The following is a 72,089-nucleotide window of genomic DNA, read 5'->3' as shown; positions in this document are numbered from 1 at the left end:
TGGCAAGTGGGATCTTAGTTCCCCAACTGAGGATAGAACCCTTGTCCCCTGTGTTGAAAGGCAAATTCTTAATTAATTCTTAATTCTTGTCTTAGTTGACTCCAGGTAGGTAAACCCCAATCCACCCTCCACCAATGTATAAGCAGCAACAATTCCTTCAGACTGAGGTGATTTTATCCTCCTTTACAATTGCAATCACAATTCAAGTGGCTCTGTCACAGTGCCTCCCTGATTTGGATTTGAGAAATATCTGCTCTGTCAGGCCACAATATTATATATCTTCTCAACCTGAGGAGAAAACAAATTTTTTTTTCACTTGCCAGGGTGCAAGACTTGGACAGACTTAATAGCTTTTGTTTCTGACTGGCATTTCCTAACCGGTCCTCTTTTCTGGCCCTGAGCCCTAAGGGGAAAACTACTCATTGTTTCCTGATATTTGTTCTTCCTCTGTTTCATTAAAGTTTATATTTCCCAGTCTGCTGTGCAGCTACCAGTGGAAGTAAAGATGTTGTTATAGCAGCTGAGAACTTTCCTTAAAAAACAGCTGACAGGTGAGACAGGTGTCCTCTCCCTCCTTCCCCTCTGCTTTCCTATTACTGCTTAGAAACTGTCATGACAGAACCCCACCCTGGACCTGCAGAAGTCAGAAGTAGTCTGGGACCTCGAGGACTTTGTGAATCAGAGTAGCCAAAACAGCCCCAGACTGCCTATACTTGAACTCTAACATGAAAAATAAGCTTCCCCTGCTGCTGCTGCTGCTGCTAAGTCACTTCAGTCGTGTCCGACTCTGTGTGACCCCATAGACAGCAGCCCACCAGGCTCCCCCGTCCCTGGGATTCTCCAGGCAAGAACACTGGAATGGGTTGCCATTTCCTTCTCCACCCCACCTATTTAACCCTGCTATTTAGGGTTTATCACCCAAGGTGACTCTAATCCTAAATAATATATCCCATTTTTGACCACTATCTGTAAGTGTATAGCTTGACCAGTTTTGGGTCACATTTCCTTTTTAGTAAAAATAACACATCCAGATAACTAATAAGGACCTACTGTAGAGCAAAGGGAACTCTACTCAATACTCTCTAACGGCCTATAATGGAAAAGAATCTAAAAAAGAGTAGACATATGTTTTGTATAACAGAGTCACTTTACTGTACACCTGAAACTAATGAAAAATGTAAATCAATTAAACCCCCATAAAATTTTTTTAAAACACACACACGTCTAGGTACACCCAGCAGGAAAAACAGACAAATAGGCAGAGACCTCCTAACCTCACTGAACTATCTGCAATGTTGGAAATGTCCTCTGTCAGCGCTCCCCAATATGGTAGTGCCTAACCAGATGCGGCTGTTAAATACTTGAAATGAGGGATTGAATTTTTAGTTTTATTTCTTTGAATTAAATTTAAATAGTCGCACGTGGCTAGTGGCTACCATAGTGGCCAGTGTAGTCCTAGATAATGGTGTAAGAACTCTGAATTACTCCTGAATCTGTCAGTATATGAAAGCCAGAGGTTAACAAACCTGAAATGGAAAATAACTGAAGTATAAATTTCGCCACAGATTAAGATCATCGGAAGAGTCAAGTAATACTGACTCAGATGGCTTCAACCAGTAGAGCATTATTCTGCATTTTTTCTCCCTCATCCCCTAAATGTGGGCTTCCTCAAGATTTAGGTTTTAAAGCTTTTATCTCCCTTTGAGGTTTCATCCACTTCTACTCCTTCACTGTAACCTCATTAAACAATCTGCTGTATATTCCCACACAGGATTACTTCTCTCATTTTTAAATCAAGCCATCTGTTTTAGCGTCACCTGCCTCCTGACGATGTAAGAGGTGACCTTCTGGGTGCACATGCCTGTGTTAGAGTACCTGAAGGGAATTGTTTCCAAGCAGCACAAGTATGCTGAGGCTCACCTGCTATGATAAGGGTCACCTGGTATGCAGGACTTGAAATCAGAACAGCAAGTTCCTCTCATCAGAATTCAGGTACCTACTAGAACAAGACAGTGCAAGGAGCAGAACCCTGAGTCTTGAAAAGGCTGAGTGAGGAGGGCTTTGGGGGTTGAACACCAGTTCCCAGGGCAAGAAGAAAAAATTCTAAAGGTCTGTTAAAAAAGGCTCTGGCCTGAGAAAGGCCTCCATGGGAGTCTATGCATGCATGTATGCTAAGTTGCTTCTGTTGTGTCATGAGAGTGTATACCCTGCTGCATTCTTTTTAGATATCCCCTCATGCAACTAATGAATGAATAATAAGAGTGTATTCAGTACAAGATAAAATGCAGCACAATAATGTCCAAAGATCATAATATTAAAAAGGCTAGGGACTTCCCTGGTGGTCCAGTGCCTGGGACTCCGTGCTCCCAGTACAGAGAATCCAGGTTCAATCCCTGGTCGGGAATCTAGCTCCCATAGGCCACAGCGAAAGATCCCATGTGCTGCAACTAAGACCAAGCACAGCCAAACAAACATAAAATAAATGTTTCTTAAAAGGTTAAATGTGGCCATACATTGATGTTGGTCATAGTCTCTATGAGACCGGTATGAACAGCTTGCACAGAATCTTTTTATTTCATTTTTTTAAAAAAATTATATTATAGTTGATTTACAAAGTTGTGCTGGTGCTGGTGCTAAGTCGCTTCAGTCGTGTCCGACTCTGTGCGACCCCATAGACGGCAGCCGACCAGGCTCTGCCGTCCCTGGGATTCTCCAGGCAAGAACAGTGGAGTGGGATGCCATTGCCTTCTCCAATGTGTGAAAGTGAAAAGTGAACGTGAAGTCGCTCAGTCGTGTCCGACTAGTAGCGACCCCATGGACTGCAGCCCACCAGGCTCCTCTGTCCATGCGATTTTCTAGGCAAGAGTACTGGAGTGGCTTGCCATTGCCTTCTCCGACAAAGTTGTGCTAGTTTCCCGTGTATAGCAAAGTGATTCATTTTTACATATACATTTATTCATTCTTTTTCTGATTCTTTTCCTTTATGGCTTATTACAGAATATTAAGTAGAGTTGCCCTACAGTAGGTCTTGCTGATCATCTATTTAAAATATTTATTTATTGGCTTCCCTGGGTCTTTGTTGCTGCACTCAGGCTTTCTCTAGTTGTATCAAACAGGCGTTCCTCTCTAGATGGGGTGGGCAGGCTTTTCATTGCAGTAGCTTCTCTTCTTATGGAGCATAGGCTCTAGGGAGTAGGAGCTTCAGTAGTTGCTACACGTGAGCTCAGTACTTGTGGCACACAGGCTTAGTTGCCACAGGCATGTGGGATCTTCCGGGACCAGGGGATCAAACAGTGTCCCCTGCATTGAAAAGCGGATTCTTAACTACTGGACCACCAGAAAAGTCCTATCTATTGTATTCACAGTAAGAATCTTGATTTTAGAGCAGTAAGGAGCAAATAGGGGAAATTTTTAAATTGTAAGTTTAGAGAGAACATTGAATATTTTATTAGAAGAGAGATAATATCAATTAACATTTATTGAGCATGTACTTTGTGCTGGCTACTTTTCTAAGTGTTGCACATGTGCTAAGCCATTTAATATTCAAAACAAGCCCCAAGGCAGCTGCCATGATCATTAAACAGATGAGGGAACTGAGGCCCAGAAAAGCTCCAGAAATAGAACTGATTGGAACTGGGAGAAGTGATCAGTCATAAAATCATACTATTCAAAATGAGATTAGTAATCAGGTTACACTAATGTTTGTTTGCTTGCTTTTTTATTTTGATAAAACATATACAACATAAAATTGATCATTTTAACCATTTTTAAAGTATACAGTTAGTGGCACTAAGTACATTCGCATTGTTGTATAACCCTCACCACCATCCATTTCCAAAACTTTTCCATCTTCCCAAACTGAAACTCTGTACCCACTAAGCACTAACTTCCTATACATCACTCTCCAAAATCCCCAGGCAACCACCGTTCTATTCAATACTTTCTGTCTCTATAAATTTGACTAATCTAGATACTTCATTTACGTAGACTCATACATTTGCCCTTCTGTGTAAAACTGATTTCACTTTTCATGAAATTTTCAAGATTTATCTCTTTTTCTTAGTTTTTTTATTGGAGGTTAATTATTTTACAATATTATATTGGTTAGTTTTGCCATACATTGACATGAATCTGCCCCGGGTGTACATGAGTTCCCCTTCCTGAACCCCCTTCTCACCTCCCTCCTCCCGTTATCTTCCCTCTGGGTCATCCCCGCACTTCAATCCTGAGCATCCTGTAACATGCATCGACCCTGAACTGGCGATTCGTTTCACATATGATAATATACATGTTTCAATGCCATTCTCCCAAATCATAAGATTTATCAATGTTGTAGCACATTAAGAATTTCCTCCCTTTTCAGGTTGAATAGTCCATTGTTTATGTAAAAGAATCAATTCACTGTACACTTGAATCATTACAAATCAACTATACTTCAATAAAAATTTTTTAAAAATAGTCCATTGTATGTATGTATCACATTTTGTTTATCTACTCATTATTTATGGATACTTAGGGTTAATCCACAAGTCAAAGGCCTTGGCATAGTCAATGAAGCAGAAATAGATGTTTTTCTGGAACTCTCTTGCTTTCTCCATGATACAGCGGATGTTGGCAATTTGATCTCTGGTGCCTCTGCCTTTTCTAAAACCTGTTTGAACACCTGGAAGTTCACGGTTCACATATTGCTGAAGCCTGGCTTGGAGAATTTTGAGCATGACTTTACTAGCGTGTGAGATGAGTGCAATTGTACGGTAGTTTGAGCATTCTTTGGCATTGCCTTTCTTTGGGATTGGAATGAAGACTGACCTCTTCCAGTCCTGTGGCCACTGCTGTTTTTCAAATTTGCTGGCATATTGAGTGCAGTACTTTCACAGCATCATCTTTCAAGATTTGAAATAGCTCAACTGGAATTCCATCACCTCCACTAGCTTTGTTCGTAGTGATGCTTTCTAAGGCCCACTTGACTTCACATTCCAAGATGTCTGGTTCTAGGTCAGTGATCACGTTATCGTGATTATCTTGGTCGTGAAGATCTTTTTTGTACAGTTCTTCTGTGTATTCTTGCCACCTCTTCTTAATATCTTCTGCTTCTGTTAGGTCCATACCATTTCTGTCCTTTATCGAGCCCATCTTTGCATGAAATGTTCCCTTGGAATCTCTAATTTTCTTGAAGAGATCTCTTGTTTTTCCTATTCTGTTGTTTTCCTCTATTTCTTTGCATTGATCGCTGAGGAAGGCTTTCTTATCTCTCCTTGCTATTCTTTGGAACTCTGCATTCAGATGCTTATATCTTTCCTTTTCTCCTTTGCTTTTCGCTTCTCTTCTTTTCACAGCTATTTGTAAAGCCTCCTCAGACAGCCATTTTGTTTTTTGCATTTCTTTTCCATGGGGATGGTCTTGGTCCCTGTCATCTGTACAATGTCACGAACCTCCGTCCAGAGTTCATCAGTCACTCTATCTATCAGATCTAGTCCCTTAAATATATTTCTTACTTCCACTGAATAATCATAAGGGATTTGATTTAGGTCATATCTGAATGGTCTAGTGGTTTTCCCTACTTTCTTCAATTTAAGTCTGAATTTGACAATAAGGAGTTCCTGATCTGAGCCACAGTCAGCTCCTGGTCTTGTTTTTGCTAACTGTATACAGCTTCTCCATCTTTAGCTGCAAAGAATATAATCAATCTGATTTCGGTGTTGACCATCTGGTGATGTCCATGTGTAGTTTTCCCTTGTGTTGTTGAAAGAGGGTGTTTGTTATGACCAGTGCGTTCTCTTGACAAAACTCTATTAGCCTTTTCCCTGCTTCATTCCGTGCTCCAAGGCCAAATTTGCCTGTTACTCCAGGTGTTTCTTGACTTCCTACTTTTGTATTCCAGTCCCCTATAATGAAAAGGACATCTTTTTTGGGTGTTAGTTCTAAAAGGTCTTGTAGGTTTTCATAGAACTGTTCCACTTCGGCTTCTTCAGCGTTACTGGTTGGGGCTGAAAGAGATGGGAATACCAGACCACCTGACCTTGAGAAACCTGTATGCAGGTCAGGAAGCAACAGTCAGAACTGGACATGGAACAACAGATTGGTTCCAAAAAGGAAAAGGAGTACGTCAAGGCTGAATATTGTCACCTTGCTTATTTAACTTATATGCAGAGTACATCATGAGGAACGCTGGGCTGGAAGAAGCACAAGCTGGAATCAAGATTGCTGGGAGAAATATCAATAACCTCGATATGCAGATTACACTACCCTTATGGCAGAAAGTGAAGAGGAACTCAAAAGCCTCTTGATGAAAGTGAAAGAGGAGATGAAAAGGTTGGCTTGAAGCTCAACATTCAGAAAACAACGATCATGGCATCTGGTCCCATCACTTCATGGGAAATAGATGGGAAAACAGTGGAAACAGTGTCCGACTTTATTTTTGGGGGCTCCAAAATCACTGCAGATGCTGATTGCAGCCATGAAATTAAAAGACACTTACTCTTTGAAAGGAAAATTATGGCCAACCTTCATAGTATATTAAAAAGCAGAGACATTACTTTGCCAACAAAGGTCCGTCTAGTCAAGGCTATGGTTTTTCCCGTGGTCATGTATGGATGTGAGAGTTGGACTGTGAGGAAGGCTGATCACCGAAGAATCGATGCTTTTGAACTGTGGTGTTGGAGAAGACTCTTGAGAGTCCCTTATACTGCAAGGAGATCCAACCAGTCCATTCTAAAGGAGATCAATCCTGGGTGTTCATTGGAAGGACTGATGCTAAAGCTGAAACTGCAATACTTTGGCCACCTCATGCGACGAGTTGACTCACTGGAAAAGACTCTGATGCTAGGAAAGGTTGGGGGCGGGAGAAGGGGATGACAGAGAGTGAGATGGCTGGATGGCATCGCCAACTCTGTGGACATGAGTTTGAGTGAACTCCGGGAGTTGGTGATGGACAGGGAGACCTGGCGTGCTGTGATTCATGGGGTCGCGGAGAGTCGGACACGACTGAGTGACTGAACTGAACTGAACTGAATTGAGGATTAATCCACTCCAGTACTATTGCCTGGAAAATCCCACGGACAGAGGAGCCTGGTAGGCTACAGTCCATGGGGTCGCAAAGAGTCGGACACAACTGAGCGATTATATAGCATAGCTATAGGGTTATTTTCATCTTTTGACTATGATTCAAAAATGCAACTGTTAACATGGATATTCAAATATCTGTTCAAATCTCTGCTTTCACTTATTTGGATTAAAACCCAAAAGTGGACTGGCTAGGTCATATGGTACTTCTATGTCAATAGTTTGAGGAATCACCATTGTTATCTTCTACAGTGGCTGCACCATTTTACATTCCCACAAACAATTCACAAGAGTTCCAATTTATCCACATCTTTATCAACATTTGTTATTTTCTGTGCTATTTTTTAAAAACATCCATCCTAATGCATGTGAACTAATATCTTATTGTATTATATTTTGTTTTCATTGAAGTATAGTTGATTTATGTTGTTAGTTTCTGACATACAGCAAAAATACATATATATTCTTCTTGTATTCTTTTTCTGTTATGGTTTGTTATAGGGCATTGAATATAGTTTCCTGTGTTATGCAGTAGGATATTGTTGTTTATCTACTTTATACGTAGTAGTTTGTATCTGCTAATCCCAAACTCATAATTTATCCCTCCCTTACCTCCTTTCCATTTTGGTAACCATAAATTTGTTTTCTATATCTGTGAGTCTATTTCTACTTGTAAATAAGTTCATTTTTGTCATATTTTTTTTTGGGGGGGGGTTGGCCACCCTCTACATCATGCAGGATCTTAGTTCACTGTCCAGGGATTGAACCCACCCCCCCTGCACTGGAAGCACAGAGTATTCAACACTGGACTACCAGGGAAATCTGTGTAATAGTTTAGATTTCACATATAAATAATATCATATGGTATTTGTCTTTCTATTTCTGACTTGGTTCACTTAGTATGGTAATCTCTAGGTCCATCCACATTACTGCAGATCTCCTTATGGTTTTGATTTGTGCTTTCTTATATATTAGTTGTTTGATTTTTTTTTTTAAGTATGAGAAACCGCAGGAGTTTCCTGATGGTCTAGTGGTTAGAATTTGGTGCTCTCACTGCTGTGGCTTGGGTTTGATCTCTGGTTGGGGAACTGAGATCGTACAGGCTGTGTGATGCAGCAAAATTAAAAAAAAAGGAAAACCTATGTGTATTTATTAGCAGTGGAAAAAGGGAAGCTGAAAGGAGGGAAATTGTTTAAATCAAGAAGGGCATGAAGGACTTCCCTGGCCATCCAGTATTTAAAGACTATGAGCCTTCAATGCAGGGAGCACAGGTTCCATCCCTGGCCAGGGAACTAAGATCTCATATGCTATGTGGCATGACTGAAAAAATATTTTTTAAAAAAGAAGGAAGGGCATGGAAAGGCAGGCAGAGGAGGGTGGGAGCAGTATGTGAGGGAAATAAAGGCAAAGGTTGGGGAAAAGATTACTTAGGTTAATCCAGTTAGTTTTGTATCTTCTTCTCCTTTGGCCTCCCAGGAGTTCCCAGGTAATGGGCTTCACCACAGCTTAACTTTATCCTCCTTCATAACAAAACTGAAACCCATCCAAATTAGAAATGAAGACAGTACGTCCATTTGTGGATACTGGACTCAAAATGAAATAAATACTAGAAGCATCATTTGGAAGCCTGGGACCAGAGGACATTAAAGCCACTGAGCATGGGACCTGAACCAGGCGATCCCTACAGTCCCCTGTTATGAAGAGAGAAAAGAGGTAGAAGCATTGTCCAGTGCTGGCCAACCTTAGCAGGTAGCATGACCTTTATGTAGTTTTCAACTAACATTAAGTGGGATAATATATGCAAAGTGTTAGCATAATTTTTGGGATTTTTTGTATTCACAAAAAAGTAACTAGCTATTATTGTTGAACTCTGGGACAGTGTTCAACAAGTCCACAGTCCAGTGCAGGATATGGCACCAAATAGAAAATGCCAGCACAGTGTGAAAGGAATGAATAATAATAGAGGGAGATACGAGGTGCGGGGTGGCCCAAAGGTGTGATGGGCCAGGCATTGAACGTAACACTTTTGCAGCATTTTCTCTTTTAGTTTTTGCAACCTATGAAGTATCTATGAAGTAGGTACTAATATTATGCCTATTTCACAGGTAAGGAAACTGAATCTTACAGATGTTAAGTAACTTGCTAGTCACAGGCTTGTCATAACTGGTAAAGCAGTGGATCTGGGATTCAAACTATGTCTGTTGCCTTTCTCCAGGCTACAAGCTCATTATCTACTACTCTGTATCTTATCTGCTCACCTGGGTCAGGGAGTGACTTCCCTGGTGGCTCAGACGGTAAAGCATCTATCTACAATGCAAGAGACCTGGGTTCAATCCCTGGGTCGGGAAGATCCCCTGGAGCAGGAAATGGCAACCCACTCCAGTAGTCTTGCCTGGAAAATCCCATGGACAGAGGAGCCTGGTAGGTTGCAGTCCATGGGGTCACTATGAGTCAGACACGACTGAGCAACTTCACTTTGGGTCAGGGAGTAGTTCCTCGAGGAAACTGAGATGAGTACTAAAGGATAAAGCATTTAACACATGAGAGGGGAAAAGGCAATCCAGTGAGGCAGCATGCATGCCCCAAAGCACAGAATTATGAAAGAGATCACGTTTCTGAAGAAAAGAGTTCTGCTTGGCTGAATGGCGACAATTTCCGTGGATTAAATTCACAGAGTCAAGCCTAGGGCCAATGTGTGTTGAGTTTTCTGTCACTTGCAGCCAAAGCATCCTAACTGATGAGGTTGTGAGGAAGAAATTAGAACACAACTATAGCAAGAGGAGACACAGGGCCAAAGACTTTTTACTTTTCAGACAAAGAGATGTGTTAAAAGGAAGGATCCAGCAGAAAAAGAGAGCTTGAAGACACAGAAAAGGGCAATAATCAACTGAATGATGGTTCAGAGAAATAGAAGTAGCAGCATGTAGGGCATCAGAGGAGGGTTTTTCGTTTGTTTGTTTTTTGGTGGTGGTGGTTTTGGGTTTTTTGCATTTTTTGTTTTTTACTTTTTGGCTACACCCCATGAAGTGTGGGGTCTTGGTTCCCTGACCAGGGTTCCAACCTGTGCCTCCTGCATTGGAAGGTGGAGTCTTAGCCACTGGATCACTAGGGTAGTCCCCTTAAGAGGAGCTTTAGACAGAAGAGAATGCCCACCAGTACCTGGGACAGAGTAGGCATTCAATATTTATCAAGTGAGGGGGTTGATGATTTGGAATCTTCTGAAAACGCCTACATATTGACAGGCAACTTGTTTAAAGAAGTCTGCATTCTTTTCCAATTCAGTCTTTCTGAGTCACTGTCAGAGGGTCACTCTTAACTTTAGTACATGATAATATGCATGTGCTACTTATTTTAGGAGACATCAAGGATAGAAAAGAGTCCCTGATCTTGAACCCCTGATGTAATTTTGGGGCTTCTCTGTGTCAATACCAGTGTTTTTCAAAATAAGACCATCCTATACTCTTGAGGAAATCACCCATGGGTGTGTTAAAAATGCAAATTCCTTGGTCTCACCTACTGAATCAGACTCTGCATGTTAATAAGCTCAGTTAACTCAAGAACTGCTACACTAGATTGGAGCAGGGATGGCGTCTTATTCACCTTTGTTTCCTCAGTACCTGGTTCATGTGCTCAATTGAATGTTTATGTTGTTGATGTTTTTGGTGGCTTGTGGGGTCTTAGTTCCCTGTCCAGGGTTTGAACCTCAGCCTTTGGCAGTGAAATCTCAGAGTCCTAACTACTGAAATGCCAGGGAATTCCCTCAATTGAAAGTTTGACACATGAATGTGTAAATCTTGGAATCCTGTGCTACTAAATAAGCCACAGGTTTGACTTGTGATAAATATTTTAAGTTATAGGATTTACTTATATTAGTGGTTCCATTGTGTGTTAAATCCACTGTCATAGGGGCCTCAAGTAACAAGTAGTTAATCATACTAAAAGTCAAAGTTGACAAATAAATTAACTTATAAAAATAACTTTTCTTTTCTGGCTGTGCCGCATGGGATTGAACCCACACCCCCTGCAGTGGAAGCTCGAAGTCCCAACCACTGAACCACCAGGGAAGCCCCTTCTAAAAATAATTTTAAAGACAAAAGTTATCCCAATGGTCACATCCTTTTCACTGCCTGGCATTTTGACATGCTTTTCTTGAGTGCTTTTTTGCGTACAGAGGACACGTCAGGGTATGTATGTATCAAATATAGACAGCATCTGTTATGTGTGCTAAGGTAGGAAAAAGTTACGAACCACACAGATATACTGAGCAAGGCCAGAGAGAGGGCTGATTTTCAGCATCCTAAGACCATTTCTCACTCACCAGAAAGGAACAATTAAATACAAGGAAGTCCAGGTTTCCCATTTAATAAGCATTCAACATGTACAGCACATATAGCTTAGTTACACCTATAGTCATTTAATCTCTGACAAAGGAGGCAAGAATCAACAATGGAGAAAAGAGTCTCTTCAGCAAGTGGTATTGGGGAAGCTGGAGAGCCACATGCAAATCAGTGAAGCTATAACACTCCCTCATACCATATGCAAAAATTAACTCAAAATGGCTTTAAGACTTAAATATAAGACATGACACCATAAGACTTCCAGAAGAGAACACAGGCAAAACATTCTCTGAAATAAATCTAACCAAAGTCTTCTTAGATCAGCCTCCCAAGGCAACACAAACAAAATAAAAAATAAACAGGACCCAAATTTACAATCTTTTGCAGAGCAAAGGAAACACGAACAAAGTGAAAAACAACCTACAGACTGGGAGAAAATATTGGCAAATTATGCAACTGATGGTTTTTCCCGTGGTCATATATGGATGTGAGAGTTGGACTGTGAAGAAAGCTGATCACCGAAGAATTGATGCTTTTGAACTGTGGTGCTGGAGAAGACTCTTGAGAGTCCTTTGGACTGCAAGGAGATCCAACCAGTCCATCCTAAAGGAGATCAATCCTGGGTGTTCATTGTAAGGACTGATGCTGAAGCTGAAACTCTGAGAAGAGTTGACTCACTGGAAAAGACTCTGATGCTGGGAGGGATTGGGGGCGGGAGGAGATGGGGACGACAGAGAATGAGATGGCTGGATGGCATCACCGACTCGATGGACGTGAGTTTGAGTGAACTCCGGGAGTTGGTGATGGACAGGGAGGCCTGGCGTGCTGTGATTCATGGGGTTGCAAAGAGTTGGACACGACTGAGCGACTGAACTGAACTGAACTGACAAGGGCTTAATTTCCAAAATGCATAAACAACTCATATAAACTTGAAACAAAACCCAAATGACCCAATCAAAAAATGGACAGAAGACCTAAACAGATATTTTTCCAAAGAAGACATATAGATGGCCAATAGGCACATGAAAAGATGCTCACCACTGCTAATCATTACAGAAATGCAAATCAAGCTATCATCTCACACCAGTTAGAATCCTGTGTGCATACATGCTCAATTGCTCAGTCATGTCTGACTCTTTTGTGACCCCATGGACTGTAGTCTGCCAGGTTTCTCTGTCCATGGGATTCTCCAGGTAGGAACACTGGAATGAGTTGTCATTTCCTCCTCCAGAGGATCTTCCCAACATAGGGATTGAACCCGTGTGTCCAGTATTAGCAGGCAGATTCTTTACCAGTGAGACACCCAGGAAGCCCCACCATTCAAAATGTCCATCATTAAAAAGTCTACAAATACCAGGGAATTCCCTGGCGATTCAGTGGTTTGGACTTGATGCTCTCACTGCTAGACCCCAGGTTTGATCCCTGGTCAGGGAAATAATACCCCACAAGCCTCATGGTGCAACCAAAATAATAATAATAAAATAACAAATAACAAATGCTAGAGAGGGTGTGGAGGAAAGGGCACCCTTCTACACTGTTAATGAGAATGTAAGTTGGTGCAATCACTATAGAGAACAGTACAGAGGTTTCTCAACAAACTAAAAATATTGCCAAATACTCTAGCAATCATACTCCTAAGCATACCTCCAGACAAAACTCTAATTTGAAAAGATACATGCACCACTCTGTTCATAGCAGCACTAAGAACAGTATCCAAGACATGGAAACAACCTGAATGTCCAACAACAGATAAATGGATAACAAAAATGTAGTATATGTATACAATGGAATATTACTCAGCCATAAAAAAGAATGAAAGAATGCCATTTGCAGCAACATGGATGGATCCAGAGATTATCATACTAAGCAAAGTAAGTCAGAAAGAGAAAGATACATACTATCTGATATTGCTTATATGTGGAATAAAAAAAATGACATAAATGAACTTACTTACAAAGTAGAAATAGACTCAGAGATATAGAAAACAAACTTAGGGTTACCAAAGGAAAAGGAGAGAAGGAATAAATTAGGAATTTGGGATTAAAACATACACAGTACTATATACAAAATAGATAACCAACAAGGACCTACTGCATAGCATACGAAACTATACTCAATATCTTGTAATAAACTATAAAGGAAGAGAATGTGAAAAAAGAATATATATTTATATATATGTATAAATGAATCACTTTGAAAAAAAAAAAAGAATCACTTTGCTGTACCTCTGAAAGTAACACAACATTGTAAACCAACTATATTTCAGTAAAAATTTTTAAAAAGATAAGACTTCCCTGGTGGTCCAGTGGTTAAGACTCTGTGCTCCCAGATCTGGGAACTAAGATCCTACATGCCTCATGGGGCAACCAAAAATAAAACAAACATTTAAAAAAAGAAAAAAAGATACATGCATCCCCAATGTTCATAGCAGCACTATTTACAATAGCCAAGACATAGAAGCAACATCCACTGACAGATAAATAGATAAAGAAGATGTATGTGTGTATATATACACACACTGGAATACTACTCAGCTATGAAAAAAGAATGAAATAATGCCACAGGAAAATGGGATGGACCTATAGATTATCACTCTAAGTGAAGTAAGTCAGAAAGAGAAAGACAAACACCATATGATATCACTTATATGTGCACTCTAAAATATGATACAATTGAGCTTATTTACAAAACAGAAACAGACTCACAGACATAGGAAACAAATTTATGGTTATCAGAGAGGAAAGGGGATGGGGGAAGGATAAATTAGGAGTTTACGTTCTGTAGACATAAATGTATAGCACAGGGAACTACATTCAACATCCTGTAATAAATAAACCATAATGGAAAAAATACCTCAATAACTTTGCTGTATGTCAAAAACTAACACAACATTGTAAATCAATGATATTTCAAAAAATATATACTGGAGGCATAATAACTACAAGGAGAGCGAAATTGGATTCTGTTCAGTTCAGTTGCTCAGTCGTGACCGACTCTTTGCAACCCCATGAATCACAGCATGCCAGGCCTCCCTGTCCATCACCAACTCCCGGAGTTCACTCAAACTCATGTCCATCGAGTCGGTGATGCCATCCAGCCATCTCATTCTCTGTCGTCCCCTTCTCCTTCTGCCCCCAATCCTTCCCAGCATCAGAGTCTTTTCCAGTGAGTCCACTCTTCGCATGAGGTGGCCAAAGTATTGCAGTTTCAGCTTTAGCATCAGTCCTTCCAATGAACACCCAGGATTGATCTCCTTTAGAATGGACTGGTTGGATCTCCTTGCAGTCCAAGGGACTCTCAAGAATCTTCTCCAGCACCACAGTTCAAAAGCATCAATTCTTCGGTGATCAGCTTTCTTCACAGTCCAACTCTCACATCCATACATGACCACTGGAAAAACCATAGCCTTGACTAGATGGACCTTTGTTGGCAAAGTAATGTCTCTGCTTTTTAATATGCTATCTAGGTTGGTCATAACTTTCCTTCCAAAGAGCAAGTGTCTTTTAATTTCATGGCTGCAATCAGCATCCGCAGTGATTTTGGAGCCCAAAAAAATAAAGTCTGACACTGTTACTGAAAGCTAAATATGAAATCCAGTTGTTGCTTAGTCACTGCCTGATTCTTTTGTGACCCCATGGACAATAGCCCACCAGGCTTCTCTGTCCATGGAATTTCCCAGGCAAGAATACTGGAGTGAGTTGCCATTTTCCTTCTCCAGGGGCTCTTCTCAGCCCAGGGACTGAACATTCATCTCCTCATTGCAGGTGTATTCTTTACCACTGTGCCACCATGGAAGCCTATGAAATCCAGAGTGCTTCCTTAACAGCACATAACAAGGGCTTAAACACCTGCTGTGGGGCAGCAAGGAAAGGTGAGGACCAGGATTATCATCAGAATAGTTTAAGCTTCAATAATGTTAAACTTCCAAGCAACGCAGGTAAGGGTCCTGGTTAGGAAATAATGGGATCACAAAACATGGAATGAGGATATCTGATTGATGCTTCTGAAGATCTTGAATTTCCAGATTCTTCTGACCCCCCTGAACCTATAGAAATGGCCCGCCATCCCTCACCTCTTGCTTGTAGACAGTGCAGAAGCCAGTACCCTGCAACACTGCATGTACTCTCCTCAAAATCTGCCTGTATCTCCCTCCTGGATACTAGGCTGATAAATACGGTTGAAACACCATATATAATCCAGTACAGGACATACTGGGTCTGATAAGAAGGGACTATACTCCAAAGGAGCTGCAAGAACTAGCCAAGCATGTAATGGCAAGAACTGGGAGAGAAGCAAGGGACTGGAGCCAAGGATGCTTGATCAGGGTACCAGATTGTAAAATTGGATCTAGCTCAGTTCAGTCGCTCAGTCGCGTCCGACTCTTTGCGACCCCATGGACTTCAGCACACCAGGCTTCCCTGTCCATCACCAACTCCTGGAGCTTGCCCAGACTCATGTCCATTGAGTCGGTGATGCCATCCAACCATCTCATCCTCTGTCGTCCCCTTCTCCTACTGCCTTCAATCCTTCCCAGCATCAGGGTCTTTTCCAATGAGTCAGTTCTTTGCATCAGGTGGCCAAAGTATCAGAGTTTCAATTTCAGCCTCAGTCCTTCCGATGAGTATTCAGGTCTGACTTCCTTTAGGATTGATTGGTTTGATCTCCTTGCAGTCCAAGGGACTCTCAAGAGTCTTCTCCAATACCACAGTTCAAAAGTGTCAATTCTTGGGCCCTCAGCTTTCGTTATAGTCCAACTCTCACATCCATACATGATGACTGGAAAATCCATAGTTTTGACTAGACAGACCTTTGTTGGCAAAGTAAATCTAGGTTTGTCACAGCTTTTCTTCCAAGGAGCAAGTGTCCTTTTAATTTCATGGCTGCAGTCACCATCTTCACTGATTTTGGAGCACAAGAAAATAAAGTCTGTCACTATTTCCATCGTTTCCTCTTCTATTTGCCATGAAGTGATGGACTGGATGCCACGATCTTGGTTTTTTGAATGCTGAGTTTTAAGCCAGATTTTTCACTCTCCTCTTTCACTTTCATCAAGAGACTCTAGTTTCTCTTGACTTTCTGCCATAAGGGTGGTGTCATCTGCATATCTGAGGTTATTGATATTTCTTTCAGGAATCTTGATTCCAGCCCGATTTTCTCATGATATACTCTACATATAAGCTAAATAAGCAGAGGGACAGTATACAGCCTTAACGTACTCCTTTCCCAATGTGGAACTAGTCCATCGTTCCATGTCCGGTTCTAACTGTTGCTTCTTGACCGACATACAGATTTCTCAGGTGGCAGGTAAGGTAGTCTGGTATTCCTATCTCTTTAAGAATTTTCCACAGTTTGTTGTGATCCACACAGTCAAAGGCCTTGGCATAGTCAATAAAGCAGAAGTAGGTGTTTTTCTGGAACTCTCTTGCTTTTTCTATGATCCAACGGATGTTGGCAATTTGATCTCTGATTCCTCTGCCTTTTCTAAATCCAACTTGAACACGGAAGTTCATGGTTCACATATTGTTGAAGCCTGACTTGGAGAATTTTGAGCATTACTTTACTAGCATGTGAGATGAGTGCAATTGTGCAATAATTTGAACATTCTTTGGCATTGCCTTTCTTTGGGATTGGAATGAAAACTGACCCTTTCCAGTCCTGTGGCTGCTGCTGAGTTTTCCAAATTATCTGGCATATTGAGTGCAGCACTTGCACAGCATCATCTTTTAGGATTTGAAATAGCTCAACTGGAATTCCATCACCTCCACTATCTGTGCTTGCAGTGATACTTCTTAAGGCCCACTTGACTTCCCGTTCCAGAATGTCTGACACTAGATGAGTGATCACATCATTGTGCTTATCTTGAAGATCTTTTTTGTAGAGTTCTTCTGTGTATTCTTGACACCTCTCCTTAATATCTTCTGCTCCTGTTAGGTCCATACTGTTTCTGTCCTTTATTGAGCACATCTTTGCATGAAATGTTCCCTTGTTATCTCTAATTTTCTTGAAGAGATCTCTAGCTTTTCCCATTCTATTGTTTTCCTCTATTTCTTTGTACTGATCACTGGGGAAGGCTTTCTTATCTCTCAGTGCTATTCTTTGGAACTCTGCATTCATATGGGTATATATTTCCCTTTCTCCTTTGACTTCTGCTTCTCTTCTTTTCTCAGATATTTGTAAGTCATCCTCAGACAACCATTTTGCCTTTTTGCATTTCTTTTTCTTTTTTTTTTTTTTTTGCTCTCATTATCAATGTTAATAAAATCATAACATAATCATCACCGGCATAAAAAAAGAATGTAAATGCCGGTGATGCATTTCTTTTTCTTACCTCGGACATGCGGCATGTGTCACAAGCCCTCTTGGAGGAGGTCACCATTAGCTCCACCCTAGAGGTGCAGAGCAGAGGACCCACAAACTGCAGAACAATTATACCAAAGAAATTCTCACACTTTTAAGAAAGTTCTAGGGCCCAAAACAGATTTCCCAACCTGAGAAGCCAGCAAAGGGACTGAGAACCCCCAGGGAATTTGACTTTGAAGACCAGTGGGATTTCATTATAAAACTTCCACAGGCCTGGGGAAACAGATTCTTGGAGGGCACAAACAAAACCTTGTGCACACTAGGACCCAGGAGAAAGGAGCAGTGACCACACAAGAAACTGAGTCAGACTTGCCTGTGAGTGTCCTGGGGTCTCCAGCGGAGGCGTGGGTCAACAGTGGCCTGCCATGGGTTCAGGGGCACTGAATACAACAGTCCTGGCATAAGTCCTTTTGAAAGAGGTCACCATTACAGCCATTTGACCCCTGAGGCCAAACTACAGGGAGGAAACACAGTCCCACCTATCAAAAGAAAATTGGATTAAAGATTTACTGAGCATGGCCCCACCCAACAGAGTAAAACTCAGATTCCCCCACAGCCAGTCCCTCCCATCAGGAAGCTTCCACCAGTTCTTATCCTTATCCAACAGAGGGCAGATAGAATGAAAACCACAATCACAGAAAACTAACCAGTCTGATCACACAGATCACAGCGTTGTCTAACTCAATGAAACTATGAGCCAGGCCATGTAGGGCCACCCAAGACGGATGGGTCATGGTGGATAGTTCTGACAAAATGTGGTCTACTGGAGAAGGGAATGGCAAACAACTTCAGTATTCTTGCCTTGAGAATCCCATGAACAGTATGAAAATGCAAAAAGATGTGACACTGAAAGATGAAATCCCCAGATTGGTAGGTGCCCAATATGCTACTGGAGAAGAGCGGAGAAATAACATCAGAAAGAATGAAGAGAAGGAGCCAAAGTGAAAACAACACCCACTTGTGGATGTGACTGGTGATAGAAGTAAAGTCTGATGATGTAAAGAACAATGTTGCCTAGGAACCTGGAATGTTAGGTCTACGAATTAAGGAAAATTGGAAGTGGCCAAACAGGAGATGGAAAGAGTGAACATCAACATTTTGGGAATCAGCAAACTATAATGGACTGGAATGCGTGAATTTAATTCAGATGACCATTATATCTGCTACTGTGGGCAAGAATACCTTAGAAGAAATGGAGTAGCCCTCATAGTCAACAAAAGAGTCAGAAATGCAGTATTTAGGCGCAATCTCAAAAATGACAGAATGATCTCTGTTCATTTCCCAGGCAAACCATTGGATATCACAGTAATCCAAGTCTGTGTCCCCATCAGTAATGCTGAAGAAGCTGAAATTGAATTGTCACCCTGCTTATTTAACTTATATGCAGAGTACATCATGAGGAATGCTGGGTTGGAAGAAGCACAAGCTGGAATCAAGATTGCTAGGAGAAATATCAATAACCTCAGATATGCAGATGACACCACCCTTATGGCAGAAAGTGAAGAGGAACTAAAAAGCCTCTTGATGAAAGTGAAAGATGAGAGTGAAAAAGTTGGCTTGCAGCTCAACATTCAGAAAACTAAGATCATGGCATCTGGTCCCATCACTTCATGGCAAATAGATGGGGAAACAGTGGAAACAGTGTCAGAGTTTATCTTTTTGGGCTCCAAAATCACTGTGGATGTTGACTGCAGCCATGAAATAAAAAGACGCTTACTCCTTGGAAGGAAAGTTATGACCAACCTAGATAGCATATTAAAAAGCAGAGACATTACTTTGCCAACCAAGGTCCACCTAGTCAAGGCTATGGTTTTTCCAGTGGTCATGTATGGATGTAAGAGTTGGACTGTGAAGAAAGCTGATCGCCGAAGAATTGATGCTTTTGAACTGTGGTGCTGGAGAAGACTCTTGAGAGTCCTTTGGACTGCAAGGAGATCCAACCAGTCCATTCTAAAGGAGATCGATCCTGGGTGTTCACTGGAAGGCCTGATGCTAAAGCTGACACTCCAATACTTTGGCCACCTCATGCAATGAGTGGACTCACTGGAAAAGACTCTGATGCTGGGAGTGATTGGGGGCGGGAGGAGAAGAGGACGACAGAGAATGAGATGGCTGGATGGCATCACCGACTCGATGGATATGGGTTTGAGTGAACTCCAGGATTTGGTGATGGACAGGGAGGCCTGGCGTGCTGTGATTCATGGGGTCACAAAGAGTCAGACATGACTGAGGGACTGAACTGAACTGATGATGATATTCAAGACCTTCTAGAACTAACACCAAAAAAAGACATCCTTTTCATCATAGGGAACTGGAATGCAAAAGTAGAAAGTCAAGAGATACCTGGAGTAACAGGAAGTTTGGCCTTCAGAGCACAAAATGAAGCAGGGAAAAGTGTAACAGATTTTTGCTAAGAGAACACACTGGTCATAGCAAACACCCTCTTCCAACAACACAGCAAACGACTCTACATATGGACATCACCAGATGGTCAATACCAAAATCATACTGATTATATTCTTTGCAGCAGAAAATGGAAAACCTCTATACAGTCAGCCAAAACAAGACTGGGAGCTGACTGTGGCTCAGATCATGAACTCCTCAGTGCAAAATTGGATTAAGTGTAAGTAAGTGTTAGTCACTCAGTCGGGCTCGACTCTTTGCGACCCCATGGACTGCAGCTCACCAGGCTCCCCTGTCCATGAGATTTTCCAGGCAATGATACTGGAGTGGGTTGCCATTTCCTTCTCCAGGGGATCTTCCCAATCCAGGGATTGAACCCAGGTCTCCTACACTGCAGGCAGATTCTTTACCGACTGAGCCTCTGCTGTTGCTGCTGCTGCTAAGTTGCTTCAGTCGTGTCCGACTCTGTGCGACCCCATAGACGGCAGCCCACCAGGCTCCCCTGTCCCTGGGATTCCCCAGGCAAGAACACTGGAGTGGGTTGCCATTTCCTTCTCCAATGCATGAAAGTGAAAAGTGAAAGTGAATTCGCTCAGTCGTGTCCAACCCTCAGCAACCCCATGGATTGCAGCTTTCCAGGCTCCTCTGTCCATGGGATTTTCAGGCAAGAGTACTGAAGTGGGGTGCCACTGCCTTCTCCAGGAAGCACTCTAAATCACAGAATTTATCACTCTGCCAAGGACCCCAGGAAATGGTACAAATTTGTTATAAGGATGGTTCTTAGAGGCATGGAAAACGTTATAGCCTACATGAGATAAAAAATGCCAGAGTTGCCAAGACATATAGTATAAGAAGAGATTAAAAATTTTAGAGAAGTCAGCATGAGGTGGATGTACTTAAGGTCAGAAATCCCACAGAATGATCGTGTTCTATGGGAAGACCAATAGGAGACCTGTGAATTCATCAAGACTCTAAGGAATGTGATACTAAGGGGTGCACCAGCATCTCTGAAAGTTCAGTTGTGGTTTTCCTTTATGGGCTAGGACTGACAGTAGGAGCAGCTGTTGGAAAACTGGGTTCCGCAAGGGGAGCGATAGGGTTTTGAAACAAGAAGTCAGGTAATAACACTTAATTGCAAGAAGCCAGGCAGATGCAATTATTATGAAGAGTGGAAAGGTCAGAATGACAGCTGCAGAAACCTGACCCTCAGAGAATCATGGAAATGGTTAACAGAATATAAATAGATAAACAACAAGTGTACTCCTCAATTTTTAATCAGAAGAAATTAAGGTTGGGTGACCAGGGGCTGAGGACAGTTGTCCCAGTGGACGGTGACCATCCTTTGTCCACTTTTAGATCTGGCTCAGTTTTCAGACCCTGAACTCATTAAGAGATGGTCAGGTCACCAAAAGGAGGACTCTACAACAGCATGGCAAATTACACAGTAATGATTTCCCAGTCCTTCTCTCAAAGTTTACATACCTACTTGTATGACTTTTAATATATTTTTAGATACAGTTGTAAGGAAAAGGATACAGGTTTGTTTAAAATGTTTAATGAATTCATAGTATTTTTTTTTTTTGCATTTAAACAGCAGGAATATAATTCCCACAGTTCTGGAAGCTGGGAGTCTAAGATAAGGCTTCCAGCATGGTTGGGTTCTAGTGAGGACCCTCTTCTGGTGTAGACTGCTATCTTTCTGTAGTATCCTCACCTGGCAGAAGTGGTGAGAAAGCTCTCTGGTGTCTCTTTGATAGGGCACTTAATCTTATTCATGAGAGTTCCACCCTTATAACCTAATCACCTCCCAAAGGCCCCACCTACTAATACCACACATTGGGGATTAGGAATCCATAGTAATTTTTGTCATTTTGCATTTTCTCAAAAACAACAGATGTTAAAAATATCTGTTTTGGCCTTTGGGGTGGTCTACTTGAAACAGAATCTTCATAGCACTTTAAATGTGCATGTGTTTTGCAATGTGTATGTGTGAATAATATAAGCTCTTGAGAGCAGGGATCTTGTCTTGGTGACTTATTCATCTTATTCAGTGTCTAGCTCAGCGTCTGAACTCAGGTATATAGTAGGTGTTTGATAAATACAGGTTGAACAAATATATACATGTGCAAACAATCTTGTTTGTTTTGATAAAGAGAGGATGAATATCTTGGGATGGTAGAATTTTACATAATATTTTTTCCTTTATGCCCTGCCCTTAAATTTACTTTTTTATAATTTAAAAAAATATTCTATTTCCCCCAAAACATTTTTAAGTTATAAGGACTTCCCTGGTGGTCCAGTGATTAAGAATCCGCACCAATGCAGGGAACAAGGGTCTGATCCCTGGTCTGGGAAGATTCCACATGCCAAGAGGCAACTAAGCCCATGTGCCACAACTACTGAAGCCTGGGCACCATAGAGCCCGTGCTCTGCAACAAGAGAAGCTATTGTAATGAAAAGCCTGCCCACCACAACTAGAGTAGCCCCTGCTACAGCAACTAGAAAAACCCTGTGTGCAGCAATGAAGACCAAGCACAGTCAAAAATAAAAAATTAAAATTAAAAATAAATGATGAAAAATTCATATTCAGTGTAATAAGTTCACACAATACCATAGTATTGTGGTAAAAGCAAAAATTTCCTATTTCCAACACTATTCCTCCAGCCCCTACTCACTCTACTGTAATTCACCTCCCCAATTATACAATTATAGACATTTATTGAGTACCTACTCTTTACCAGGAAGCATTTTAAGCACTTTTTTATATGTTAAGTAATTTATACCTTGTGTGTTCTATGTGCTCAGTAGCTTCAGTCATGTCCGACTCTTTGTGACCCCATGAACTGTAGCCCACCAGGCTCCTCCACTCACGGGATTCTCCAGACAAGAATACTGGACTGAGTTGCCATGCCTGCCTCCAGGGGATCTTCCTGATCCAGGGTTTGAACCTGTGGTTTCCTAGGTCTTATGCATTGTGGGCGGGTTCTTTACCCACTGCTGCTGCTGCTGCTGCTGCTGCTGCTGCTGCTAAGTCACTTCAGTCGTGTCCGACTCTGTGCGACCCCATAGACGGCAGCTGACCAGGCTCTGCTGTCCCTGGGATTCTCCAGGCAAGATCACTGGAGTGGGTTGCCATTTCCTTCTCCGATGTGTGAAAGTGAAAAGTGAAAGTGAAAGTGAAGTTGCTCAGTCGTGTCTGACTAATAGCGACCCCATGTACTGCAGCCCACCAGGCTCCTCTGTCCATGCGATTTTCTAGGCAAGACTACTGGAGTGGCTTGCCATTGCCTTCTCTGTTTTTACCCACTAAGCCACCTGAAAAGCCCAATTTATACCTTAGCAAAACCCAAAGAGGCAGATATTATCATTATCTTCATTTTACAAATGGGAAACTTTCACAGGTTGGGTTCCCTGGGAAGCCAACTCAAGAGGAAATTAAGAGTACAGAATGTTCATTCATTCATTTCAGACACAGTTTTGTCTCAACATGGGCTAAGTCCAGTCCACAATGCTTTAGAAGACCCCTTGCTGAAAAATCAATAGATTTCACTCAAATAAAGAACCCATCTTTCTTAATTGCAGTCAAGGGTCACTGATTATATTATAGCTTTCTTTTATTCACAGATTTAAAGACAGTCCTCAGAGAAGGGCACCAGCCTTTGAGGTAGCTAGAAACAAGGGAGGTAAACTGGTCATTTTGGGTCACCTTGGCCATGGGTGAAGAGAAGTCTAGGGGACTTCTCTTAGGACAAGGTTTTTGGAGTAGAGGTAGTTGGGCCTTATTTGAGTTGTTTTCTCTACCTTAATTCTGAACACTTTTCAGTAACACTTAGGGAAGCCTTACGTCTAACTCTCAAGTTCACAACCAGAATAAAGAATTAATGAACTCCAAAAACTTTTGAGAACAGTTTCAAATTATTGTTTCTGATGCTCCCTACCTTATATTCCAAATCCCACAAAGAAATCACTGTGAAGTTGTTCTTTTTATCAGCTGCCCTCAACAGGCATAAAACTGAACTGATTTCCTACACACCCAGTCTCCCAAACATCCTCTCCACTTGTGTTCCTTATCTCCATGAAGGACCCACTCACCACCAGCTTCCTAAACCAGAACCTGAGTATCATTTGTATTTGGGACATCACCTTTTCCCTTTCCCAACTAACCTTTAAGTCCTGGTCATTCTACCTTTCAAATTATCCAGAAGCCATCCCTTTCTTCCCAATTTCACTGCTTCTTCCTTAGTTCTGGCTTCCCTGGTGGCTCAGGAGGTAAAGAATCTGCCTGCAATGCGGGAGACCTGCGTTCAACCCCTGGGTTGGGAAGATCCTCTGGAGAAGGAACCGCTACCCACTACAGTACTCTGATCTGGAGAATGGAGAATTTCGCGTATGTATAGTCTATGGGGTCGAAAAGAGTAGGACACGACTCAGCGACTTTCACTCTCCTTAGTTCAGGGGATTATCATCTTTTGCCAAAATGCCTTCAACAGCCTATGTGGTTTTACTGCCTTAATCTCCTTCCTTTTTTATTCACTCGCCACACTGCAGCCAGAGTAATTTTTTAAAAACACAAATCTGATAATGTCGTTTTACAGTTTAGAATCTTTCAATACCAAAGATTTTAAAACTTCCTAATATAGCTATTAGGATCTTAATGATTTGGCCGCTGCGTGCCTCCACAGTTTCATCCCCACACACCATGCCCTCTGTTCGGCCATAATGAACTTTCAGTTCCCTGAACCCAACCTCTTATATTATCGGTATGTCTTTGACCAAACGGTTCTCTGCTTGGAATACCCTTCCCTCTACTCTTTTTTTTGGGTAAATCAGATGCATCCTTCAGGTCCCAGATAAGTTGTCACTCGCACAGCCCAAGTAGGCAGGTTTCGTTCCACAACAGGTGCCCTCAGCGTGGTCCAGACGATTTGTCTTTCAGGCGGGCAGCCCTAACGGTGCCCTCGAGACTCCATCAGTGTCGGAGAGTCGAAAAGCTCCTTAGAGCAGCCCCAGATGCTTGCGGTTCCAGTCCGAGACAAGTAGGCAGCACATAAAGATTCGGCCCCGCAGCAGAGACACACCCAGAGCTTCCAGCTGCCGGCGATGGGTACGCGACCGCAGTTCACCGCCCGGAACTCAGCCGGGTGTCCCCGCCTCCCACGCTGCGTCGGGGGCGGGGCGAGGCGGGGCTCAGGGCGCCGGCGAACGGCGTGCGCCGAGCGGGGGGCGGGGCCAGGGGCGGAGCGGAGCGCGCATGCGCGGTCGCCTTTGTGTGGGTCGAGCAGCAGCAGCGGCGGCGGCGGCGACGGCGGCAGTGGCGGTCCCACTGGCAGGCGGGCAAGAGGGGAGTCCGGGCGGCGTCCGGCGTGGAAGCCGGGGGACCACGATGGTAAAGAAGCGGAAAGGCCGCGTCGTGATCGACTCAGACACGGAGGACAGCGGCAGCGACGAGAACCTGGATCAGGTTAGGACAGGCCGCGGAGGCGCGGGCCAGCGGAGCGGGAGGGCTGAGTCCCGGCCATGGGAGTCGGGAGCCTGTCGGGCCCCGGGCCTCCTGGCTGGAGCGCCCGGCCTGCCTCGTGTCATGAACGCCGCTGCCGCCCCCTCTGTCCTCCCCGCAGTGCCCGCGGCCCTTGGAGTCTGGCCGGGGCCTGGAGACGGAGCCCGGAGGACTTGGCGCCTTGGGCGGGGAGGCGGGGCAGGGGCCAGGCTGGTGGGCCTCGGACTGGGGGAACTGGAGGAATCCTTGGTCTGCCACGGCCAGATCGGGGCGGCAGGCTGCAGGCCAGGCCATTCGGGCACGGAGAGAGAGAAAGTATCGCTCGCCAACCCGGGAGATTGGGAGGTTTTGGAGGTGGTGCATGGGTGATCGTGGGGCGGTGCAGGGAGTGGGGGGCGGGAGAGGGAGGCCGAGAAGGTGCAGGCTGTGGAAGATGAAGTTTTTCAGACGAGGGTGTGAACAGAATGGAGGGGAACCTCCGTGCTTGGCGAAGAATACTTAGCTGTGGACACGAATCTACTTGGCAGCTAGGGTGGTTTGTGTTTGTTAAGGGTCCCCATTGAGTTGTCAGACCCAGGAAAGCTCTTGCGGGGAGGAAAGTGGGCATAAGTGTAGAAATATCTAGGGCGGCATGGAGGGACTGTGGCGGGGTCTCTTGGCCCTTTTCATGCAGCATGCCAGAATTCTTTCTACTTGAAAGATGTTCAGGAGCCATTGAAACTAACTTTAGGTCTCACTGTCTTGGGGTTGCTTGAACTGTTTATATACTCTGGAAGATACTATAGGGAGGAAGCTGTCCTTTGTAGCAGTGCTTCAGTGATAGCAGAAGATTCAAAGAGTTTTCCCCCATGTTTAGTGAACAAATTATATAAAGAAAGGATATGCAAGAGGTAGTAGTTCTGTAAGTTGAGTAGAGAGTACTGAACTTAGAATCTGAAATTTTTGCGTTGTAGGCTGTGCTGTTTTATAGCTATGTATCTTTGGCCATAACTGTAAAATCTAGATAAAACATCAGCCTTGTGTATCTGATTGGATTATTACAAAGGATTGAGTATTTGTAAGAATTAATTGGTACAAGCACCTGAAAACTAAAGCTTTTCTACAGATGGCTTCTTGGGAGTCCTCTGTATCAGGTCAGAGGTCTCAGGACTTAAATATTACAGCATGAAAGGGGAGAACTTTGAGAAAGAGGGACTAGAGAGGTGTTGAAGAAAAGAGGGCTCTTTTGAAAATGGTAGTATGGAGGTAGGAGATGAGGAATTAGTGGGGCCTGTGAAGAAGTATCAGAGGGATAGAAACCTTGTTATGGGATAGAAAGTGAAAGGTAAGTCTTTCACAGAAAAGACTCCTGAAATATATAAAAATATATTCTTGACTGTAAAAGTTTGGCTGATAAGTTTAGACTGGCACGTAGGATTAGAACTTAAAAAGACAACTATTTCCTAATTTTAAAATGTAAATATTTCTGATGATAATATCAGTTACCATTTACATAGGGCCTGGGGTGAACTGGTCACCTGTGTGTTGTGTGTGCTTAGTCGCTCGGTGATGTCCAACTCTTTGAGACCTGTAGAAGGATACTGTAGCCCTGGAGAAGGAAATGGCAACCCTCTCCAGTATTCTTGCCTGGAGAATCCCATGGACAGAGGAGTTGAGCAGGCTGCAGTCCTACAGGTCACGAAGAGTCGAACACGACTAAGCGACTGAGCACATACTGTAGTCCATTAACCTCTGTGGGATTTTTCAGGCAAGAATACTGGAACGGGTTTCCATTTACTTCTCAAGGGGATCTTCCTGACCCAGGTATCAAACCCTCATCTCCTGTGTCTCCTGCAATGCAGGTGGTTTCTTTACCCACTGAGCCATCCAGTCACCTCAGTTAAGTGCTCCGTTTTCATTGTCAGGTTTCAAATTCTGATGAAGTAGGTACCAGTTTCCCCATTTTAGATATAAGAAAAATGGAGGTTGAAGATATAACTTACCTAGATTCACACAACTTGGTAGTAGAATTTGAACCCAAATCTGTATGACTGCAGTGCCTATGCTCTTTCCCTTATACCAACTTAATCTGTTTTTCATATTGCAAAATGATGTTTCATAGCCATTTTCTGTGTTACTCGAATGCATGTTTGTAAAGTATATTGAATAGAGGAAATTGATACATCAATTTAAAAGATGATTTGGGGGGCTTCCTTGATAAAGCACTCTTAGGACATATGTTCTGATGATAAATGAACTAAGCTGTAAATTATTCTGTCTTTGATTATTTTCCACAGAAGTGTGACAAAATGAGAGCTTCCTTTTGTAACAGAAAGATTTTTCCTTATCCACAAAAAAGTTTTTTTAAAGTGGAAACTGGAGGGATTACAACTTTAAACCCAACTTTATCTATTTGTAAAAAGAAATTAGCATAAAATTTGTAAGTCATATCTAATATATTTTAACAGCAGTTTCAACTTTCTCCTTTTCAACTCATTGGCATTCTTTTATCAGATGGGAACCAGATCAAAATCCCCATTTCCTGTGCATCCTAACAGGCATCAGTGCCTTCTTTCTATTCAGCCTTGTGCCAGGCTTTCAGAGGAATCAAGAAGATCTATGCTCTCTAGAAGTTTTCCCAGAGATCTTGAGCAGAAATTCAAAGTCAGCCTGGTTTTGCGGTCTTTCGGAATCTTCAGAACAAAGTTAATGCCTTCTGGGCCTTACTTCACCAAGATACCTTGGACTACTCCATCTGTTTCTTGGTCTTCGTTGGTGGGGTATAACCTTGTATTTGCTGTCTAATGTGCAGGCCTTGTGGGAAAGAACAAACCGTGACAAGTCTCTGAGTGTCAAGTGTGAGCATGGAGTACAGTTTGTAAGGAGATCCTTTGTCTGTGAGTTTTCCAAGTGGAAATCTAAGCCATTATGTCAGAAATATTACCTCCAAATTCGTCTTTATTGAAGGTGAGGTAGGTCAGCCTTCTACACTGGTTTTTCCTGGTGGTGAGAGAAAGAACATGTATGTATGAAACTGCTTGGGTTGCTTGTTTAAGATCTACTTTGCAGGGGCTCCCATCCCAGACCTACTGAATCAGAAGACTCTCAGGGGACTCTATCCTCTGAGGTAAAATACAGCATTTTACCAGTTATAGTCCAGGTACTTATTTGTTAAACACGTATTAAACACTGAGATCACTGTCTGTATGCAAGTTAATCTTTTTCATAAGACACTGTAAGTAGTTTGGGAGAGAAATAGCTTCCTGTCTCAGCCATAGTGTGTGTGCATGTATAACCAAAGGAACTTAACAGAGATGTTTAAGGTGGCAGAGCAGCTGGTTTTTCTAATCTCTGAAGCCGTTTGAACTGTTGGGATGCTTTTTTTGAGGCCTGTTTATTTTTTCCCTTTCTTCTTGGTGGGAAGAGGTATGTAGTAACTGAATTGAAGTTCTATGAAATTTGTTTTAACTTTTGAAGGTTTTAAAAACTCAGACCTTTGAAGGATTCATTTTAACATCTGACTTGATAGTGACCTTATTTTTTATGTTGGCCACATGTTTTTTTCAGCATCTTAGAATTGCAAATCATGGAGTTATTGCTTTTGGTGCTTCTTGGGAAAGAATAACACAGTTTGAGCCAAATCTAGGCTTTTTTGCCCCACCATGTACCTCTGTGGAGATAATGTGTCACTCTTTTGGAATAATATTTATGCAGTGGGTTCTGTAATATGAAAAGCATCCAAGACAAGAAAGGAATCAGAAGTTATCTATTCAAGTCAATACAACTCAGTGTTTATAAAAATAACTTTACTTTGCCTTTTTCAAGAAAAAAAGAAAAGCTACATGCAGTTATTTCGTAGTTTTCATCCTTATTTAAAATGATGGTAATTGTGTTATCCTGTCCTCTTTGCTCATGCTACTTGAAGTAGCCATAAATTAAACTTTTTTTAATAGGCCCCTAACTATTTTGTAGGAATTATTTTTAGACGTTATGTGTTTAAAATATCATTGTTATACAGTTTGCTTCCACAAATCTTTCACGTAAAAGTTGGAAATTTTAGAAGTTGTGCTTCTTATTAATGTAGTGTTTGTTTCTTTTTGTCAGTGCCAGGTCTTAGTTGTAGCACATGGGATCTTCAGTCTTCATTGAGGCATGCAAACTCTTAGTTGCTGCATGTGAACTCTTAGTTACAGCATGTGAGATCCAGTTCTCTGACGAGGGATCAAACCCAGGCCCCCTGCATTGAGATCACAGAGTCTCAGCCACTGGACCGCAAGGGAAGTCCCTAAAGTCTTGTTTCATGAGTCAGAGCAGTTTGAAGTCTAGGATGAACTTGTGAGAAGTGTCAGTGTTAACTTGTGAAGTTTTAAAATTTGTGTCATAATGTTGCATCTAGCCTGATGTAACTCATCTGCCAGTTTCACTTGACTTTCCTTTAGAAATAGTGCAGGGAAGGTTGAGTCCAGTGGGAGCCATAACAGAGAGACTTTTAGGAAAAATTGAAAACCTGTCTTTCTTGGTGTACTTATTTGCTCCCTTCCTAAGTTCCCCAAGGGGAAAGATTTTTTTTGTTGTTTTTTTTAATCTTTCAACAAATGTGTTAGACAGTGCTAGACAATAAGGCTATTGGATGAACAAAATGGAAGCAATTTCCACCTTCCAGGAGCTGGGAGTAGGGGAGCACAGAGGGAGGGACAGGTGCTGGAATTGCTCAGAGAGTCATTTCCTTAGACTTGTGTTACAGGTTAGGAAGGAAGAACAAAGATGCTGTGACAGTTTGACCTGGGACCCTATGCTAGCCTGATGGGAGTGACATTTAAGCTGAGATCTGGAATATGGTTTAGGGACAAGGAGATAGGTGACTGAAGAGTACAGGGACATGTGAGTGTTCATGGTTGAGGGACCAAAACGTACAAAACTGTTGAGGCAGGAAGGACCTAGCACCCTCATGAAACTGAAAGAAGCAGAGTGACTGCAACATCACTGGTTGGAGAGCGAGTGGCACAAGTGAAGCTGCAGAAGTAGTCTCTTTGCATCCTTTGAGAATGGAAAAACCAGTTTAGTGGATCACAACCCGTATTAAAAATAAAAACAAAATTGAATCAAATAGAAAAAATAATCGTATGTCAGATCTAGTAAAGGTAAGTGTTGTTTCATAAAGATATTGTTTCATAAGGTATAATTTATCTCTCTGTGGGGTGAGGTTGAAAAAAGGTTTTAAGTCACTGTCAGGATCAGGTCAGCAATATTCAGGACCATGAACTCTATTCTGAGGGTTTTCCGTGGTCATGTATGGATGTGAGAGTTGGACTGTGAAGAAAGCTGATCGCCGAAGAATCGATGCTTTTGAACTGTGGTGTTGGAGAAGACTCTTGAGAGTCCCTTATACTGCAAGGAGATCCAACCAGTCCATTCTAAAGGAGATCAATCCTGGGTGTTCATTGGAGGGACTGATGCTAAAGCTGAAACTGCAGTACTTTGGCCACCTCATGCAACGAGTTGACTCACTGGAAAAGACTCTGATGCTGGGAAAGGTTGGGGGCAGGAGGAGAAGGGGACGACAGAGAATGAGATGGCTGGATGGCATCACCGACTCTGTGGACATGAGTTTGAGTGTACTCCGGGAGTTGGTGATGGACAGGGAGGCCTGGCGTGCTGTAATTCATGGGGTCGCGGAGAGTCAGACACGACTGAGCGACTGAACTGAACTGAATGAGAAACCAGTGGAGGATTTTAAGCTGGGAGAGGTGTTCCCCTTTGTCTTTTGAAAAGTTTTCCCAGACTGCCATGTGGAGAGTAATCTCAAGAAGGGACACCAGTTAGGTGGCAGATAGAGGAGTCCAGGTGAGAGATGGCGGAGAGGGTAAGTCCCACTAGAATGGAAGCTCCGAGAGGGCAGTGGAGCGTCCCTGCATCTAGAACAGTGTCTGGCCTGCTGCATGTACCTTGTCAATATTTGTTGAATGAATGCCTGACTTGGACTGGTGTAGTTATAGACACGGCAGAAAGTGGATTCAATAGGACATAATATTCACGCTATGAAACTGTGAGTTTGATGATTGATTGGATGCTAGGGATGAGGAAGAAGATGTTCTAGCATGAGATGGGGAACCCTGGAGGAAGATCAGGTTTAGAGGTGAAGAGTATATGTTCAGTCTTAGATGTGCAGAGATTAAAATTGTCTTAAGAGACTGTCAAGTGGAAACATTGTAGGTAGTTGAAAATAATGCCTGCCTGACACAGAGTAGACTATTAATATATCTTTGCTGAATAAGCAAATGCTGCTTGTGGCATATCCATGGTAGAAACTTAGATTCTAACTTTACCCTATAGTAGGGTCACTTAGAGATAAAAAGGACACTGTCAGATTGGGATTTCTTACTCTAGCCTCTGCTGTAGTACTGATACCTCTTCTATAATGCTGAATGTGCATTAATTAGAAAGTATTCAAAGAGGGAACCAATTATAAATAAGTAACAGTAATAGAATTTTTTAAAGATTTTTATGTACTTTTTATTTTGATTGTGTTGAAAGCTGATTTTACTTTTATCAATTCTGTGGCGCTGTGGGCATTTATATACACAGTATTTTATCTATAACTATGGCATCACCGACTCTGTGGACATGAGTTTGAGTGAACTCCGGGAGTTGGTGATGGACAGGGAGGCCTGGCGTGCTGTGATTCATGGGGTCGCGGAGAGTCGGACACGACTGAGCGACTGAACTGAACTGAACTGAACTGATCACTTTGCTGGAAATTGGAAGGAGAAGTTGCCACATTTAGTTCCAGTCATGCGATATGTAAAAGAATGTTATACTGTCACTTTGGAATTACTTCTTCTGAAAAGTTTTTGTGTTTGTTCATTGGTTTGGTTTGTTTTCTTTTGTTTTTTAATTATAAAAATAGTGCATGCTTGTTGAAACAGTTCCAGCGAAAAAGAGTGGGACATACATGTATCCTACAGACATCTATGTACACAGTGGCTGTGTTTCTTATTCATAAAAAATAACCATCTGGTCCCATCACTTCATGGGAAATAGATGGAAAAACAGTGGAAACAGTGTCAGACTTTGTTTTTTTGGGCTCCAAAATCACTGCAGATGCTGATTGCAGCCATGAAATTAAAAGACGCTTGCTCCTTGGAAGGAAAGTTATGACCAACCTTGATAGTATATTAAAAAGCAGAGACATTACTTTGCCGACCAAGGTCCGTCTAGTCAAGGCAATGGTTTTTCCCGTGGTCATGTATGGATGTGAGAGTTGGACTGTGAAGAAAGCTGATCGCCGAAGAATCGATGCTTTTGAACTGTGGTGTTGGAGAAGACTCTTGAGAGTCCCTTATACTGCAAGGAGATCCAACCAGTCCATTCTAAAGGAGATCAATCCTGGATGTTCATTGGAGGGACTGATGCTAAAGCTGAAACTCCAATACTTTGGCCACCTCATGAGACGAGTTGACTCACTGGAAAAGACTCTGATGCTGGGAAAGGTTGGGGGCGGGAGGAGAAGGGGACGACGGAGAATGAGATGGCTGGATGGCATCACCGACTCTGTGGACATGAGTTTGAGTGTACTCCGGGAGTTGGTGATGGACAGGGAGGCCTGGCGTGCTGTGATTCATGGGGTCGCGGAGAGTCGGACACGACTGAGCGACTGAACTGAACTGAACTGAACCAGTGTCCACTGTTGGAATGATGTTCTTCTATCAACAATTTTGATATGAAAGAAAAAATAGGAATTAATCTCAGATTTCCACCTCTGAATTACTACTCTTTCCTCAGCATCTCTCAAGCCCTCCCACTTCCCTCTGTCCCTGTGGCTACTTAGGCTGTCCAGGCCACCATCCACTCTGATTACCCTGCTGTGCACCCCTCTGTACTTCTTCCCTGGCCCTCTAGTCTATTCCTGTTAGTCAGAGTGCTCTTTTAAAAACCCTCTCAGGGGATGGTTACTTCCCTAGCTTAAAATCATTTGATGAAGGCTCCCCACTGCCTTCCAATAAAATTTGTTTTCCTGATCCTGCTTTATAAACCTGGGAATGATGTGGTTTCTTCTTGCCTCTAACCTGCCTCATTCCATCACCCCCCACCCCTTGCCTCAGAAGCTCTAGTCACACTGGTTTCCTTTCAGTTCTTTGGTTAAGCCAAGCTGTTGCCAGTTTCAGGGCCTTATCTATTCTATCTGTAGACTTCTGTCCAGAAGCCTGCTGCACCCCTGTCTCCTCTCGCCAGGTTTCTAGTCTCAGCCTAAATACCATTGCCTCAAAGAAGCAATCACCCTATTGCAGACAGGTGTTCCATCCACTTGATAACCACTTTCTCAGCAGTTACTACTAGATATAATTGTTTCTTTACCTATTTGTTGTCTTTCTCCCTCACTTGATTTTATTTATTTAAAAAGTTTTATTGGAGTACAGTTGATTTATAGTGTTGTATTAGCTTCAGGTGTACAGCAAAGTGAATCAGTTATTCATATACCCCCTCACTCGGTTTTCAGTTCTGTGAGATCAAAGGATTACGTATCTTCAGGACTGTCTACTCAGAACTTGGTATATAGTAGGTGCTGATAGCAGGGGAACTATTAATATCTGTTCCGGCTTGCCAGGAATTGAGTTTCCCAGAATTCAGGACTTTCAGTGCTAAAACCAAGATAGTCCTGAGCAAACCAAGATGTCTGGTTTGATTACCCTAATTGGCAGTAATCACTTATATCAGTTGTATTTGTGGAATGAATAAATGAAAAATACATGCTAATTAACTATTAAAAAATAACAACCTCTGAAGTTTATCCATATGGGCTTTTATTCTGCTTATCTGGGGTACAGCATATGTATCCCACTTTCATGTGATCATGGGAGGTTTGATTAAAGAGATGAGACTTAATTTCCTTTGAGTAAGGGGAAGCTGAATTGCTTTATTACAAGTTGATCCCAACATGGCATCGCAAAAAGAGCATTGTGAATGATGGGGTGGGGGAATTCAATCCTCAGGTTTATGAATCTTCACATATTGATGGATTAAAATTCTAATTTTAACCAAAATAATACTATTTTAATAAATATTACCTTAGTGTAGTTAGACTTGCTTTGTTAGGGTCTGAGTTTTGGCCATCTAGTTTAGTGTTAAATATCAAGCAGTGTCAATGAAACTCCTCTGGAAGCCAGATATGGCCTCCTACACAGCCTTACCTGCAGTGTTTTGGGCATTGGCTTTACTCTCAGCAGATCTTTAGTTTAGCTTCAATTTGATAAACCGTGCTGGCACCCTACACTGCCATGGCATCCTAGAGGAATGCTGAGAAAAGTAGGGAAGGTTTTCACTAGCTGTGATGAAATCCAGAGAGGATGGTGAGAGAGCCACTGGACACACACCAGCGTCACCTCAACCAGTGTGGCACCGTGAAGTGGGCCTGGCAAGAGGGAGCTGGAGGTGGAGCTGCCCCCATGCGTGAACCAGTTTTAAGCTGGCTTTTGTGAATATTGGTGTTAGATAAATCCACCCCTACAGGTAACAGATCTATCTCTTCGTGTGTGCGGTATTGGCAAGACCTTTCTGTTGCACATTAGTGTGTTCACCTGATTTATGAGCCCTCAGAATATAAAGGACTTAACTGAAAAGTGGCCTTGCATGAGTTCCCCACTAACTTCATATACTGTTCTCAGCTTGTGGAAGGAGTATCTTTCACACTTTTTAAGGTCTTTGCTGTCTCTGTACTGTTGTTAATATGGTATTTAATGCTGTAGAAGAAAGACTGTGCCTGTCAGATGCAATTGTCCACTAATGAAGAGCCATTTGCTAGGTTTTTATGTTTTATTTTATTGACTTATTTTTAAATTTTTATTGGGGTATATTTGATTTACAATGTTGTGTTAATTTCAGGTGTACAGCAAAGTGAATCAGTAATTCATATGTTCACTCTTTTTTAGATTCTTTTCCCATATAGGTCAGTTACAAAGTTTTGAGTAGAGTTCTCTGTGCTATACAGATAACTTACAAGGGTTCTTATTAGTTGTCTTAGGTTTTTAATATGTGGAATCTCTTTAACAGGAAGACAGTATTAACATCTTAACACTTTAGTTATAGTAACTGTTAATGGATATTTACTGCTTGCAATAGTCTGTGTTTCAGGGAAGAATTTGATTGCCAACGTATCCAAATCCATGTTATAATGAGTTGGTATTATAAAACAGAATTCTGTTGCATTTGTGAACCTCAAAGGGTCAGGAAAAAATTACTAATAAATCTTTCCAATTTTTATAACTTTGCATGAAGGTAATGTGGAAAAAAGATAATAGTAAAGGCCATACACAAATCAAATTACCGTATAACCGCAGCAATACCACTCCTCGGCATTTATCCAAGTGAAATAAAAACTAGTATTTACATGAAAACCTGTACATGAACCAATAATTGCCCCAAGCTGTAAACAATCCCGATGTTTTTCAACTGGCAGATGGATAAAGTGTGGTGTATCCATACAATGGAATATTACTTAACAATAAAAAGAAACAAATTGCTGATACCTGTCCCGGCAACATGGATGAATCTTAAATGCATTATTCTAAAAAAAACCAGATTCAAAAGACTACATGCTACATGATTCCATTTATGTGATATTTTATGATAGGCAGATATATAGGGACAGAAACCAGGCCTGTGATTGCCAGGGGATGGAGGGAGGGAGATGAAGAGCACTAACTTGCTGAAAAGGCTGAAGATTGTACATGCTCTACTTTTTCATACGAAAGTAGTGACTCCTATTGACCAATGCAGATTACAGCAAAATTTGGAGGGCATGATGGGACTATCCTATATCTGGTTCACGGGAGTAGTTCAGCTGTATTTGTCAAACTCATAGAACTGTCCATAAGAAAGGATAAAACATACTATATGTAAATTACATACTCATTTTTAAAAGACTGTAATTACACAAATATTGTTGCAATTTGTTTTTGGTCAGTAGGAGTTACCATTTTGGTATGAAAAAGGAGAGTGTTCTTATGATCTGAAGCCTTTTCAGGAAGTTAGTATGCCAGCTCTGTCTAAGGAAATGAGAAGAGTAACGTTTCATGAATGCTTATGAAGACGAGATCATGTCAGCTGTTAATCTGAGAAGGTCATTTTCTCATTCTGGCCAAGGAGGGTATACTCCTAAAATAGAAAGAGACTGGAAGAGAAAAACAGATAAATTTTATAGCAGTCTTTAAAAATTTCGTCTTTGCACTTAATCTTTAATTGTATAGCACCATCATCATCAAGGAGTAATGCTACTAGTATTTATTAGTTGTATTTTTCTCTTTTTTTGGCACAAGGGGAAAATGTAAACCATGATTGAAATAGGAACTAGGGTTTATCTGTCCTGGTGTGAATCCTGACTCTGTCATACACTCGCTGTATTGTCTTGGGTAAATTACTTAACCTTTCCTTAGTTTTTTTTTACCTTTAAATGGAGGTGATGATGATACTTACCTTAAGGCTGTTGTGAAGTTTACATGTTAGATACTTAGAAAAGTACGTGACATCTGGTAAGTGCAATATAATTTTGGGCTGGTATTGATATTATCCAAGAGCAAGAACCAGAGCAGGTATCCTTTTGCTGTGCTTTGGAGTGACTGGACTGAGTTGGGGAGAACTAACAGGAGAGGGGAACCATGTGAAAGAGCAAATCCTGGTTGTAGCCACAACTTACTCAATGGTGTATCTCTTTCCCTTTAATCTCTTAAATCACCAGGACAAGGCAGAGATGGTGAACGGAAATATTTGGGTTGTCAAATTAGGATTCTGATGTAGTGGTCAGCATCCTTCCTGCTTGACCCTGCGTTTAGCACCAGAAATATACTTTCCCCCGCCCTGGGTTAAGCATTCAAAATAAAACTACCTCAGAAACTTATTGGGCTTCCCTAGTGGCCCAAATGGTAAAGAATCTGCCTGCAATGCAGGCGACCTGGGTTCAGTCCTTGGGTTGGGAAGATCTCCAGCATTCTGGCCTGGAGAATTCCATGGACAGAAGAGCCTGGCAGGCTACAGTCCATGGAGTCACAAAGAGTCGGATACGACTGAGCGACTTTCAGAAACTTAGAGTTTGTCAGCTTATTCCGAACAGTGCCACAGATGCCAGTTTTACCATGAATTATTTATATAGTAAGAGGATGCTCAGAGTATTGACTATACCACTAAGGACAGGGAGCAGATTACCTTTGTAGACATGGTCCTGAGAATCAGTACTTCTGTAACTTATAGAGGAAATTTGGGGGTAGCCTGGGGCTTCCCTGGTGGCTTAGGTGGTAAAGAATCTGCTTGCAATGGGGGAGACCCAGGTTCGATCCCTGGGTTGGGAAGATCCCCTGGAGAAGAAAATGGCAACCCCACTCCAATATTCTTGCCTGGAGAATCCAATGAACAGAGGAGCCTGGCAGGCTACAGTCCATGGGGTTGCAAAGAATTGAGCACGACTGAGCGACTGAACTGAACTGAGTGAATAACACATACTGGGGTAGCCTACAGTTCAGTTTTCTAGTCACTTTTTCATTTCAGACATACACCTCCAATTGAAGGGACAGATTTTTTTTTTTTTTCCCTGTGCTTTATGGCTTGTGGGATCCTAGTTCCCCCACCAGCGATTGACCCCAGGCCCTTGGCAGTAAAAGTGCAGAGTCTTAACCACTGGACCACCAGGGAATTCCCAGGACAGATTTTGAAAACATTTCTTTAGCATTTAGAAGTGTGGCAGTCCGACTGTTCATGTGATGAAAGTTCCCATGACGATATTTTTTGATTGAAACCACAAAGAGGTAGAAGAGATTTAGGGAAGGTGGGCATTGTAGTATTTTGGGGTGTATTTTCTCTGTAAACAAAACTCATGCGGCTACTTTGCCCTCTCAGGAACTCTTGTCCCTGGCAAAGCGGAAGCGAAGTGACTCTGAAGAGAAGGAGCCGCCTGTGAGTCAGCCTGCTGCCTCCTCAGACTCGGAGACGTCTAACAGCGATGACGAGGTGTGTGTGGAGGGGTAGGCCTCTGATGGGCATTTGAGAGTCCTGGCAGCTTCTTTTCCTTAACCTGAGACCTTCCCGCCTAAGATCTGTGAGAACTTCTTAGGGAAAGAAAATCGTGTATGGAAAGCTCTCACATTGTGATGCTCTCTGTACTGCTAGTTACCCAGCAGGCACCTCTGCAGTGCACCCGTGACCATGTTTTAGTCTTTTATTTTCAGCACTCTTCCAGAAGGGGCACAACTTGTTAGTCATCATCTCTTTTATTTTTTTTGTCAACTTTTTAATCCCATTTCTATGTTAGAAAAGAAATTCTATCAAGAATGCCAAATTTTAGTGGAAAATACTTTAGGAAGACAGGAAGCTTTCTTTGGGTAGGCGTAATCAACGTCCCCCAAAGTGGTGTCATTGGGTATTACGGAGAAACATCCAGCTGTTCATTGTTTAAGCCGAGGTGACTTTCCCAATCTGCTGCCCACAACCAAACAAGGCCCTAAAAGATCCAGAACTTTAATGGAAGAGAGAGATTAGGGGAAAGGTCTTTGAAACACTCCTACATGTTCCTCATTTGATTTAAAATACTTTTCTTCCCCTTAGTAATTTCCTGGAAGGAGGCTGGATATCACCTTTGTGTTTAATCTCTTACCCTGCAGTCTAGGAAAAAATTTTCTATTTAAAAAATTTTTTATTTTTGAATCTGTTTATTTCATTGTTTGGCTGTGTTGGGTCTTCGTTGCTTTGTGCAGGCTTTCTCTAGTTGCAGTAAGCAGAGGCTGCCCTTCATTGTGCTGTGCAGGGTTCTCATTATGGTGGCTTCTCTTGTTGCTAAGCACAGTGTGCGGGCTTCAGTAGTTGTGGCACTCAGGCTTAGTTGCTCTGAGGTATGTAGGATCCTCTTGGACCAGAGATCGAACCTGTGTCCCCTGCATTGCAAGGCAGATTCTTAACCACTGGACGACCAGGGAAGCTCCCTAGGAAAATATTTTTAACAGTATCTTGTTTTAAAGTTCCACTGAAGTAAAAATAAACTTTTATTATAATAAAATTTAGTTAACAGTCAGAACTGTATTTACCAGTACCCTGCATATGCAGATTAGGAGTGATTGCATTCTGATTGACTATAGTGATATTCTCTTAATCTTAAATAATTTAACAGACCTAAAATTGTTTTGACAATAAGAGGTAGTGAATGTGTGAATTTTATTCTTTGTTTCATTTATTTTTCATGGAGGAAAAATTGATTAAGTAACCCAATCTGTTAGAAAAGCAGTGGGCTTTATGAAATAATTTACTTTGTTTTTTCTATTTTAAAAAAAAGCAAAAATAGAACAGAAAAATCTTGAAATAATTCCCTTCCCCACTATTCCTACATTAACTATTTTCATTTTCCATGTTTCAGAAGTCAGCTGCTACCATGTAAGCCCAAAGCTGTGTTGTGTTTGGAATACCCTGTAGCATGTTAATGGTCTTTGTACTTCCTTAAGGAAAAAATCAGTAGCTATCCTTTGAAGCTCCATAGTACTATCATTAGATCATTCCTGAGTATGCAGTTACTACAGGGATTCCCTTCATCCTTTTGAACTGCTTCTACCAAGCGGTCAGAGTATGTGTCAACTCCACAGCATTAGAGGAGCCCAGACATGTGCTAGGGTAGATAGAGCGTCATAAACATGTTTCCAGCTTAGATTCCCTTTGTCACTCGCAGCTACTTACCAACTCTTGAACCTTCATCCTTGGAACGCTATCAGCTACTTCTGTACTTATTAGAGAAAAAGCTGACAGTCAGGCTGCACCCTGTCTAGTAGGGAGTTAGAGTTTGAGTAACTTTCCACCCTTAAAGTTCTTAGCTCTGGTTGCTGCCTCCACGTCCCATCCCCCAGGCTCACTGGCTTCTTGCAGCTCTGCTCCAATCTTCTCACCCTTCACTGGAAATAGCAGTCTCTATTTCATGACCATTCTGAAAGGTGCCTCTTTTTCAGTCTGCATTATCAGTTTCTGGCCCAGGCTACTAGCTTAAGCACAGAGCAAAGTTAGGGTGAATATTTCATTATTTTCGACAATTAAGAAAATCTTTTTTAAAAAATCCTACCAGCCACTAGAGAACTCAGTACTATGGTAAATTCAGATTTATGGCTGCCATATACACCTCCCAACACTTTTCCCCTCCCATGTAACTCTTTTATGGTTTATTGTCATTAGCAATGGTAAATACAGATAGAAAGAAGTATATTGTTCCCCTCAGAATTGCTGGAACAGAAAATTTGTCAGGAACAACTGAGTTAGGTTAATGGGTGGTTTGTCTTAAGTGGAGACACGCACTGACTTTAGAACAAGAAGGTATCTAGCTAACTGATAGGGGTGGGAAGGGAGATGCAAAGAAGTTATGAAAGCTTCCTATCCAGAAAAAAAGTGGGCACAGTGGATATTAAGTATAAGGTTCAATTACAGGGACTTCCCTGGTGGTCCAGAGGTTAGGACTCAGTGTTTCTGCTCCCTGAGGCATGGGTTTGATCCCTGGTCAGGGAACTAAGATCCCACAAGCTGTGTGGTATAGTCAAAAGAAAAAGAAAACATTCATTTCAGGAGGGAATAGTAGAGATTTCATTTATAGTCTCTGTGGGGGGAAGGGAATACCTAACTTTAATGAAAGAAAATATGCTTTGGTATTATTTTTGGTGAGTGAATTATCCTCAAGCATATCTTGGGCACATGAGAAAATAAGAAGTAGAACTCTTTGTAATGTTTACATTGACCATGACTGGGAAATTGGAGAACACACCTCAATGGTAGTTTATAATTTTGTGTTGTGGTGTTTTGGTACCATCACTTCTTGTCCCTTAAAGCATTTGATAAGAGAAGTACCACCAAGGGTGCAGACGGGAGTGGCAGGGAAGAAAAATAACAAGCTTAGAAGGAAGAGAATTAGCAGTGCTCATTCATGAGATGAAGTTTAAAAAAAAAAAATGGCTGAAACAAAAGTCTACTAGGAGGAACAGAGTCCTAAATCAGGTAGTTCAAAATCCTTTTTAGAAACATGGTGGGTCTCATGGAAACAGATAGCTGCACCTAGATAAGACATAAGAAGCAAGCCTAGATTTTCACCTGCTACTAGTAAAAATCATGTTAGATACCAAGAAAACCTTTTTTGTTGTTGTTCAAAGCAGAATATAACTACATTAGACAAAGTAAGGGGACATCAGACTTATGTTCTAATACCCTCAGCCTGACTAAGAATGATTATTTTAAAAAGCTTCATGTACAGCCCTGTTTTCTACACTTTTGAGAAATAAAAGCATCTGGCCCAGCCCTGTTGTTCACTGCTTGTCACGCCAGGTGTTTCTTTCCCAGAACTTGTGTCAGCCCTCCTGGACGAGCTTCATGCTCCAGCTTACCACCTCTTCAAAGCTCTTGTTTCTTCTTGCTTTCCCCCATTCCATTGTTTTCTACTTTCTTTCTTTCTGAAGCTTCTTCTCATTCCCTTTTATCCTGTTAATCTTTTGGGCACTCCCAGGTTGATCTAGTTGCACTGCTATTCCACTACATTATTATTGCTTGCTGGCGCCAATATTTTTAATAGGACATTTTGAAAAGGATACAACTTTTACTTAAAATTCATTTAGTAATAACTTTTCCAGGAAGTTGGCTGAGATACCCAGGAGCAAAGTTTTGTTACTGCTTTACCATGCAGATAATACATAATTAGCACATACTTCCGATAAAGGCCTTCACTGCCAAGCTAATGTTTTTCAGTGTGTATATTCATTTAGTAAGGTTTTCATACACACAGTACTTGTAGAAAAAGATGTTCCATGGAGATGAATTATCCCAATACTAAAACTAAACTCTTGAAAGTTTAAATCTATTATATTTTAAACTTTTGGATAAATTTTATCAAATATAGTTTTTTAAACTGATTTAGTCATGATTATGAATGGCAGTTCTTGTACTATGAAATAGCTGGTTTTGGTACCTTTCCTTCCCCCCCAGTATTATAGGTAAGCAGTGGCCATTGTCTCGTCTCCTAATGATGGCTCTGCTTCCGGCTTCCTATATCTGGTCTGCTCTGGGGTCAGGAAGCCAGGGCCTCATAGAGTTTTTGTGAATGTTCTGCTTGAATTTAACAGTACCTGTTTGAATTGCTCATAAGCCTTTTTATTTTTTTTTTGACATACTTCTTGGTTCTTGACTATGTAGATTACCATACTGTAACACCTCATTTTCTAGAGACCAAAAAAATCTCATCACAAGAAAAATAAAGTGATTTTCATGGACCACTTGCTTAAACTGTGTACAGAAAATTCTGACACTTCTTACCACACAGTGCAGTGGAGTACTGATTATATTTTATTTTGTTTTTTGGTATCGTTTCTGTTTCACTTTTTATCTCCATAACCACATTATAAGTTTCTGTGATTGTGTGTAGGGATTCTCTGTGTTTTCCAGTTAAATATGCATGATTGCTTGCTTATGTGGTATAGTAGTGTTCTTTGTACTGTGATTAATTACAAAATAATTAATTTCTTTTAAGGAAAAAGAAAACTTAGCAATTCCTCATGTCCTTTAGGCTGACATTTGTGTTTACTCTTCAACTTGGCTGATCCTTTTCTGTCTTCAAGGGGAGAAAGAAAACTACCTAAATCAGGAACCATGCCCTCTCCACACAGCTCTTTATTGGCCACTGTTTAGATCTACAGTAATGACTACTGAACCCTTTTGACAAATGCTTCAATTTAGTATAATACTCAGTTCATATAGAATCCTACAACTTTAAAACTCCAAGGGGTCATAGAGATCATTTGGATTCCCTTATTACAGATTAGAGAACAGAGGCTCACAGAATATCTGGTTTCCTTTTCCCATCATAAAGTAGTACCCTCCGTTTATATAGAGCTTCATGGTTTCTGATGTGCTCTAAACATCTTTCATTCGGTCTCCTTTGAGTCTCACACTACCCTGATATGTGGTCAAGTATTATTCCTTATTTAATGATAAGGAAACAGTCTCACGTTGAGGGCTTGGGCCTTATTCCAATTCTTTGAACTTCTATTCCTGTAGTTTATCACTAGCCCAGCTATTCTTCTTAAACCCGATTTACCTCAAAGTATGTCATTTCACTCTAAATTCATTTTAGGAATAACTGCACTGTCGTGGTTTCTACTCTGGGCCCTGAGACCTAGAATATGATCTTCCTTGCCCATTAGAGATAACCTCTCTGAAATGCTGAAGTTTCTTTGCTTTTCTGTCTCCAGGATACTCAGAGTACGCAGCATGTCAATGCCACCCAGGTCCAGAGCAGCCACGCCCCACCCCATGTTCCTTCCTGTCTTTCAGCTGAGTGCCAGGAAGGTCAACTGCTTCCCAGAGTAGGGACCTGCTTATAATACCCCCTACACACTAGTCTGGCACAGGGTGATGTAGTACTTCCCAACCCTCTTTGTATCATTAGATAATTGCCATCCATTAGAGTATCTGTTACAGGAGTGAAAGTCAAAATGCTAATTTCTTTTATTACTTAAGAAAACATCTTCCTTCTAGTCACTATTTTACGTTTCCATCACTGCGTATGTACATAATGCTACCCTGGTGTTTTGTGTGGGCCTGCTTGCATGTGAGTGCTGGGGAAAGCAGGATGTCAGTGTGTATGAGTCTTGACTGGCAGTGGATCCTTTCCCTTTTCCAGATTGTTTTTAAGCAGCTGTCCTCAGGGGATGCTCTGGCTCTGTACTCGGATGCAAATCGGCAGGAATTCGTTTTCTCATTCTTGTCTTCTGTGGTGCATTTTAGAGCACTTTTAAGGTCACCACAGAGCTTGCCTTTCATGACAGCCATAGTTCCCAAACCAAATTAAGAAAAGCCAGGTCATTTCTTCTACGCTCTCCTGGATGGGGAAAGCCCAAGAGTATCTTTTTAATCCTAGCCTGTACTCTTTAGACTCCATTTACTACCACCCTCTGGCAATGAAAGAATTAGTTTTCCTTCTGTCTTAAGAGTCAACAGAATGAGACTTTTATAGGAATAGGTAAGCAATCTCTGGGCTAATGGCTACTGTTGCTGCTTGCCAAGTTGCTTCAGTCGTGTCCGACTCTGTGCGACCCCATAGACGGCAGCCCACCAGGCTCCACCGTCCCTGGGATTCTCCAGGCAAGAACACTGGAGTGGGTTGCCATTTCCTTCTCCAATGCATGAAAGTGAAAAGTGAAAGTGAAGTCACTTAGTCATGTCCGACTCCTCGCGACCTCATGGACTGTAGCCCACCAGGCTCCTCCGTCCATGGGATTTCCCAGGCAAGAGTACTGGAGTGGGTTGCCATTGCCTTCTCTGGGGCTAATGGCTGGGTTGAGATTATTTCTGCATTGATTTTGCCTGCCACAATTCTTGACCATCTCCTTTATGGTTTATTAGGTTCTGTGATCTTGAGAGGAGAGGTACTGGGCAAATATTTAAAATATATACTTAGATGTATTTAGACCAAGAAAACACTCAGAAACCTCCGGATTATAGGAATAAATGTAAAATACTACAAATATGACCTGTTCTCCAGGGATAAAGGTCTTTTGGGAGATTATCAGAACCAATTTGAGTCTCTTTCTCTATATTAAATAGGAATAATGAGACTGGGCCCCATACTTTAAGTGATTATTTACCTTTAGGTGGTAGAAATACAGATTTTTCTTTTTCTTAGCTTTAAAAATACTAATTTTTCCACAAAGCTTCATATAATGAGTACATATTATTATTAAAGATGTATTCATAAGAAGTTTTATTTTTTAAACTAAAGTTACCTACATTATTAAAATTTCCCTGAAAGCCTGTCATATATAGTGAGTTTGGCTGCATGCCATTGGCATAACAGACTATTGAGTCAGCATCGTGGGAGGTGAGGCAGCTTTGTCATCTCATTTCTTTTGACAATTGTTGGAAGAAAACAAGGTTCCCTTCCCACACCTAGGTTCAACCAGGAAAAGTGAAAGTGAACATCACTCAGTTGTGTCCAGCTCTTTGTGATCCCATGGACTATACAGTCCATGGAAATCTCCAGGCCAGAATACTGGAGTGGGTAGCTTTTCCCTTCTCCAGGGGATCTTCCCAAGCCAGGGATCGAACCCAGGTCTCCCACATTGCAGGCAGATTCTTTACCAGCTCAGCCAGGAAAATCCCTGTTAAATTGAAACATGTTCTTTTTTTTTTTATTTTAACGCTTACCTTTCTTCCCTCTCAGCTAGGGGTTAAGCATCATAAGCTGTAGATGACAGTTGCTAAGCTTAGGCAGTGGCAGACAGAAGCAGATAAGACAGTGGAAAAGGAAGACACATAGCTTTCTGCTGCTGCTGTCGCTTCAGTCGTGTCCAATCTGTGTGACCCCATAGATGGCAGCTCACCAGGCTCCGCCGTCCCTGGGATTCTCCAGGCAAGAACACTGGAGTGGGTTGCTATTGCCTTCTCCACACATAGCTTTCTTGCACCTCCTGAATTGAGTTCACCTGTGTGACCTTGCATTTAAGGCGTTTTTGCTCTTACACACTCCCCCCTTGCCCTCACCCAGAATATCAGAATTTGACTCTTTTGCAGATGAGTAATACTAATCTTTGGGCAGAAGCAGACCCTAGCCCATCTTGATACACGTGACCCCGGTAAGCTCAGCCTTTATGTTCTGAGCCTTTCCATATTACCTTCAGGTAGAAGCATAAAGGGACCTCTTTGTACAAAGAAGGGATTTCTGTACAAAGTCTGAAAAGACACCCTATTTAGAAGAGATGGGTTATGCTTATTTTCATGATCAATATTTATTGACTATCGTGCATAGTTGGGATATTTCTTGAAACAAGTGTAATATCTCTATTATCAGCATAGGAAGTTGATATATTTTGAAACTGATCACTTTGGCCTCTTGGATTCTTTCAAAATGACCTAGAAAGTATCGTCCTTGAATGATTAAAATTTGAAATGGTTGAAACATAGCCATTAAAAGCATTGGAATTTGTTTCTGAATGGTAACTAAGTGTTGAAATGTTAAAAGTTTGAGAAGTAAATTCACTTATAGAGTTGCCTTAACTATATGTCACTTAATATATAAATGATGTATTACTTAATATGTCATTTATTCACTTAAGGTATCATCTTGAACATGTAGCTGTTTTCTTTTCACTTGTCCCTTCTTCGTAGCTCCTGAGTATAAAAATAAAGTAGCAATTAAAATAACTGAGTAAATTAAAATGAAAAATCAAAAGATTAAAATAGCATCCTTTCACAATATTTTATCAAGGTAAATTAACAGACTGCTGTTCTTAAAAATAGCTCATCTGGAGCATTTCTAAGATGGAAACCTCATCAGAACTATCCCGCCACCCACACCCCCTAAAAAACTCCAAAATAAATTTACTTCTGATCTTGGCTATTGTTAGATAGGTTCTGTAATGATCATATTATAGAAGAAACAAAGTCTTGGTGCTTTTAAAAAATATTAGATATAGAAATTTTATGTCAATACCAGATTTATAATTCAATCTGCTGCTGGAAAGATGAATGTTATTTTTCCTCCTCCCCCTCCATGGTTGTTCATTGGTTTATTTAGTATTGTCTCTGAGTTTGCTTTATAATTCCTGGGTTTTTAAAATTTTTTATTGAAGTATAGTTGATTTACAGTGTTATATTACTTTAAGGTGTACAACAAGGTGATTCAGATATATCTCTATCTATATATTCTTTTTTAGATTCTTTTCCAGTATAGATTATTATAAGATGTTGAGTATAGTTCTCTGTGCTATACAATAGGTCCATGATGGTTATAAATATTATTTTCAGAGTACATAAAATGAAGTTTTTCCAAGTAAAGTACTTTTCACCTAAAATCATTCTCCTAAACTGATAAATTACAGTATCAAAGGAGGTATGGTTTAATGTAACTAAATAGTCTCTGTGAATTTTCATAATGATTTTATGGTCTTTCAGCCTTATAATTAAAGTGCTTGATGAAGATGATTTTTTTTGGCCTTGGAGTGATTGTGTATTGCTAGCCTGTTACTTTGATAATACAATTTGCAGGTTCCTTATATTTAGATGTATGAGATCTCCTCTTTATGATCCAATTTAAGCACTGCGTTGTAGTGTAATACATGCAGATTTTTTTTAAAAGACACACAATGTATATTTTTCAATGTTCTATTATATTCTTTCTGCCTCCTTGGAGTTGGTACCAGTGCTACCATCCATGCCAGACAGTGGCCTTCATCATTTTCTCCCTGTGTTTTCTGAAGTTCTCTCTTGCTAACATGCTTTATTCCCCCTGCCTTCCTGGGACCCACTCCAGAACTAAACTATGCACTGTGTACTGAAACCCAGATACCAACCTCTAGCAATTACTGACCTATCTGCCACAGAAAACATTAGAAGCCGTTTTCTGTACCGAGTTTTAGTTAACTCAGTTGACTTGCCATTAAGATGACATACTCGCTTTTCTATTGATAAGAAGTTATTAATTTTTATTTATTGTATCAATTATCTACTGTCTTTAAGAAATTATAAACCAAAAGTTACGAAATTTTGACTAAAATTTCAAAAATCATTATCTTTCTTCCTATAAAGTTTTGGATTCAAAGCCATAGAGACTCTTGAAATTATTTCGATGAACATCGGAAATCCTTAACTCTCAATTCTTACAGCTTTTCTCAATAAAATTCATTTCAGTTTTCCTTTTTCTTTTTTCCTTGTAGTGGACTTTTGGGAGCAATAAAAATAAGAAGAAAGGAAAAGCCAGAAAAATAGAGAAGAAAGGAACCATGAAGAAACAGGCGAATAAAACTGCTTCCTCAGGCAGTTCGGACAAAGACAGTTCAGCTGAGAGCTCAGCCCCTGAGGAAGGTGAGTCAAGTCAGACCTGGGAGTGAACTCTTAAGTGGTAGAAGCTGCAGAATCAGAAATCAGGGGGAAAGGTACCTGATTTACAGTATGGTCTCTGCCTTTATTGCAAGGCTCTCTAATCTTTTCAGTGGTCATGTATCTGTTTAGAATCTGAATGAAGCAAGAAAAATACATGCAATTCCAAAGCATTAGTTAGGTCCTTGAAACCCATCAGGAAACTCAGGAGGAGTCCCTGCGTTAGTCTCTGTTCACCTTAACCTGAGAGCCTTCTCTTTCATTTTTCTTGGATATTCATGGGGTAACTGAGGAGGAAAATCCTTGAACCAGATACAAAACTCAGTAAAAAATGTTTTTGTTTTGAAATCAGAATTTTTGCTAACACTAGTTTGAAAATGAACTCGTTCCCGGACTAAACTGGTAAACTTTTGCATTTCTTTTGAGTAATAACATTTATATACAAACTAACTTGTACAGAATTGGCCTAACCTGGTTTTAAGCACATGCCTGTGAATGTTAACTCAAATGAGTCAAGCACAAAGTTGATAGTTTAACTTAATAAAAACTCAGTTGTAATATGTCATGCTTTTTTCCATCACCCTTTGTCCTACCAAGATCCAATTTCATTTGAAATTCACTAATCAGTTCAATCATTTATTAAAACGCTGATGTTTTAAAAATGCTGACTAATAAATGTAGAAGAAATTATAGTTTAAAAAAATCACCATTTTCAACCTTCATGGTAATAATTGATTTACCGAAGAGTTATTGACGTGTGTTAAAACCACTGGGGAAGAGTTTGTTGAAGAACAAGTTGTTTACACATCTCAAAACATCTCCCTATATGTACTATGAAAGTTGAATATGGACTGTAAGTCAGATAATGCTATTTCTTAAATGTTAAATTTCCTGAGTCTGATCATTGTATATTTGGTTATATAAGAGACTCTCCTTTTTACAAGAATTACTTAAGGGTGAAGAGTCACAATCTCTGCAGCTTACTCTCAGTTCAGCAAAATAAACGATAAAAATGTGTACGTCGTTTTAAATATGTAGACAGAAAGTAAATTGGTGATGCTAACAATGGGTATTCTTGCAACTTTTTTCTCTGGTCTGTAATTTTTTTGAAAATACAAAAATTCAATTTAAGAAATCGTGCTGGTGATTTCTTAATCTAGCCTAAGATTCTGTAACCTGTGTTTGCATTTGCCAAAGGCAGACCAAGAATTTTCACCAGGGAAGTGAGATGACCATGTTCCACTTCACCTAGGAGAGCTGAGGAGGAATGATTAGCAACACGTGTCTTCTGCAGCATCACCTAATCTTGTGTTTGGGCCTGTGCTGCAGGTGAAGTGTCAGATTCTGACAGCAACAGCTCCTCCTCCAGTTCAGATTCAGACTCTTCCTCAGAAGATGAGGAATTCCATGATGGCTACGGAGAAGACCTCATGGGAGATGAGGAGGACAGGGCCCGTCTGGAACAGATGACAGAAAAGGAGCGAGAGCAAGAACTGTTCAACCGCATAGAGAAGAGGGAGGTGTTGAAAAAAAGGTAAAGTAGTAGTTCCTTAATTATACATTAATAGAGTAATTTTCCAAAGTTTGCATTTGGAGCCCTGTCTTCCTAGGGTTTAAGACTTGAAATTTTGGGAATTCCCCCGCAGTTCAGGGTTTAGGATTCCACCCTTTCACTGCTAAGGGCACAGGTTCAGTACCTGGTTGTGGAAGCAAGCCATGCAGCACAGCACCCCCCATCCAAAAAAAATGACTTGAAATTCTCATTATTTATGAGTTAGGAATCTGACTTTCTAGCATGGTTTTTGTTTGTTTTTTTTCAAACTCTAATGTTAAATTGCTTTTTGGTATTCAAAGGTGTTTCAGTATTTAGGATTACATGTGTAAATGACAAAAGTCTTTCCTTATCCCCTAAAAGAATTTCAAGTTGAAAATAAACTTGACTTTCATCTCAGGAAATAGTCCTCAGAACTAGGATTATTCTGTCCCTACCTGATAATGTGAAAGAAACATAGAAGCGTTTTCTTTGGCAGCAAGTAGTACCATTTCATCTGGGAGCCTGGTTGTCCCTTCTGGAGACCATGTTAAGTCTGGTGAGTTATCTGAGACAAGAATGTTTGGCTTTCAGTCAGCAGCAAGTCATTGACGTCTGTTTTGAGTGTGGATGCTTCCACGGTTACCTATATTGGAACACACAGGACTTAAGAAACAGTACCAGAGTTGCCAGATGGTTAAGAATGACTTCAAAAATTTGTATTTCTGAACTGTGGAGAGCATAACAAGAGGTTCTCAACCAAGGCCAGTAGGGCCCTATGGTAAAATCACCAAGTAGCTCTGGAGTAGTGGGTGGCTCATCTCAGGTTGGTTTTTACGTTTTTCACCTTGTACGAATGAGGCAGTTGAAGAATGTTTGCAGTGAGGAGAATTAGGACAGAAATTCAGAGCCGTTCTCAGAAATTTGAGGGGTTTGTAGTTCATTTGTTTAGCTGCAGGGCAGTACATGGTAACTCAGAAACTTTTGTGTAAGCATCACTAGCATCCTAATGTGAGATGTAGTGGCAGCACCAGTAATGAGGCATCCTTTTTGGTGGTGGTTTGTTTTTTGGAGGGTTTTGTTTGGGGGGTTGTTTTTTTGGTTTTAGAGTCTCTTTGTCTTTGTTTTGACTGCTTCGTGCAGCATGCAGGATCTTAATTCCCTGACCAGGGATCCAACCCATGCCTGCCGCAGTGGAGGCTCAGTCCTAACCACTGGACCGCTGGGGAATTCCCAAAGTGTTGGTTTTGGTTGGTAGGTTCTTCCCCTATTCCAGAGCTTTCCCTTTTTTATTATTTATTTACTTACTTATTCAAGCTTAGTGCATAAAGGTAACTTGGTTGTGTAAAGAGCACTGATATTTTCTGTCAGAAAGTTTAGGCTCAAGTCCAACTCACTAGCCAAGTGATCTGACCCTCCTCCTGCCTCAGCCTCCCCTTGAGGGATTGTTGTAAGTTCAGAGCGAGATGATACATGTAAGAACATAATAAAAATATAAACTTATTTTAAATCGAATAATTGATATATGATATTATGTAAGTAACATGTATTCACAATTTTTAAACATTATATTCCATTTGTATTGTTTATTGTTGTTCAGTTGCGAAGTTGTGTCTGAGTCTTTGTGACCCCATGGACTGCAGCACTCCAGGCTCCTCTGTCCTCCACTATCTCCCAGAGTTTGCTCAAATTCATGTCTGTTGAATCAGTGATGCTATCTAACCGTCTCATCTTCTGCCACCCTCTTCTTCTGCCTTCAGTTTTTCCCGGCATCAGGGTCTTTTCCAGTGAATCAGCTGTTCACGTTAAATAGACATAGTATTGGAGCTTCAGCTTCAGCATCAGTCCTTCCTATGAATATTCAGGGTTCATTTCCTTTAGGGTTGACTGCTTTGATCTCCTTGCAGTCCCAGGGACTCTCAAGAGTCTTCTCCAGCACCACAATTCAAAAGCATTTATTCTTTAGGGCTCAGTCTTCTTTATGGTCCAACTCTTACATCTGTACGTGAATACTGGAAAAATCATAGCTTTGACTATACAGACCTTTGTCCGCAAAGTGATGTATCTGCTTTTTAATATGCTGCCTAGCTTTGTCATAGCTTTCCTTTCCAGGAGCAAGCATCTTTTAATTTCATGGCTGCAGTCATGAAAATAAATCATCTGCAGTGATTTTGGAGCCCAAGAAAATAAATCTGTCATTGCTTCCACTTTTTCCTCTCCTATTTGGCATGAAGTGATGGGACTGAATGCCATGATCTTAGTTTTTTGAATGTTGCATTTTAAGCCAGCTTTTTCAGTCTCTTCTTTCTCCCTCATCAAGAGGCTCTTTAGTTCCTCTTCACTTTCTGCCATTAGAGTGGTATCATCTGCATATCAGAGGTTGCTGATATTTCTCTTTGCAATCTTGATTCCAGCTTGTGATTCATCCAGCATTTCATCTGATGTACTCTGTATAGAAGTTAAATAAGCAGGGTGACAGTGTACAGCCTTGTTATAGTCTTCCCAGTTTGTATTGTTAGTTATTGTAAAATATTGGCTATATTCCATGCTGTACAATATATCCTTGTAGCTTATGTTATACATAGTAGTTTGTACCTCTTAATTCCCTGCCCCTATAGTGCCCCTCCCCACTGGTAACCACTAGGTTGTTCTCTGTGTCTGTGGATCTGTTTTTTTGTTTTTGTTGTTATATTCATTAGTTTGTTGTATTTTTTAGATTTCACATATAAGTGATATCATACAGTATTTGTTCTTCTGTGTCTGACTGACTTCACTTAGCATGTGCTATGTTGTTTCAGTTGTGTCCGACTCTTTGCGACTCAGTGGGCTGCAGCCCTCCAGGCTCCTCTGTGGGATTCTCTAGGCAAGAATACTGGAGTGCCATTTCCTCCTCCAGAGGATCTTCCCCCACCCTGGGATCAAACCCGCATCTCTTAGGCTCCATTGGCAGGCAGGTTCTTTACCACTAGTGCCACATGGGAATCACCTTTCTTAGCATGCTGCTGCTGCTGCTGAGTCACTTCAGTCGTGTCCGACTCTGTGCGACCCCACAGACAGAAGCCCACCAGGCTCCCGCATCCCTGGGAGTCTCCAGGCAAGAACACTGGAGTGAGTTGCCGTTTCCTTCTCCAATGTGTGAAAGTGAAAGTGAAGTCGCTCAGTCATGTCCGACCCTTAACGACCCCACGGACTGCAGCCCACCAGGCTCCTCCATCCATGGGATTTTCCAGGCAAGAGCACTGGAGCAGCTTGCCATTGCTTGCTCCGTTTCTTAGCATAATCCCCTGCAAATCCATCCATGTTGTTGCAAATGGCAAAGTTTCATTCTTTTTTATGGCTGAATAGTGTTCTGGTCGGAGAAGGCAATGGCAAGCCACTCCAGTACTATTGCCTGGAGAATCCCAGGGACGGGGAGCCTGGTGGGCTTCCGTCTGTGGGGTCACACACACAGAGTCGGACACGATTGAAGTGACTTAGCAGCAGCAGCAGTGTTCTGATGTGTGTGTGTGTGTGTGTATACACACCACATCTTCTTTATCCATTCATTGCATATCTTGGTAATTGTAAATAATGCAGCTGTGAACATGGGAGTGTGTGTATCTTGTTGAATTAGTTTTTTGTTGTTTTTGTTAAATATATACCCAGGAGTGGAATTGCTGGGTCATATGGTGATTCTGTTTTTAGTTTTTTGAGAAACCTCTATACTGTTTTCCACACTGGCTGTGCCAATTAATTTTCCTCCATATGTTCTTTGTGTTCTCTTTGATGATAGCCATTCTGTGACGTAATAATACCTCATTGTCGTTTTGATTTGTATTTCCATAATGATTAGTAATATTGAGCATCTTTTCATGTGCCTGTAGGTCATCTGCATTTCCTCTTTGGAAAAATGTCTATCCAGGTCTTCTGCCCATTTTTTTGATAGTGAGTTGTATGAGCTGTTTATATGTTTTTTATATTAACCCCTTATCAGTTTTATCATTTGCAAATATTTTCTCCCATTCAGTAGGTTGTCTTTTCGTTTTATCAATGGTTTCCTTTACTCTTTAAAAGCTTTTAGGTCCCATTTGTTTATTTTTACTCTCATTTCCTTTGCTTTAGGAGACAGATATTGCTATAATTTATCTCAAAGAGTATTCTGCTTATGTTTTCCTCTAGGAGTTTTATGGTTTCTGGTCTTACGTTTATGTCTTTAATCCATTTTGAGTTTTTTGGGTTTTTTTTAGAAAATATTCTAATTTTTTTCTTTTGCATGTAGCTGTCCAGTTTTCCAGCACCTCAGATATTAACTTTTAAAAATGATTTTATTCAGATATATTTTTACACACCATAGAATCCACCCATTGAAAGTGGTTGAAAGTGATTCCGTGATTTTTTTTGTATATCGATAAAGAAAGCTGAGCACAGAAGAATTGTTGCTTTTGAAATGTGGTGTTGGAGAAGACTCTTGAGAGTCCCTTGGACTGCAAGGAGATCCAACCAGTCCATCCTAAAGGAAATCAGTCCTGGGTGTTCATTGGAAGGACTGATATTGAAGCTGAAACTCCAATATTTTGGCCACCTGATGTGAAGAGCTGACTCGTTTGAAAAGACCCTGATGTTGGAAAAGATTGAAGGCAGGAGGAGAAGGGGACGACAGAGGATTAGATGGTTAGATGGCATCACCAACTCAATGGACATGAGTTTGGGTGGACCCTGGGAGTTGGTGATGGACAGGGAGGCCTGGTGTGCTGTGGTTCATGGGGTCGCAAAGAGTCGGACACGACTGAGCGACTGAACTGAACTGAACTGAACTGAAAGTTTTATAGCCATTGCCACAGTTAATTTCAGAACATTTTCATCAACCCAGGAAAAAACCCTGTACTTACTGGTACTCAGTTCTCTCTATTGCCTCCTAGCCTTAGGAAACCACTAACTTATTTTGTGTCTTTATAGATTTGCCTAATTCTGGGCATTATATATAAATGGAATTATATAATCTTTTGTGCCTGACTTCTTTCACTTAGCATATTTTTGACGTTCATTCATGTAGCATGTGTCAGTACTTCATTCCTTTTTATGGCTGAATAATATTCCATTAAGTGTATACATCATATTTTGTTTACCTATTAATCTGTTTTGACATCTTTTTGCTGTTATGAATAATACTACTAGGAACATTCATGTACAAATATTCAAGTATCTATTTGCAGTTCTTTTGGATATATACCTAGGAGTGGAATTGCTGAGTCATATGGTAATTTTATGTTTAACTTTTTGAGAAACCACCAAACTGTTTTCCAGAGCAGCTGCATCATTTTAGTTTCCCCCAGGCAATGTATGAGAGTTCCAGTTTCTCCATATCCTTGCCAACACTTGTTATTTTTCCATAATAACTATCCTGGTGGCTGTGAAGTATCTCATTGTGGTTTTGATTTGCATTTTCCTGTTGACTAATAATAATAATGTTTAGAATCTTTTCAAATCCTTGCTGGAGAAATTTTTGTTCAAATACTTTGCCTATTTTCTAAATTGGGTTATTTGTCTTTTTGTTGTTAAGTTTTAAGAGTTCTTTATGTATTCTGGTTACTAGGCCCTTATCGGAGAAGGAAATGGCAACCCACTCCAGTTTTCTTGCCTAGAGAATCCCGTGGACAGAGGAGCCTGGTGGGCTACTGCCTATAGGGTCTCACAGAGTTGGACACGACTGAAGCGACTTAGCATGCACGCATGCTTTGGAGAAGGAAATGGCAACCCACTGCAGTATTCTTGCCTGGAAAATCCCAGGGACAGAGGAGCCTGGTGGGCTGCCATCTATGGGGTCGCACAGAGCTGGACACTACTGAAGCAACTTAGCAACAGCAGCAGCAGGCCCTTATCAGATACATAATTTGCAAGTATCTTTTCCTATTCTGTAGGTTGTATTTTTTTCACTGTCAAGTATTGCTTAATGCACAAAATTTAAAAATTTGTGTGTACAATAAATGTTTTCTTGCTCAAGCTTTTGGTATCATAGCTAAGAATTTATTGCCAGATCCAGTCATGAACATTTACCCCTATGTTTTCTTATAAGTTTTATAGTTTTAGTTCTTATATTTAGATCATTGATTTTTTTTTTTTAATTTTACATTGGAGTATAGTTGATTTGCAGTGTTTTGTTAGTTTCAGGTATACAGCAGAGCAATTCAATTATACACATATCTATTCTTTTTCAGAATCTTCTCCCATATAGACTATGATAGTGTATTGAGTAGAATTCCCTGTGGTCTACAGTAGGTCTTTGTCGGTTATCTATTTTACATATAGTATTGTGTATATATATCAATCCCAACCTCCTCGTTTACCCCTCTGCCCATCATTGATCCATTTTCAGATCTCTCTTTTTTTTTACGGTGTGAGGTATGAATTCAGCTTTATTATTTGGTGTAGTTATCCAGTCATTCAGTATCACTTGTTGAAAAGACTGTTCTTTTCCCAGTCTTGGCCCCGTTGTTGAAAATCAGTTGTCCGTGGATGTATGGATTTATTTGTTGACTCTCTTCTGTTCCATTGATCATTGTTTATTGTTACACCAATATCATACAGTTTTGATTACTGTAGCTGTGTAGTCAGTTTTTAACTTGTGAAGTGTTAAGTTATCCAGCTTTGTTCTTTTTCAAAATTGTTTTGACTATCTGAGGCCCTCTGCATTCCCATGGGAATTTTAGTATCACCTTATCAGTTTTCACAGCAGTGAAAAGAAACAGCTGGGATTTTTATAGGAATTGTGTTGAATCTGTTTATCAAATTAGCAAGTGTTCCATCTTAAGTCTTTCAGTCTGTGAATATGGTATCTTTCTACTTAATTAGATATTGTTTAATTTCTTCCAACAGTTCTTTAGTTTTTGTTGTAAAAGACTAGCACTTATTTTGTTAAATTTATTCCTAAATATTTTATTTTTTTTGGATGCTACTGTAAATGGAATTGTTTTGTTTCATTTTTGGATTATGCATTCCAAGTATATTGAAATACAATTAATTTTGTATATTGACCCTATTAAGAGCTAAATAAAAAAAAATTTGTAATTGGAGTTATTTTATAATGTTATGAAAAGAGTTTAATATTCTTATATTCTTATTGTTTATCCCTTCTATAAAATTCCTTAAGTTCACACAAAACAATAGTTTTGTTTCATAAAAGCCTCATTTTTGTTACAGGGAGAGAGCCTCAATTGCATTTGTTTAAGAGAATAGCATATTTATTCACATATTTGCTGGGGTAGAGCTGAGGGAGTTATTTTTCCTAAATAAGAAAGATGTCGAGTGGTATTTTTAAAATACAACCTGTGTCTTGACCACCTTCAAAATGGGACAGTGATTCTCTGTGGCTCCATTATGTTTCTAATGAGACACCATTAGAGTCAATCCAATAATTAACTCTTTTCTTTCATTTTGTGAAGTTGAGGAAGAGCTGTGTATTACCAACAAGATATAGGAGAATCCTAAATATCTTCTCTCATTTTTAAGTCTATTTCAACTGAATGCGGTCTATTTTGGTGTGCTTATATTCAGTATTTCTAACGTACTTAATATATTGGAGTTTCTTGTAGGAAACCAAAACATTAACTCCTTCCCCCCTACTTATTTTCTTTCTCCTATCTAATAGAAGTCAGTCCTTACAAATATTTCATTGCCACTTAAAAACCAAACAAATATCTTTTAAACAGATTTGAAATCAGGAAAAAACTGAAAACAGCCAAAAAGAAAGAAAAGAAAGAAAAAAAGAAAAAGCAAGAAGAGGAGCAGGAAAAGAAAAAACTGACACAGATTCAAGAATCTCAGGTAGGAGATACAGTAGTCCGTGTTATCCAAAGAGTAATACCTCTGTTCTGAGTGTATATGTATGTTTATGTAAAAGATGGGTTTATATTATAATCAGCTTAGGTCAGTTAGTACAAGACTGTTCATGTGGTGTCATTCATCTTGTAGGTTTCATTAATCTCTGGACATATCATTTCACCATTAGCTGTGCTGTTTAACTCCTTGGGAATTCTACTGAAGTCTGCATGTAAAAAAGCAGCTCATTGGTGTGTGAGCATTCCTTAAGGGAAAGTTGGTAAACTTCCTGTCCCAGGTAGCTAAATTGGTTATGATGTTTACTCAGGTGTATGTCATCCTGAACTTAGTAATAAATGTAGCTGGGAAAATTAGTCATCTCTGCGTTTATCACAGAAAGCTTTGTTGACAGTATTAACAAATATTAGCTACGATCTAGGGAGTTCTTTCAGAAAGTGTTTACTCTGATATTTCTTTGGCTTCCTCTTTATTAGCCAGATAAGACAGGGACTGACTATACTGCTCAGTCCTCTTTGTCCACAAGAGGATGCTGTCTTCCCTTAAGCAAATTTCAGTTTCTCAGCCAATATAGATTCACATTGGAGAACTGAATTATTGTTAGTTACAGAGAATGTTATCAGCTGTTGGTGAAGAGAACCATCCTACATACCTTTCCCTTTGCAGGTAACATCCCACAACAAGGAACGACGTTCCAAACGGGATGAGAAACTAGATAAGAAATCTCAAGCCATGGAGGAACTAAAGGCAGAGCGAGAAAAACGGAAGAACAGAACAGGTAAGTGGGGAGAATGTAATGGCTACTTTATGTCTTTGATCATATGATTTGACTTCCAGATGCCATTTTTATCCCCTCCCCCCCGCCCTGCCCACCCTTTTAGCCCCTCCCCCCTGCCCTGCCCACCCTTTTAGCTCTCTAGTACAGACAATAGTACAAGATAATAGTACAATCAACTCATGAACCCATCCTCTAACTTCAGCAGTCAGCTCATAGCCAATCTTATTAAATCTGTACTGCCTATTCCTTTGGGTTATTTTTAATATTTATTTTTATTTATTTGGCTGCACCAGGTCTTAGTTGTGGCATGTGGAATCTTTAGTTGCGGCATGTGGAATCTTTAGTTGCGGCATGTGAACTGTTGAGTTTCAACGTGTGGGATCTAGTTTCCTCACCAGGGATGGAACCTAGGCCACCTGCATTGGGAGTGCAGAGTCTTAGCCACTGAACCACCAGGGAAGTCCCTCTTTGGGTTATTTTAAAGTAAATCCCAGCATCATCACATTTCAACCATAAATACTTCAATATGTATTTCTAAAAGGACTCTTCAATATAACTACAGTACCATTACCACAGCTAAAAAAAGTGACAAATATTTTCTTCCAGTCTGTAGGTTGTCTTTTTGTTTTATTTATGGTTTCCTTTGCTATGCAAAAGCTTGTAAATTTGAGTTGGTCCCATTTGTTTATTTTGGTTTTATTTCTATTGCCTTGGGAGACAGGGAAAACATTGGTGTGATTTATATTAGAGAATGTTTTGCCTGTGTTCTCTTCTAGGAGTTTTATGGTGTCATGTCTCATATTTAAGTCTTTAAGCCACAAAATGGTGATATCATTCTTTCATCTATTATCTGGTATACTTATATAAAGAGAAACTTACCAGCTATTCAGTTACCACCAGGGATATATTTGTATTTACTAGTTCTCAAAAGAATGAGATAGTTCCTTAGCAAACTCCAACTGTAACCAGTGAGATTTGTTTGTTTGTTTTGAATATCCTTGGGAACTCATGGATTTTTAACATACTTTATGTTTTTATCACATTGCAGTTATTATTATTGAGACTCAAATTGTCTTATCTTCAACCAGTTGTAGCCTGAATTCTTTTGACAGGAAACAGAGGCCTTAGTCTTTAATAATCCAGTGGTCTTCCCTAGCTTTCTTGCTTTCTGGATTTAGAGTCAGCCATTTCTCTAAGGAGCCCAATTCATCTTTGTGCTTTGGGATGGGTTTTTTTCTTCCTCATGAGAAATTGTATTTTAACTATAGTCTAGGCACAATGAATGCTACTGGATTGGTTATTACTTCTCAGTCTTTCTGATATCCAGAGCTAGGATTTTTTTTTTTTTAGGATAAATTTATTTTGAGCCTCATACTGATATATCTGTTTCAAAACTAGGATGCCAAGGTTTTTTTGTTTTGTTTTGTTTTTGCTTCATAACAGCTTTCTTGAGGTATAATTAAGGTACCATACTGTTTACTCTTAAAGCATACAGGGCAGTGGCCTTTAGTATATTCACAGCTGTGTAATAAAACTCAATGAGTTTTCAAGTGTTTCATTACTCTAAAAAGAGTCACCCCCTCAGTCCTGTTATCTCCCAGCCCTAGGCAACCACTGTCTACTTTCTGTCACTATGGACTTGCCTGTTCTGGACGTTTCATGTAAATGGAATCATATACTGTATGGTCTCTGTGTCTGACTTCTTTTACTTAGCATGCTTTCTAGAGTCACCCATGTTGTAGCATGTATCATACTTCTTCCTTTTATGTTTGAATAATGTTCCATTATATGTCTGTACACTTTTTATTTGTCCCTTCACCTCTTGAGCGACACTGGATTGTTTTCACTTTTTGACTGTTACAAATAATGCTGCTCTGAGCATTTATGTGTAGGTTGTTGGGTAGACAGATTTTTACTTCTCTTGCCTGTACATTTAGTGGAATTGTTGAAGCATATGATAACTTTGTGTTTGACCTTTTGAGAAACTGCCAGGCAGTTTTCCAAGAGACTTAACCATTTTGCATTTTCACCAGCAACGTATGAGCATTCTCCCCTGTTTTCACATCCTTACTAACACTTGTCATTGTCTTTTTTATTATAACCATCTTAGTGGGTATGAAGTGGTATCTTACCATGGTTTTCTCTGTTTTTTGTTGTTATTAAGTAGAAGGACTTCTTTAATTATTTTCAATTTTAGTCCTTTATCTTATATATGATTTACAACTGTTTTCTCCTGATCTATAGGTTGTCTGTTTCCTCTTGATAGTGTTGTTTGATGCATAAAAGTTAATTTTGATGAAGTACTATTTATCTTCTACTGTTTATCCACTTTTTCTCTTTTGTTGCCTGTGCTTTGGATATCATATCCAATAAATCATTGCCAAATGCAGTGTCATAAAGTTTTCCCCCTATTTCCTTCGAAAAGTTTGATAGTTTTAACTGTTACATGTAGATCTTTGATTCATTTTAATTTTTTTTTGTATAGTTGGAGGTAAGAGTCCACCTTTTTTTGTCATGTGAGATATCTAGTTTTCCCAACACAAGGTTTTGAAATGACTGTCATTTCACTATTGATCGGTCTTGACATCCTTATCAGAAATCTTCTAACCATAGATGCAAAGGTTTATTTCTAGGCTCTCTATTTCATTGATCTGTGTATCTTTCAAATGACTTTTTTAAGGTCACTTGTTGGGAGTTCCTTGGTGGTCTAGTGGTTAGAATTTGATGCTTTCACTGCCTTGGCCTGTGCTCAGTCCCTGGTCAGGGTCCTGAGATCCCACAAGCCAGGTGGCGTGGCCCAAAAAAAAGTCACTTATTACAGTTCTTTTTGTGTGGTTGTGCCATCAAGTGAATACTTTGTTTCATTTTGTTTGTGATCTGTAGAGATGATATTATTATTATTATTTTGTTTTATGATTATATAAATATAAAATACAAGGTTCCAAAGTCAAACTTTCTAAATAAGGTATGTTCAAAGAATATACCCTTCCGTTTCACTCCTTGCCTCCCTCCCATAGTAGGCAGCCTTCCTTTTTAGTTTTTTAAACAAAAGGAACAGATTCACCTTCCATCTTGAATTAATGGTAGCGCATTATACACACTTTTCTCTACCTTGCTTTTTTCACTTACTCATATATTCTAGAGATAACTCCTTAGTTTTTAGGTCGAGCAGTGGTTGGTAGACTACCTGTTTTGTAATGATTTGGTTGGAATAGAGCAATGCCCATTTTTTCATAATTGTCTGTGGCTGCTTTCTGTCTACAGTAGCAAAGTTGTGTAGTTGATACAGTAACCATATGAAGCCCATCCTAAAATATTTACTATCTGTTCATTTAGAAGATTTTCTGACTCAGGATGCGATGTAATGGCTCAAGTTGGCTCATTCCTTGTTTCACAGCTGCAGGGTAGTTCACTGGGTCAGTGTGCTAGAGGTGATTCAGCCACTCCCCTTTGCAGACATTTGGGTTGTTTTCAGTCTTGTGCTATTACATGTAGTGCTGCAAATTCAAAATAAGGTTTCCCTGAAAGACTCTGAAGACATCTTTAGTTTTTCCTCATTTTTCCTGCCCATCTCCAAGTGTTTTGAGAACAATAAAAGACAAGTGTCAGCAGAGTTGGTGTCCCTTTTTGCCCACTTGGTGACTCTTCCAACACCCCCCCACCTCCTTTATTTTTGTCTGCTGGGGCTTGACATTTGGTATGACTTTAAACTTTCTGGGTAATTCATTGTATAGATAGCCCAAGTAATCACAATCCAGGCCAGAGACGATGGAGTTATCTATTAAATCTTTTTCTGCATTCCAGTCCTTTTTTTCAGAGATGAAAGATGTTTCAGTTTCTTATTGAGAGAACCTCAGTAAACATTTCCTTTTTTTTTTTAAGCTGAGCTCCTCGCCAAGAAACAGCCATTAAAAACCAGTGAGGTGTACTCTGACGACGAGGAGGAAGAGGAGGATGACAAGTCCAGTGAAAAGTCAGACCGCTCATCCCGAACATCGTCATCTGATGAGGAAGAGGAGTAAGCTGTGCACATTTTGGTCTGGTAGTCAGGATGGGTGGGTTCTACGGGGAAAGGCTTAGTGTAGTTTCCAAATATCTCCTCCTGTTTGGTGACAAACTGTGGTTTGGTCAAGTACCCTGAATTGCCGAGCTGAGTTTGCTAGCACATCAGCCAAACAGGCTTCTGCCTTTGGCTTGTAGGCTGCGCCCCTGAACATTTCATCAGGATTTGGCAGGTAGGAATTGCCTTCATGTCACCCTCAGATTGGCCAAGAGCTCCCATTGGTTTTCTTTCTCTGATAGTGGGTTATCTGGGATGGCAGCCTCATTCGAGACAGTTCACAGTCCTGGTTAGGAACAGGATTGTAGTCCCACTTTCCTGTTGCTTCATGTATTTCTCCTGCTGGGTGAAATCACATATACTTTGGTTGAGTTAAGTTTTAAGAAGTTGGTATTTTTTATTTACCTTGATCTGTTAGTACAATGAACAGTTTTCCCAGCATCCTTTGTTTCTCACAGGAAAGAAGAGATCCCTCCAAAATCACAACCGGTCTCCTTACCAGAGGAATTGAATCGGGTTCGATTATCACGGCATAAGCTGGAACGTTGGTGTCACATGCCCTTCTTCGCTAAAACAGTCACAGGATGTTTTGTACGGATTGGCATTGGAAACCACAACAGCAAACCAGTTTACCGGGTTAGTAGTTCTTTCCTTGGACAGTTGTAGGATGTTTTAAATATAATGATTCTTGGCTAAGAGTATGAACTGCTGAACAAACCTGTCACTTTTCTGCTACCATTTGATGGGAAAACAGATTCCAGTTGAGATGTCATTAGATTAGCCACAATCTGAGGCAACCAGGGATCAAGCTGACCTGCTGCCAGGAAGAGTACTTGGAGCCCAAAAGTTTAGATTTAGAATGATTTCTCTACCCTTACATATAAAAGCAAGACGGGAGCCATTTATGAAGTCTTTGTCAGGAGTTGTGTAATCTGGAAGATTTATTCATTTGAAAAATAATGAAAATTTCCATGTTACATATTAAGTGACTTCTGGAACAGGGAGTTATATTGAGGTTTAAGAAATAAACAAAACCTTCCAACCTGTTGGGATTGTTTTGTGAGTTCCAGCTCTGCTTCTGTGGTCTGGATGACTAGAACATAGCAGCTGGTTGGTTTTCTTTTTTTTTTGTTTGTTTTGTTCCGAGTTGTTTGATTTTAACCTATGTTTACCCCCTTGTGTGAGGACCAGTGGCTATGCCACGTCCCAGAAACCTTGGCAGCAGAAACAGACCTCATGGTCTTCACATTTGATTGATAAAACTGACCTCTGAAAGCCAGGTGCACCCCCAATAAGGCAGAATTCAGTTAGAGGGGAATTTGCCAATGGGGCCCACCAGGCTAACTGTGTCCTCACTTACTCTGGGCACAGGTGCTTGCCTGTCTGAGTCCTAAGCCTGAGAACAGTGCCCAGAACACCTTGAAGCTGTGGGCTCCTCTCAGTTTAGGGTCACTCATCTGTACTCAGGCAGATGAAGCCAGAGGGTAGGGTGGAGGACTTCGAACGAGTGTGTTGTGACTGGTGTCTCTGTTCTCACTTAGGTTGCTGAGATCACGGGTGTTGTGGAAACCGCCAAAGTTTACCAGCTTGGTGGCACCAGAACAAACAAAGGGCTACAGCTACGGTAGGAGAGGTGCTTCTGTGGCCAATTCTGTTACCACTGCAAAGAGGCATTGCTTGTTGGGGTTGTTGTTCACTCCCAGTGTTCTTGTTCTTATAATACTGTTTGTATTGTCCCCACCAGGGACTTGGAGGGAAACTTGTATTCTGCCTTTGCCTATAGGGAAGGTAGGATGTATCTGTCTCATAGGGGATGTTGAGTGGTGGAACACATAGAAGGAAGACAATCACAAGACCCACTCCTCCCAGAGTCCTCCGGGCATTCCTCAATGAGTGTGGTCAGGAGGCTTGCTTCTTGTTCTGGCTCCGTCACCAACTAACCTGATCTCTCACAAGCCAGGTCACCTTTTTGGATTTAGTTTGTGCCTCACTAATATGCTGGCTACATGCCACAGTTGTAGGCATCAGGATAGAGGTGAGAACAAAATACCCAAGTCCCTACCTCCTTGGAGCCTGAAAATTCTAAAGGCCCCATATAGGGAAGGGATAGAAGTAGCCTGCCAGGTCACTGAAGATAGTGGGTCACAGACACATCTCTGCCATGGCTTTATTTGGCCTCTGTGGTCTCTCTGTTCTGTTCTCCCATTCCCATCATTTCTCCTGGACTGTTGAAAAGAGCCAGTTGGGTCGGCGGTAGCCATGACATGCCAAGAATGACTGTCCCTGTGAGGCAGACACTGACTCACGTGGCCGGCACAGGGATCAGTAGAAAGTCAGTGTTCTTTCTCTCTAAGGATAGAGCCTCCTTGTCATTCAGATACCTTGGTAACATTTTGTATTCTTGATGCCAGTTGACTGTGACCGATTTTATCATAGATGGACTTTTGAAGCACTGGCTAAGTCCACTTGCTTCCAGTGCTCGCTCTGATGCTTAATCATGGCTGCTCTTTAGAACAACCTGGAAGGTTTTTTGTTGTTGTTTGTGTTATTTCAGTGGCTGGTTCCTACTCCCAGAGATTCTAATTCAGTTGATCTAGAGTAGTGCCTTGGTGTTGGAAGTTTTGTAAATCTGCGTAGATGATTCTAAACGGTGGCCAAGATAGAGGCCCTTGGAGATAGGCAGTGTGGAGTCTGGTGGGATTGATCTGCTAGCGCTGCAGTCAGCATGGCCATTCCTGAAGCTGCTGTCTCTTTTTCATGTAGGCACGGCAGTGACCAGCGAGTGTTCCGCCTAGAGTTCGTCTCAAACCAAGAGTTCACAGAGAGCGAATTCATGAAGTGGAAAGAAGCGGTAAGTGGGTAGACAGCACCTCCCTAGCAGTTACTCCTGGAAACACTGAAAGAGCCTCTTTCCAAAATTCTTGATTATAAACAACCCTTTTATTGCGTTTTGGTCCAGATGTTCTCTGCTGGCATGCAGTTGCCCACTCTAGATGAAATCAATAAGAAGGAATTATCTATTAAAGAAGCTCTTAATTATAAATTCAATGACCAGGACATTGAAGAGGTAAGAAACGTGGTATCCCAGAGTCTGGAGGCTCATCAAGAGCCAAGTGTTAGAGAAGATCATGCCTGTCTTTTCTTTCTTGTATTTTGACATTTTTAGCTCTACCACTATTGCATGAGGAAGAGGGAATTCTGTTATTACTACCTTAGAATCTATAGTTCATCAGAATTTTCTCGTACACTGTCACTTGAAGTCATAGCCTAACAAAGTAGAGTCAGGGCTCAGGGATCTCTGCTAGGCTTGGTCCTTCGAGAGTTTCCTTTCTCCAAAACATTTTGGTAAAATTGTTTGATCTCTGTTCTCTTGGACAGTGGCTAGCCTTACAGTACAAGGTCCTTGGGCTGCTGCTGTTTATTGGTGCATGTTCCTTCACGCTAGCCTGGAAGAATCTCCGTGACCCCGGAAGCAGCATAGTACCCCTTGGAATGAACTCGCTCTGTGTGTGGGGCATGGCACTGCCATAGGAAGAGCAGCCCTCTTTTAACTAGCTGCTTACCTCCACAATGGGCTCATCTGTCCTGCCTACAAAAGTAGTTTAGGAATACCTCACTGCTGGTGTCTCCTCCTCTCTGGTACAGATTGTAAAAGAGAAAGAAAGATTCAGGAAAGCTCCACCCAACTACGCTATGAAGAAAACGCAGCTTCTGAAGGAAAAGGTGAGGACTTGTGTTGGAAATTCTTTCCCTGTCCTGTAAGGAGATACGGAAACCAGACTTGTTCATCCTCTGCCAAGTCAATAGTGGCAGGATTGGGAGAAAATGCGGGGCTTGACTGTAAGCAGCATAGATTTTCTTAGCATCTGGGCAGCATCCCTTGGCTGTTTTCCTTTCTCTAAATGGAAGCTTATCTTGCCTGTTCCATTCTCCTCCCCTTCTAGTCATTTTAGTTTCATGTGTAGTAAGATAGACCCCAGGGTAGTATCGGCACTGGGCCCGAACAGACAAATGATACTGCCAGGCCCACTGCGGCGGGTGGTTTTCTAGTCTTCGTGTCGGCTGAGGTGAGCCTTGTTAGGGTGAGTTGGCCAGGCGGGGCCTGGGTTCTGAGGTGTTTGCTTTTGCTATTCCTTCATACCTCCTGTCATTTGTTCATCATGTGAGATATCTTGCCTGTGTTGGAAGGAAGGGGACACTTGATACAGAGCTGGTCATTGCCAAAATCTCATGCATCTGTCTGTGTGCAGGCCATGGCTGAGGACCTGGGGGATCAGGACAAGGCCAAACAAATCCAAGACCAGCTGAACGAGCTAGAGGAGCGAGCAGAGGCCTTGGACCGCCAGCGGACCAAGAACATATCTGCTATAAGGTGTGCTTCAGAGCCTGTTTTGATGGGGCTCCTATCCTTGGTCCACAGTTATCAGGCGAGCCGTGGCCTTGTGCGTGCTATGCTCCAGTGACTCCACGTATCTGGAGTCAGGCATCATGGTTCCCTCCCTCCTTTCACAGCCCACTGACTCATCCCTCTTCCTCCCCCGACAGTTACATCAACCAGCGGAACCGGGAGTGGAACATTGTGGAGTCTGAGAAGGCCCTTGTGGTGAGTGAGACAGCTTGATCTGGATCACTAAGTGTAGTTTTAATTAATAAAACAACATGTAATCCTTTCTGTATCTCACCTGAGTATGTTTTAATTATTAAAGTAGCGTGCACACTTAACACACACATAGTCTGTCTGTACACATACCACTGTATAAGGTATTAATTTATAATAAAAAGCAGCAGTCTTCTGTGCTAACCCCTCCCCATCTTTAGATTCTATTCCACGCATATTTATTTTTATCAGTTTCCAGTTTTTTTCTTTTTGTTGTTGCTCCCATAATCTTTTCTGGTGTTCTTGAAGGGAAAAGGCTAATAGACAGCCTTTGACTTTTTCAGGCCCTTGCAAAGACTGTTACTTATACCTATGCTTATGATAAATGAGAGGCGCGGGCGGGCAGGAGACAGAGTTCTGTAACACATGCTCTCTGTTTCAGGCTGAAAGTCACAACATGAAAAACCAACAGATGGATCCCTTTACCAGGCGACAGTGTAAACCTACCATCGTTTCTAATGTGAGTGCCTAAAGAGGACATATTTAGTCAGGACCTAGATTCTGGGACATAAATGAATTCCATTAGGAGATGAATAAGGAAGTTAAAAATAATGTTGTCTTAGTGGGATTTGCTTGCCTCAAACACCTGGGTCTGGATACTTACTTTTTTCTTACTGTAGGACATACAGGTAGTAAAAACCCGGCATGGATTTTAGAAACCTATGGACTAACGTGTGATGCCAGGGCAGGTTTACCAGTGCAGCAGACATGAGGAATGTGTAGGCTAGATCGCCTAGCAAGGGCCTGGCTGGACTGGACTTCAAAGCTTCTAACTGTCCCTTTTTGTAGCCTGGAGGGAAACCCCACTGAACTGCTGATGGGCCTACTATGGTGCTTGTGTTAGTGGTGGTAGGTGGGATAGAAACTGGTGGTAGGACCGTGTGAGTGTTGAAGAGTCTCTAAAATAACTTTCTTTTTCTCTCAGTCTAGAGACCCAGCTGTTCAGGCTGCCATATTGGCCCAGCTGAACGCAAAATACGGTTCTGGAGTGTTACCAGATGCTCCAAAGGAAATGAGCAAGGCAAGTATAACACTGAAGCTCGGCCACTGGCTTGGACACCAGAGCAGGCACTTCCTGGTTTGGGCTTGATTGTCCCCACCTGGAGGAACTTGGCGTCCCACTTGCAGTCCTTTCTTCATCCTCATTATTTACAAATGTAATAAACAGCTACTGAATTTTGGTCAGATGACGTAAGTTCTGAACCCAACACCACTACTTCATGAAACCCCTGACTGTGGCTTTAGGCAGCTGACCTCTAGCCTTCTAATCCACATTTTCTCCTGTGTAAAGTGGGGTAATATTATATACCCTGCCTAACTCATAGGGCAGTCAGGAGTAGATGATATGTAAGGATGAGACAGTTGTAAAAGTGAAAGCTCCTTGTAAACTGAAATGTTAAACCAAGAGAAACTGCTCAATTAGAAGCCATTTTCTGCCTTTTCCTGAGGAGCCCAAACTCCCAGAAATTCCAGAGATCTTGGGTCAGGGGTGACTTGTTGTCTTAAGCCTACCCTTTCTACCCTCACACCACAGACATGAACCTTTTCTTCCCTCTCCTCTTAGGCTCAGAAATGAAACCTCTTTGTGGACTCTCCCGTCCTCCCTCTGAGAGAGGAAATCAGAAAAGTCTTTAATAGGAAGATCTAATGAACTTGAGCAGCAGTTTTTACCATTAGTGGTTGCTGCTTCTTGAAGTCCAGTTGCATTTATCCGTTTGTAATTAGTTTTTCTCTTCCTATTGCAGGGTCAGGGAAAGGATAAAGATTTGAATTCTAAGTCAGCCAGTGACCTCTCAGAAGACTTGTTCAAAGTACATGACTTCGACGTGAAGATTGATTTACAAGTTCCCAGCTCAGGTAGGTGAAGGTAGAGATTGGTCATGGCCAAGGACCAGGGTGGCTCCATGACTCTCAGCCAGCAAGGAGGCCTGCTTTTGGGGAAGAAATGGAGATGTCTAGTCACCTGTATTTATGGAGGCCAGAGTAAAATAGGCTTCAAGTCTGTCTTGAGAGGGAATAGGGACAGTCAGAAAGGCTACCTGGAGGAGTGAAGCACAAGACTGGGGGACCTCAGATGCTGGTTTGCTCTTCTTTCCTGTAGAATCAAAGGCTTTGGCCATCACCTCCAAGGCTCCGCCGGCCAAGGATGGAGCTCCAAGGAGATCTCTGAACTTGGAAGACTACAAAAAACGACGAGGGCTTATCTGAGCGCACCCAGCCTGCTGCGTCTGACCCCGCATGCCCATCACAGTGTCCCGCCTTTGCTCCTTTCCTCTGATTTGCCCTCACTGGGCTGGAGCAGCAGGAGAACTGGGAAGAGACTCTAAACTGCCAGTCATCTGTAATATAAACCATTTGCTGTATAGACTTCCCTGGTCTGCAACATCTCCACCAGCCCCCCAGGACCCACCCAATGTGCGCCTGGGCTCTCTTGGGCTTTATCCATGTCTTTAGATTTGTGTTTGCCTTTTTCTTTTTTTTTTTAAACCACAGTTCATTGGCCACTCTGCACGCATTCAGTATTACCGTGGAGCTGGGCTTCTTGTTGGAGCCCCCAGCAGCAGCACTGGGCAGCGTCCTGTACGGGATGGCCCTGGGCCCAACCATTGAACATTTGGCCCCTGGCCCTTGGGGAGTGGAGGCTGGACACTCGCAGTCCCCTCTCCTCTCTCATCTTTCTCTTCTTCCGATCTTACGGAAGAAGGGTTTTCAAAACCCAATTTAGTTTCCAAAAAGTGTACATTTGTGGGGAGGGAGGGGGGTCTATTTGAGAGAGAGTGTGTATGTGTGTATGTGTCTGTAAGTGTGTGGATTTTTTATCATTTTTTTAAAATGCAGTACTCTTTGTATCTGTCTGTCATGGGGCTATAGCTGTTTCAGATTTTTTTCAGCTGTACTTGAGCATCTGAAACTGCAAGAAAGAAACTCATTAAATGTGATTCTTCTTACGAAACAGGCCTGACTGCTGTAGCTGTGTAACTTCTCCCCCACCTACTCTTTCCCATCACTTTCCCACCTCGGAGAAATCTCCCCAGTTTGGCCCCTGCCCTGTCAGCTGTGTCCTGGCAGGTGGGAGGGAAGCCCATGGCTAGGTACTAGGGAGGCACAGGTATCTTGCTCAGCCCATGTGTTCAGCCCACAGCTTCTTGGCTGTATGTAGAGTGTGTGCTTTCCCTGCCCCATGTACTTGTCTCTTCCTAGTGATTCTGTTTTGCCGTTTCAGCAAGAATAATATTTTGTTCTGTTTTTTAAGAGAAAGCATTCAACATGAATGTGGAGAGAACGAACACAAAAGATATAGGTTGCAGATGTTAAAAGCATGTGCAGTTCTGTGTGTGTGTATACATATATATGGTAAGCATATATATTGTGCAGCTAGGGTGAAGCCAGCAAAGAAGTATGTATGTCTTTATAAAATGTTTGCAAAGAGATAAGCTGACTGCTTGATAATCATTCTCAGGTGTAAAGCTCCAAGTGTAAATAAAAGTGGCATTTAACAAATCTTTTCAGAACAAAGTACAGCTGACTATATGAAACATGAACTAAGCTAAAGGAACAGCTGAGAGCTGCTGATTCCCACAAGAGGGAGCGGAATCTCAAAGCCCCGCTTTGTATCTCTTCACCCTACTTTCTGTAAGAAAGTGGGATGATGGGAAATCATGGATTAAGTTGTATTTAAACAAAAAGGAACCTGGTAACTCTTCTGGGTTTAGTAGAGCCTCAGTGTTGCTTTAACTTAGTTTACACTTTTTTTATTTAAAAAAAGCAGCAATCAATGTTTTTTTAAAAAGAATTGTGACTGTAAAATTGATAAATATGACTGTAACACAGCTATATGGTGGCTGTGACAGTTCAGTTGGGCAAAGGAGTGGTGGTGGACTCATTAAAATCATATATACTTGAATAGTCCATTGACCAAAACTCTTTATAGACTGTTGTGTAAATGTGGAATCACAGACTGTTAAACATTGCCTGGACTCCAGAGGAGTCCTGGAGGCTGCTGGGACCTCTCGTATCATGACAAACTTGGACTTTTTTTCTTTCTTGTTTTAAAAGACATGAAATGATAGAATCCATATAATTTGCTGGAGACATTCTGATCCACCATGTAGATCTGTATTTAGTATCATTTGGATTTGGAGAAGTGTCGGTTACATTATGGCTGTGTAATAAAATTTTTATTAAAACTGCATCACACTGTAGCCACTGTGCCACTACCTCCCCACATGCAGCTGCTGAAACTTTCGTTCTGAGACGCCAAAAACAGCAGGGAGCAGAGCCAACCAAAGAAGACCGACAGTTAACTTCTCACCTGAGTAGCCTATTTTGGTGATTGGAATCAAGACTGAGGACTTGTCTGCAGTCTCAACTGAGGCAGGGCCTCTGAACTGAGATCTTGACCAGGCATAATACATTGGCTTTATCCCACTAACTGAGCTTCTTGGAGGTTTGAGGTACTTCTTGCGCTGGGGAATGGCAGCAGTGACCCACTGCTCCACCCCTACTCCACCCCCCAGGTGGTTTCAGTGTTGAAGGGTGTGGCACCTAAAGCTGCTTTATACATTTTTCACTTCCTTCCAAGAAGCAAAAAGGCCAATGTCCGTATGCCGAGCTCATGATGTATAGAGGTCTGTTTGTCTGTCTTGCTTCTGACAGGTGCAGGGAAAGTCTTCCTGCCTGCAGCTTTCCTTCAAAGAGAATGCTTTTGTTTTCTTTGTTTCTGTGAAGTCCTGACCTGTCACTCAAACTG

At 41.2% G+C, this 72,089-nt stretch overlaps 1 protein-coding gene across 1 annotated transcript; it reads left to right on the top strand.

Annotated features, from left to right (window-relative positions):
- Positions 1-25,398: 25,398 nt before the first annotated feature.
- Positions 25,399-71,541, top strand: RTF1 (RTF1 homolog, Paf1/RNA polymerase II complex component). Its single transcript, XM_055436236.2, has 18 exons — positions 25,399-25,623; positions 38,521-38,631; positions 48,339-48,486; positions 49,831-50,035; positions 57,718-57,832; positions 58,511-58,622; positions 62,505-62,640; positions 63,141-63,318; positions 64,224-64,306; positions 65,446-65,533; positions 65,642-65,749; positions 66,328-66,405; positions 66,933-67,054; positions 67,228-67,285; positions 67,722-67,799; positions 68,265-68,360; positions 69,085-69,196; positions 69,441-71,541. The coding sequence occupies exons 1-18, from the start codon at positions 25,414-25,416 to the stop codon at positions 69,545-69,547; spliced, it is 2,145 nt and encodes a 714-aa protein (XP_055292211.2). The 5' UTR covers positions 25,399-25,413; the 3' UTR covers positions 69,548-71,541.
- Positions 71,542-72,089: the final 548 nt, after the last annotated feature.

This window comes from Moschus berezovskii, chromosome 9 (genome assembly GCF_049115385.1).
Source record: "Moschus berezovskii isolate FMDL1 chromosome 9, NW_MosBer_1.0, whole genome shotgun sequence".
NCBI classification, from domain to species: domain Eukaryota; kingdom Metazoa; phylum Chordata; class Mammalia; order Artiodactyla; family Moschidae; genus Moschus; species Moschus berezovskii.
Note: the sequence above shows the minus strand (reverse complement) of the source record. Positions and strands in the feature narration are given on the sequence as shown.

Coding starts and splice junctions, on each gene's coding strand:
- RTF1 (XM_055436236.2), top strand. CDS start 25,414: ATGCGCGGTCGCCTTTGTGTGGGTCGAGCAGCAGCAGCGGCGGCGGCG. Junction 25,624..38,520: donor GCGACGAGAACCTGGATCAG/GTTAGGACAGGC, acceptor TTGCCCTCTCAG/GAACTCTTGTCCCTGGCAAA. Junction 63,319..64,223: donor ACAGCAAACCAGTTTACCGG/GTTAGTAGTTCT, acceptor GTTCTCACTTAG/GTTGCTGAGATCACGGGTGT.